The sequence below is a fragment of the Rhinoderma darwinii genome, chromosome 8 (genome assembly GCF_050947455.1).
Source record: "Rhinoderma darwinii isolate aRhiDar2 chromosome 8, aRhiDar2.hap1, whole genome shotgun sequence".
NCBI classification, from domain to species: Eukaryota; Metazoa; Chordata; class Amphibia; order Anura; family Rhinodermatidae; genus Rhinoderma; species Rhinoderma darwinii.
Genome location: NC_134694.1, coordinates 26,375,304 through 26,446,553, shown reverse-complemented (window position 1 = coordinate 26,446,553; position 71,250 = coordinate 26,375,304). Strand labels below are relative to the sequence as shown.

General features: G+C 45.3%; 4 protein-coding genes and 1 long non-coding RNA gene across 5 annotated transcripts in view; 3 read left to right on the top strand and 2 right to left on the bottom strand.

Moving 5' to 3' along the window:
• Positions 1–762: 762 nt before the first annotated feature.
• On the bottom strand, positions 763–14,089 carry FBXO4 (F-box protein 4). Its single transcript, XM_075834223.1, has 7 exons — positions 13,778–14,089; positions 10,832–11,067; positions 8,384–8,604; positions 7,545–7,620; positions 4,149–4,324; positions 2,197–2,372; positions 763–1,260 (listed from the first exon to the last, which is right to left on the bottom strand). Exons 1-7 carry the CDS (start codon positions 13,955–13,957, stop codon positions 1,180–1,182), a joined length of 1,146 nt encoding a protein of 381 aa, XP_075690338.1. The 5' UTR covers positions 13,958–14,089; the 3' UTR covers positions 763–1,179.
• Positions 14,090–23,053: 8,964 nt separating this feature from the next.
• Positions 23,054–26,059, bottom strand: LOC142659409 (uncharacterized). Its single transcript, XR_012850322.1, has 2 exons — positions 25,801–26,059; positions 23,054–23,781 (listed from the first exon to the last, which is right to left on the bottom strand). It is a non-coding gene; the product is annotated as an uncharacterized LOC142659409 (long non-coding RNA).
• On the top strand, positions 26,052–31,315 carry ZBTB26 (zinc finger and BTB domain containing 26). Its single transcript, XM_075835524.1, has 2 exons — positions 26,052–26,284; positions 28,605–31,315. The coding sequence occupies exon 2, from the start codon at positions 28,678–28,680 to the stop codon at positions 29,920–29,922; it is 1,245 nt and encodes a 414-aa protein (XP_075691639.1). The 5' UTR covers positions 26,052–26,284; positions 28,605–28,677; the 3' UTR covers positions 29,923–31,315.
• Positions 31,316–44,242: 12,927 nt separating this feature from the next.
• ZBTB6 (zinc finger and BTB domain containing 6) lies at positions 44,243–52,501 on the top strand. Its single transcript, XM_075835523.1, has 2 exons — positions 44,243–44,335; positions 48,904–52,501. The coding sequence occupies exon 2, from the start codon at positions 48,914–48,916 to the stop codon at positions 50,174–50,176; it is 1,263 nt and encodes a 420-aa protein (XP_075691638.1). The 5' UTR covers positions 44,243–44,335; positions 48,904–48,913; the 3' UTR covers positions 50,177–52,501.
• An 18,283-nt stretch (positions 52,502–70,784) lies between these two features.
• The window catches only part of RABGAP1 (RAB GTPase activating protein 1), a 163,926-nt gene continuing 163,460 nt past the window's right edge, over positions 70,785–71,250 (top strand). The window contains exon 1 of the mRNA XM_075835522.1: positions 70,785–70,872. The gene's annotated coding sequence lies outside the window, so the exon portion shown is untranslated. The remainder of the gene's footprint in view (positions 70,873–71,250) is intronic.

Genomic DNA, 71,250 nt, shown 5'->3' with positions numbered 1-71,250 from the left:
AATGTTAAAAAAAAAAAAAAAAAAAAAAAAAAAAAAAAATCGCATCTACTCCAAAATGGTAGCAATAAAAACTACAAGTCGTTCTGCAAAACAAAAGCCCTCATACAACTGCATCGGCGGGAAAAAAAAAAAAGTTATGGCTCTTCAAATATGGAGACACAAAAACATAATTTTGAAAAAAAAAAAACCTTTTTACTGTGTAAAAGTAGTAAAACATACGATTGCAACGATACCAAATTTGTATAGATTTTGTAACAACCCGCTGAATAAAGTTATTGTGTTATTTATACCACACTGTAAACGGCGTAGATTTAGAACGCAAAAAAGTGTGGCGAAATTTCTGGGTTTTTTTCTATTCCCCCCCCCCAAAAAAGTTAATCAATAAGTAATATGTACCTCAAAATGGTGCTATTAAAAAATACAACTTGTCCCGCAAAAAACAAGACCTTATACAGCTATGTCAACGCAAAAATAAAAAAAAAGTTATAGCACTTGGAATGAGACGATGGAAAAACGTAAAATATACCTTGGTCATTAAGGTTTAAAACAGGCTGGACACTAAGGGGTTAATTGAATTACGGATTTATTGCACCCTCCGTTTTTTTTCTTCTTCTTTTTCCTTCCTCTTTGCCTAACTAATTCTCACTACGTCTATGTGAAGAGAACTTTGGAATCTTTTCAAACATTAGTTTCTAGTATTAGTTAGTAATGTTCCTTTACTTGTTATTTATAGAAAAACCTTAATAAAAATAATTACAAATAAAAATATTAGCCTACTTTATTAGCAATTTCCAATTATATTTTTTATATGCAAAATAACAGTTTAAAATGGATGGATAATACACTGTACATTCATTTTGACAATATTTATAAAACAAAATTTAAAAACTCAATTTATGTATGAAAAATAGAAATAAAATAAGGCCAGGGCTACACAGAGACTTCTGGTCACCCAGAAGCGGTTGTAAAATCATGGCATTACCACATCCCGTAGGATCAGACTTTTAGGGTGGCTGTAAGGTCGCCTGTGCCTGGTTTCTATAGGGAAACACGGAGGTTGTGTTGCGGTAATACCACAATTTTAATGCAGAACGGGGGCAACCATAAGTCGTCTTGTAACCCTATCCTATGATTCATTAGCATAAACATCAATTGCGACTGGAAATTTTACAATCTTCATTATTTTTTCCCAACTTCAGCAAGAATCCATGTAATGCCATCTAATAACCCGAAAAGGGTGGAGGCTTCTGTATTTTGCACCTGTAAATGATAAATTATTTACATTTAGAAGCGCTAGAGTCCACATATAGCCGTTCTATTGCATTCCCTTTCTAATAAAATGTTTTTTTGTTTTTTTTAAATGTATGTGAAATATAATATTTTTCCGATTGCTCTCACAGAAAAGGCCAGAGACATTTTAAAGGTTATGTTAACCTTTGAAGGCAATTTGTTTTTAAATAAATCAATGTTTTATTTTGAATGAGTTTACATTTTTTTTTTTTAAATAAAACCCAAAAGTTTTATTTTTGAGATACAGCTTTTATGTATCCTGGATACATAAAAGCTGTATCTTAATATCGAAGCTGAATCAGTCTGGTCAGCGTGACTGACTGCTTCGGTAAGCGCTAGTCCTGCAAGTCTCTGCCACGCAGGATCCAGCTATTATCGATCACTTCTAAGGCCCTGTTCACATCTGCGTCAGGGCATTCCGTTGTTCTGCTCCGTCAGAAGAGCAGAATAAGGGAATGCCGGACACAACTGTTGACTTTAATGGGTTCTTTCGGCTTTGTGTCGATTTACCGTAAACAATTGCGCAGGATGCTGCGCTGTTTCCGTTAATTTCTGCAACCAAGACAACTAATGAAGCCTCCAACGCAATTTGAACAGCCCATAAGTTCATGAACTTGTGATCGATAATAGCTGGATTCTGCATGTCAAAGACGCGAAGGACCGGCGCTCAGCGAAGCCGTCAGCCCTGCTGACCTGACTGATTTGGCTTTGACCACAAGATACAGCTTCTATGTATCTAGGATACATAGAAGCTGTATTTTAAAAAATAAAACAACATTTTAATATATCCCAACTCAAAACTTGCCTTCATAGATTTACATAGCCCTTAAGCTCAGTTTCATATCCATATGCATTATATCAGTTTACATTTTCAGGTATACAAAGATTTGTCCTAGACAGACTCACCATCCATTGTCGATTTAGCTTGTTCAGACACAGATCATGAGCCAGGTAAACACAAGGGACCCTCTTGTCTCCAGGGTTTGTCACACAAGCTAACACCAACAAAGGTCTCCTCTGTGTCACAAGAACAGGATCCATCATCGCATGGATCTGCGCTACCTCTTCTTCCCGATTGTGCTCTACGCAATAAAAAGAAAAATGTCACCAATGCATTTTCTCCATCATCAAGAACCCAAGAAAATATGTTGACACATATGAAAATGGACAACCATTTCTCGGAATTAAGCTGTTCTAGCAATCAGATGATCAGAGGACCACCTGCTATAACCTCTAGCAATCAGGCACGGGGAGCTACGTACAGCCACTCATCTTTTATTAGCCATTGCTATAACCGCAAGATAATTAATGTAGAATTACATGGCGCCCATTCAAATTAATCGACAGCCATGTAATTCTTGGTTGCACTGAGTCCGCTAGAGCAAGAGAGCACTCATTGCAGCAGTCCTTGGCTCATAGATGGAAGTGGTCCTAGGAGACCAGCCCACTATGATGTCTATATACACTTATACTGTAACAGCTCACGCAATATTACTTACAGGGTAAGATGATAAACACTATAACCAGAAGCTGATCAGTGAAGAAGAACTTTGAATGTAATTCACCAGGTATTGGCTATAGATTTGAAGAAGCACTCCAGTGAGTAATTTTCTGTCTCCTCCCTTTTTACCATATAGTGAAATGTAGTGTAATGTTGTGTATCCGCTTACCTGGTTCTCTATATTACCCGTAGCCGCTCCATTCCGGGCCACCTAGGGGTGATGTGATCTTCATTCTGACTCTCTAAGTCCTACAGCGTCTACTGTAGAAACCGAAGCTCAGACTCTCAATGCAAGTCTATAGGCTTGCATTGAGACACTGACTTCTGGTTTCTACAGCCGACGCAGTAGTATACAGAGAGCCAGAATGAAGATCACGTGACCACTGGGCAGCCCGGGAATGGATCAGCTACAGGTAAAATAGAGAACCAGGTAAGCGGATACACAACGTTACACTACATTTCTCCACATGTCAGGAAACAGCCACTGGCCTTTTGCTACGCTGTTTCCGGAACTCCCAAAGAAGTGAATGGGAGCTAAGGAAACAGCAACGGCAGCATGTAGGCCGGCGTTAGGGGGTTCCATTGTAGAGATAGCACAGAGGTGGGGCCAGCATCTCTCGTACATTTATGGCATATCAAGGGTTCAATTTCCATGCAGAGCCACCACAGGAGAAATTAACAATTACATGGTGCCAATAGAAATGGCTATATAATAATGAGATGTGCTGGATCCTCCAGAGTGAGAGATGCTCTCTGTAGCCACTCTTCGCTCTGGCTAATAGAGGAGGGTCTTGAATGGGGGATCCCCCTCTATTAACTAATTCTCTTATAGGGTATTTGAAAATGGGTTTTCTAAACTAGACAACTCCTTTAAAAAGTAAGAAAATTACAAAACAGCAGGAAATACTGGGAGAGATTTACTAAGACCGGCATTTCAAACGCTAGTCTTAGAACGAGGCGCACAGGAGTAACATGCGACTTCCTCTCAATAAATTTGTCACATCTTGGGCTGTCCGTGCACCACAAAGTGAATTCCGCTATCATTTGTGCCAATTTATGATGTAAAATATAGAAAATTTCTCAGCCCGCAAATGGCCACCTCTCTTTCCGCTGAGCCCCGTACACTTTTTAAGAAAGTGGCGATTGTGGCAGAAAAACTGCAAAAAGTCACATTTTTACACAAAGCAAGTGTGCGCCAAAATACCAAAAATGGCATAATAAATATTCCCCACTTTGTTTTACACTGTATGGCATGAATTGCTAGATCAAAATGAGAAAAGTCTGTCCCAATGTCACTGGGAATTATCATACAGAAATATATGGGCTATTGGAAGCTGCAGCTTTATTACTCGCTTACTTTTATGCGCTTCCGCATTGGCCACATAGATGAAACCATCCACAACTTTGCACACCTCCTTTACTTGGGGGATTAGGCTGTATGCAGCTCTCTGCTCTCCGTATAACAAACCCTCCGAGACGAACATCTTGTTGACAGTCGCACTCTGCTCTACACGGGCTCTATCCCGTTCTGAACTTGAAAAAACAAGAAAAAAAAAAAGAATGTATTATTTATTAGAGCATTAATTTCCATTATAATAATACTTCCGAAGTGAATTTCCGACTTCAACACCATTTTATTTTTAGGTCCAATATTCTAGGCTTAATTTCATAACATATCTTTATGGGGATCAGAGTTCTTAAATGGGGTTGTTAAGGATTAGAAAAAAAAAAAAGAAGTCTGATCTTTCTCCAGAAACAGCGCCACATCTGTTCATGAGCGGTGTCTAGTATTGCAGCTAATCACCATTCAAGTGATCAAGGTTGAGCTGCAATACCAGACACAGCCCGTGGACAAGAGTGGCGCAGTTTCTGGAAAAAATAAATACAAATTTTTCTTATCCTGGACAAACCCTTAAATCTTTTTCTCTAATAATATCAGGGCTGTTAAAAATAACCTCATAAAACAAACTAAAATAAGCTTCACTATCAACTTTCATTAACTCTACAGTCAAAAGAAAAAGTAAGGATATCCATGGAAGAATTTTTTTATTTTTTTTTTAACATGTCAATATTTTATCTTCACCTTTATCATTTATATACGGTTTTAATGATTTAATTGAACAAAAAAAATATAACAAATAGAGTTTGCAATAATTTATAGCACAATATTCACAGATATGCCATTTACTAGGTATATTATTATTACTTTTTTAACGTTCCAAAGAGTTATTATCAAGTAGTTAGAAATGCAGTTTCTAGTAGCTACCACTCGTACCACTCATTCCTCCTCCCCTCAATCCATTAGGGTCCTCTTGCATGGCCCTAATGGACCAGCGCCGATGATGTCAGGGTTAGTCCATCACTACGAACACTTCAGAGGGCAGTGATGGAGGAGGGGGGAGTGTCTAAGACATGTAGCCTACGCTCCCTATGCAAGTCTGAGACGGCGGCAGACATGATGGACGGAAGACAACGGGGACCAAGAACAAGGCAATGGAGAGAGAAGGACCGTAATTCTACGATCGTTAGGTTTTTTTTTTGTGGGGTGTGGGGCGGGGGGGGGGGGTCGCTTTAATTATATCTACATAGGAATTGTAGGAAGAAGAGCATCAAGGAAAGACTTATGTTTGGCCATGATCACCTAAGCAAACAGCAGGACTTATGGAACAATTTATTCCGGCCAGACGAGGCAAACAGAGTAATCTGGCCACTGTACTCGGACACAGCATTTCACCATAAGAACCTGAACTATAAAATATGGTGGTGGAAATTTAGTGGTTCAGGGTTGCTTTGCTGCATTAGAGTCTGAGCAGCTCACCAGCATGAAATCCAGTATAACTTCTTCATTGTATGTAAGTATCGGGTGCTTAAAGAGGACCTGTCAATTGGTCATAAAAGTTGAACCGGTTTACTGACCTGAATAGCCCTGTCTCCCTGATTCCAGCACTTTTTTTTTTCCTAGACCTTCCGTTCCATAGATATGTCCAACTGTTTTGTTGGCTCCCTATATGCTAATTTGCTGTAGTTAGCCAGCAGGGAGGAGCCAGCTTCCCTGCCTCTGATGTATCAGCACGAGGCAGATTGAGGGTAGTTGACGCCCTGTAGACTTACTACAGCAAATTAGCATGTAGGAAACCATCACAGTAGTGGGCCATATCTCTGGAAAGGTGGTGTCCAAGAAAAAAAGAAAAATAGTGCAGTAATCAGCGAGACATCGGTATTCAGGTCAGTGAACCAGTTCAACATATATGACCTAGTGACAAGTTCTCTTTAAGGATAAGGTGAGACCATCTGTCAGGAGATTGAAGCTCAGACGAAATAGTCCCTTTTAACATAACAATGACCCTAAATATACCAGTATATTAGAAGTCAATGAATGGCCAAGTCAAAGACCGGATCTAAAACCCGTCAAGATACTGTGAGGGATTTGATATGGGCTGTGTATGCAAGAAACCCCTCAAATAATGCACAGCTAAAAAAATTCTTCATGAAGGAATGGGAAAAAAATTCTCCAAGTTGATGTCAGAGGCCGGTAGACCGTTATAAAAAAAAATCTGCCAGAGCTTGCTTCTGTTAAAGAGGCTCTGTCACCAGATTTTGCAACCCCTATCTCCTATTGCAGCAGATAGGCGCTGCAATGTAGAGAAGAGTAACGTTTTTTGTTTTTTTTAAAACGAGCATTTTTGGCCAAGTTATGACCATTTTTATATTTATGCAAATGAGGCTTTCTAAAGTACAACTGGGCGTGTTTAAAGTTAAAGTACAACTGGGCGTGTATTATGTGCGTACATCGGGGCGTTTTTACTTGTTTTACTAGCTGAGCGTTGTGAATGGAAGTGTATGATACTGACGAATCAGCATCATCCTCTTCTCTTCGTTAACACCCAGCTTCTGGCAGTGCACAGACACACAGCGTGTTCTCGAGAGATCACGCTGTGACGTCACTTCCTGCCCCAGGTCCTGCATCGTGTCGGACGAGCGAGGACACATCGGCACCAGAGGCTGCAGTTGATTCTGCAGCAGCACCAGCGTTTGCAGGTAAGTAGCTACTTACCTGCAAACGCCGATGCTGCTGCAGAATCAACTGCAGCCTCTGGTGCCGATGTGTCCTCGCTCGTCCGACACGATGCAGGACCTGGGGCAGGAAGTGAGTGACGTCACAGCGTGATCTCTCGAGAACACGCTGTGTGTCTGTGCACTGCCAGAAGCTGGGTGTTAACGAAGAGAAGTGGATGATGCTGATTCGTCAGCATCATACACTTCCATTCACAACGCCCAGCTAGTAAAAGAAGTAAACACGCCCAGATGTAACGAACACAATACACGCCCAGTTGTACTTTAACTTTAAACACGCCCAGTTGTACTTTTGCAAGCCTCATTTGCATAAATATAAAAATGGTCATAACTTGGCCAAAAATGCTCTTTTTTTAAAAATAAAAACGTTACTCTTATCTACATTGCAGCGCCGATCTGCTGCAATAGGAGATAGGGGTTGCAAAATTTAGTGACATAGCCTCTTTAAAGGGGGAAAATACCAGGTGGGAAATGGCATATCTGCAATAATACACTAAACAAAAAATTCAGACAGTTTGATTTTTTTTTTCTTTATACACGGAGTGAAGATTGAGGTTTTCACATGCAGTACGTTGAGAAAAAAAATTGTTGAAATTAGAGCATGAAAAGCAAATGGTCATAAGGTTGGAATAAAAAATACATAAATTAGGATTGTCTTATAAAAGTGTGAAGTATTTACCGTGTTGTAGAATACAAGGTTAAAATATTAAATTTGTGTTCTCCGCCTAGCTGAAATGTGACGCCAGAACCAACACCTGTGTGGAAAGAGTAAGAATAGCGATATAATTGCATGATCACTTAAGCTCCTGTGATGAGGAGATGTTAGAATTGCCCATAGAGAATCTGGGTTCCTGCACCTGTTATCTTACGAAGACCCTGTTCACACAGAGTTATTTGCAGGCAGAAAAAATCTGCCTCAGAATTCCTTCAGGAATATTGAGGCAGATTTTGAACTGCCTCTGGTTTTATCCCCGCAGTTTTCGCCCGTGGCCATTGAGCCGTGGGCAAAAAACGCAACATTTAACGCTCGGAAATGAGCGGACATGGACATGCTGCTTTTTTTTTTCCCCCTGGAGCTACAAGAAGCCGTCCATGAATAAATAAAGAAGCCTCTGCCCCTGATTGAAATGTATGGTGGGTGATTTCGGCTGTCTTTTGGTGCGGATTTAAACGTGGTTTCTGCATCAAAATCAGCACCAAAAAAACTCGTGAACAGGGCCTTACAGAGGTTCTGCAGCATCTTAAATGAATGTATTCCATATGAATAGCGTAGATGGAAAAGAGCAGGCATCCTCATCTAAATGTAAGACATTCAGTGGAGGTCTAAAGTGTCCTCTTACCTGGTGAGGGGCAGTTGTTAGTCACCTACTGCCTAACACCCTGAGCTCTGCTATGCTGGTCGTAAGGCAGTACTAAAGCTTTGCCCTTCCCCAGATCAGCTGGTCGCACATACGACACTTAGTTTAATATAAAAAAAATACCACTAGAGAAACCTTTTATGATGTCATTTTCTCTTACCATTGATTTGCCTCTGAAGAATGCTGACAACTGGCAGAAGATCAGGAGAGGTCATCATCCGTGTGACCAAAGAATCATCTAGCTGCTCAAGACCAGGGCCAAACATAGCAAAGCGGGGTTCTCCCTGCATAACAAGAGACTGCAGAAATGAGGTCACTGCTCCATAAATGGGATTCCTGGACCGCATGGACCTTCTGGTTTTTGGGGAGCTCCTTAGGTAGCTAGAACCACAACAATAGCAGTGCAGTGACTCAAATGTTAACTTTCCAAATAATAAACAAATAAAGTTTTAAAAGGGTTGTCCAGGCACGGACGGACAACTGATAACCCATCCACAGGATAGGTCATCAGTATATGATCAGTGGGGGTCTGACACCCAGACCCTGCACCGATCAGATGCCCCGGCTGCCATAGGAGAAGAGATGCAGTACTGCAGTTGGGGCACTATTCTGTGACCGGAGCCCTCTGCTTCCGGCATGTACAGCCGGTGCCCAGCGGCAGCCGGAACAGCTGATGGGTGCAGGGTCCGGGTGTCGGACCCCTACCGATCATATACTGATGATCTATCCACAGGATAAGGTCATCAGTTGTCCAGTAGTGAACAACCCTACTAAATTACACCATAATATTGAGCTCTATATATGGATGATCTACTTATGTCCACAAGAACTGGTTCTCGAAAGTCTGCAGAAGTTTGTTGAGGTTTACACTGCACCATCATTTCTATTAAAGAGAAGTCTATAGAGAAAGGACATTCATAATACCATAGCTTGTTGAATTGTGCAAGAGTTAGGAGAGAGAAGAGGGTCTCTCTAAATTCTTAGACTAAGACCAGTTTCTCACGAGCATAATACAGACGCATTTCTACATCTATAGTACGGCCACAAATGCCGTCCTGACCGCGGGTATGATGACCCAAACTAGCAGCATCATAGGGACCTATGATGGTTTTACTGGCTTAAGGTCTCATGCACACTGCCATATTATGGATTTTTTTTTTTTTTACAGATCTGTAATACAGTGCCCATAGCCCGCTTTAGGCCTGTACTCACTCTCCCTGTTGTGGCATGCTCCATTGTAAACCGTATTACAAAAGGTATTCTTCACTAGTCCCCATATGGTGGCTCATGGAGGGCCTAACGTATGTAATACAGAACAGTCGGGACCCTAAGTAAAGCCTTACAGGCTCAGTGCACATGGGTTTTCTGTGTGCATGAGACATCAGGCGATGTGCACATTTAAAAAATGTAATCATTGCAAACAAGTTAGGCTAGGTTTATAATGAAAAATAAAAATTCCAATGAAATTCTTTCATATAGACTCTAGGAAGGGTAGAACCCTTAAAGGGGTTTTCCCATCTTGAACATTTATGGCATATCCACAGGATATTCCATAAAATGTCAAATAGATGCAGGTCTCACCTCTGGGACTCGCACTTATGTCTAGAACGGGGCCCCCTAACCGTGTCCTACCTTGACCCACTCCCAGTTCTCTCCATCCACTGTCTGTGAAGGAGGTTGAGAGTACGGAAACAGCCAAGCTTGTGGAGCTGTGCTGTTTCCATACCTCCTTCAAGAGTGAAAAAGAGAGGGGCGCACATGTGCAGCTGCCTCTCCATTCATTCCTCGCCTGGAAGCAGCGGCGGGTTGGATGGGAGTAGGGAATTTGCCATTAATGTTCCTCTGTTATTCCTCCTGAAAACTTTTAACTAACTAACAACTGGGTGTTAGTATTCCCCTTGTCAATAGGGTGTGGCCCTAAACAGTCTGTCACTGTCAGTAGTTGTTGGACATTGTCAGAATGTGTAAGATCATGTCCCACTGGCAAAGGGAATGGTAAAGCCCACTATTCAATGTCTACATTTCCAGGAGTAATAACATAGGAACAGCACAACGCAGAATTAGAAGACAAGATTATCCAGCATTGTTATGACATGGTAAATACAATTATTTACTAAAACAGACATGACAGGAGAGATGACAGATCCTTTTTAAAAGGTTTATTATGGTTTACAACTTTCCAATATATTTTTTGTAAAAGTTTTTTTTCAAGGTTGTCAAGATCAGGCACTAGGAACCTTTATCGTATACTTCTAGGGCCCGAAAAAAAAAAAAAAACCTGTCCTGGTCATGTGACGGACACACACAGGTGCACGGCTTGTTACATGTCACAGCTCTGATAACTGTACTGTAACGAGTCGTGCACCTCTGTCCATCACATGACCAGGACAGATTTTTATCTCCTCAAAGTAAACAAGGAAGGTTCCTATTTCTAATCAGCAATCAGAGATCTTGAAAACTGTGAGGAATTGATAAAGAAAATATATTGGGAAATTGTATAATTTTTCATTATACAATGAATAAGCTTTATTTTCTGTAACTGGAATACCCCTTTAATGTTTTAAGTGTTGTATACGGCACATAGCAGGCTGATCCACCCCATACTCACATGGACATATAGTTACTCTCCTTAACATCCAGCGATTCACATAAGCAGGAGTTCAGGATATCCAAGTCTGGCAAGCTGTGACAATCAATGGAAGACCACGTTGGATGATCTCGCAGTAGAAAGTATTTCCACAGAAGACGGTCTTGCACCATTGAATGCCAGTACTGATTAGTCATTCCAAGATTGCACAAGTCTTGTGGTGAGAGAAATGTCAGGATATACAACTGCATATCAACCTACAGAGAGTGTGGAAGCACATACACAATAAAGACACTGAATATTATCTCCCCCTACACCTTTTTCCATACAAAATTTGAACGTATCCTAGTACGGGTCTATAACATATAAATCATATAGTGCCGGCTTAAAGGGGTTGTCCACTACCGGACAACTGATGACCTATAACTGGCTCCGTACATTGCATACTGTGAAATTACATTCGGTGCCCGCAGGCAGCTGGTACAGCTGATCAGTGTGGGGTCCGAGTGTCGGACCCGCACCGATGATATATTGATGACCTATCCGGTGGATAGGTCATCAGTTGTCCGGTAATGGACAACCCCTTTAATATAATAAACGCACAGGTGCCAATGTGCCAATAATGGATTACATCATGCGAGTGTTCTCATTATATCCACATGATGTATTCACTTACTGTCGTACGAAGCACCTGAGCATTTATTGTATTAAGCAGCCACTATAGGAGTATATGTTTAATCTGCTGCCGTTTCAGATTGCTATGATAACGCTGTACTTAGTTATAGGATATGCATGTATGGCATTTCAATATTTCTATGTATTTTGTATTGATTATGAGTAATTGATTGTTACCCAACCTGCCCTATAAATGTCACACAAGTTCACCTATTGTGGCTTGAGAAAGGTCCTGGATAGGACTAAAAAGTTACATGTTGGCTAATAAAGTCCAAAAATATTTTATACTTATCTTTGGAGTACTGCCCATGTTCTTATTATTATATACCCAAGGCTTGCAGGCTACAAGTGGTGGGCTCTGCGCCCACCATTGACTATTATTATTTGGTGCTGCTCTGATTTCCTTTATTTTAACAAAAAGAGCTACAGTCCATCTGATTGTTCGTTGGCTATAAAAGGACCAAGAGGGTCTGAGTGACAGAATTTGCCGTGTTGCTCATTGGTTAATAGAAAAAAAAACAAAAACAGATTTTTAGATTGATACAAGTTGTATTGATGATAGGCTGGTAACTACCACGTCATTAGTATCGTTATGAATGGGACATTTTGTTTGTGATATTGACACGTGTATATATACACAAATACATAAATATATACACATACACTTTATATATAATCTTTTTGCTTTGTTTATTTAATAAGCGCTAAAATATGCAATATTGTCATATTCATCTAGATGTGTTTAGGATACATTAAAACTATGCCTTCAACATGAGCCTATACCTTCCACACGGGCAGGTGACAGGTTTACTCATATATGCAAAATGAAAATTGTGAAATATATATATATATATATATATATATTTATTTATTTATTAAAAACGGGAGGTGTCAGGTTAACAGTACAAACTCAAATTCAGGGCTTCTCACCAAGCTTTGTAGGTTCAGTCCAAGTGTGCTCTCTCTTTGCCCCCTGGTAAGTTCAGGCTTTGCACTCCCAGTCTGGTCTTTTCTGCAAAACCACCCACCCCACACTGCTTTCTGGGAGTCTTCTCTATTAGGGCGAGTTCACATCAGCGTTGCCCTTCCATTCAGGGGTTCCGTCTGAGGTTTTCATCAGGCTAACCCCTCAATGGGAAGAAACGGACACCTTAGCTTCCGTTTGCATCACCATTGATCTTAATGGTGACGAAAACGTTGCTAATGGTTTCCGTTTGTCACCGTTGTGACAGGGTTCCGCTGTTTTGCGGAATCAACAGCGCAGTCGACGCAAAGATTTCCGTTGGGTTTTCTGTTGAGGGGCTAACCCGACAAAAACCTCAGACGGAACCCCTCAATGGAAGGGCAACGCTGGTGTGAACACAGCCTAAGTCTCTCTGGACACACCTGGACTCCAGGTTCAGGTAGATAACACCGGGAATGGAGTATGTAGTGACCTGCATACATAACATCTTCAGTCACCCCTAAATCCCGGACCCAAACTCCAGTCACTTACATTACTCAGACAAGAAGCCTCAATGACACACATCTGCCATCAACTACTTTACCCACTGATTGTTTACTATATATATATATATTCTATTTTTAAAGAGGAATATATGTCTCTCCTGACATGTCTAAGTGCCTGTTCACATCAGCGTTTGGTTTCCGTACAACCTTTCCGTCGGAGGAACCGATGATTTTATATATTCCCCCTTGTGAGTATAATTGAAAAAAAATGCACTTTCTTTAAGTCGCAGGTATCTATCTATACGATGTTTCCCCTTCTCTAATCCTGATATAGGAATATGACGGACGGTGGATGAATTCCCTGCTTTGTCTTAGTGGGAATGCCCGGTTTATGGGAACACAAGAAACTATTGAGCTGAGGATTTACCTTGCACACCATTTTTCCACCTGTGATAAGTGACTCACTCTGAAAGTGCCGAATTATCCTGATCCCTATGTTATAGCCTCAAGTGCTTTATCTTTATCAGTAAATGTATGAAAACTGCAAACTTTCCGACCTCACAGATCCTCGCCCAAACAAGATACACAGGACAAAGGATAATCCCATGCTCCATCAGGACCTGTGTTAAAAAGGTATAGACCAAATAAAAGAACCCCTTTTCATGTTGCAGCCCCCCACCCCACCCCAATGAGGGGGGTCCAGCGGTTATCACCCAGAGAATCTGCAGTCACATACACATTCCCCCGCCAAATCCCAGTCAGCAGTCTCTACCATGTGTATTTGTATAAACATGTGTTGCTATATATATATATATATATATATTGGGGTACTGAGTCACTTACCGGTAATGTGTACAGGGGACTGTCATTATCCCCCTGCTCCAGATTGTCACTCCCATCTTCCTGCGCCCCCCGACCCCTCACACTGTGCAGATAGCGGTCCCTCAATTGTCTGAACCCATTTATTATAGCAGCTTCAAACCGGCTCCACTCCACAGCTGACACAGCGCCCCCTTCAGCCATCCTGCTCCCCTCTCTCCCTGGTAGTGACAGCTATAGCCTCCCACCGTCACTATTACATGCAGGAAATGATTTCCTTGTGTGCATTGCCTTCCAGCATCATCACTCCAAATTCTACTTCCTCATCATGTGACCTGCTCTTAGCAACTCAAATAGTGTGCTTAGCAACAAGGTACAAGCTGCTGATCATGTGACTGACAGACCAGAGTAGTGGCAGCAGAGATAACAGAGTCTATAGGAGGGAGGAAAGTGTCTCAAGTCAGCCAGCGGGCACAAAGGAGGCATGTGCCACCTCCGCCTCTGTGTGGGACTACAGGTCTCAGCATATACTACTGAGTAGCTAAACACTGCATAGGAGAGAAGGAAAGGGCACGGGTTAACCACTTAAAGGCTGTTTGGTGCAACTTTGTAAATACATTTTATTAAAAAAAAAAGTGTACTTTTTGAGATACAGCTGCTTTGTAGCCTGTAAAAGGATAAATAAAGTCAATGTGGTCGCTTTGCAAACCCGCAGCAGTCGCCGCAGCCACAACTCCACAGTCGCAAAAAAAAAACAACGTACCTTCTGGAGTGCGCAGTGTGTTACTATGGAGAAGACTGAATGGTGTCTCGTCGCATGCCTCATGTCTTACGGAGAGGAGTGCCATGCGGACGGGACAGAAGGCTTGTCGAGCACAGGCGCGTGACTTCAGAAATATAGAAAATTGGTAAAAAAAAAACCACATATATTAGTAAGTAGCGTATAATCGCCATTAACATACACTGATTTGCCTTAGCAATAAAGCGGCCAACCCCTATGGGCAAATGTAGTCAGCTGGCAGCGTTATACTGCGATGTTACCATTAGTACAAATTCATGTATAAAGTAATCACAAATAATGAAATACAAGAGTTTCTCCCCAATTTATACCGCCATACAATGCCTGATTAGTATCTTAATGCAGTGCTCAATTTATACCCCCCAGACAATTATTAATCAATGATGCCGCCATTCAGTGTCCAATTATTGCCATATGTCGCCAGTGCTCACTCAAGGCCAATAAACGGATTCAAATGTATGCGGCTATTTAGATGTCAATTAATCTGGTGACACATTGCACAAATTAATGCCGTCGCCCACAGTACAATTATTGTTACCCATTCCCAGTACAAAACATACTGCGGTTGTCTGGTGAGGAGGAACCTGGGACCCACGTTCTAATGATCGGTGGGGGTCCAAGCTTTGGGGTCTCCAGAGATCATACATTTATCACCTGTCCTGTGCCTTATGTACATGCCCTAAAGGGGTTTTCTCATCAGAGCGGCCACTGCTCAAATGATATTGAAATTAACCCCCTCCCGCTTTGGCCACTTTTGACCTTCAGGACAGAGCCTCATTTTTCAAATCTGACGTTTCACTTTATGTGGTAATAACTTTGGAATGCTTTTACCTATCCAAGAGATTCTGAGATTGTTTTCTCTTGACACATTGGACTTTAAGTTAGTGGTGAAATTTGATCGACGTATTCAGTATTTAATGGTGAAAAACACTAAAATTAGCATTTTTCTCAATTTGAATGTATCGGCTTGTAAAACAGATAGTGATACCACACAAAATAGTTGCTAATTACCATCCCCCATATGTCTACTTTATGTTTGCATCATTTTTTGAACATCCTTTTATTTTTCTAGGACGTTACAAGGCTTAAAGGGAATGTGTCGCTAGAAATTTTTTTATGTTTTTCTTTAGTTAAATAATTATTATTTAAGTGATTACACATTGTTTTAATTTTTTTAATTTTTTCACAAGTCAGGAAATATTATAAATTAGATTCTAATTTATAACATTTGCATGTGCTGGTCACTAGAGGGAGCAGTTCCCAAAATTGCAGCATGGTCAATATGGTAAAGCAACCTCATTGATTTATGCTGCAAATTTGGGGTGGACACACTCTCCCTAGTGTCCTCACACAATCCCCCCTCCCTTATTCTGGCTAATGCCAGGAGAAGGAGGGGGTTGAATCTTCAAACCTCCTACACTGTGTGCCGCCATTTTCTGAGCGACTGCACAGTGTAGGAGGATTAGATACAGTGCTAAGCAGACAGTATAACACGAACATACACGAACATAATACACACATCACATACACGAACATAACTTACCTGCTCCGGCAGCCGCTGCCACCTCCGCTCCCGTTCCTTGCGCCTTCGCTTCCTGGAACATATGGCCGGAATCCACGGCCGGAAGTCGCCATATTACTGTCCGGCCGCGGCTTCCGGTCCACATGAAAATGGTGCCGGATTTCTGTCTGCTAACGAGCTTCCTTTTGGACTGTGTGGGAGCGGCGCATTCGCCGTTCCCACACAGACGGCGTACGCTGCAGTGAATGGAACGGCTCCCGTTCGCATTCTCTATGGGGTTGTATGTGCCGTATTCCATCTCTATATGTGTCGTTAATCGACACATACAGAGATGAAAAAAAATGGCAGCCCCATAGAGAAGTAAAAATAAGAAAAAAGTAAAAAGTAGAACACACGAACACAAATAAATACATTTTATTTTTTTATCATACTAAAAGCAATATGATAAAAAAAATAAAAATTCATGACAACTTCCCTTTAAAACTTTAACAGCAGTTTCTCATATTTTCAAGACCATTTCAAAAGGCTATTTTTTCAGGGACCAGTTCAGTTCTGAAGTGGCTTTGAGGGGCCTATGCAATACAAACCCCCATAAGTCACCCCATTTTAAAAACTGCACCCCTCAAAGTATTCAAAACAGCCTTTAGAAAGTTTCTTAACCCTTTAGGCGTTTCACAAGAATTAAAGCAGTGGTGAAACTTACAAATGACATTTTTTTTGCAGAAATTCATATTTATCCAATTTTTTTCTGTAACACAGAAGGTTTTACCAGAGAAACGCAACTCAATATTTATTGCCTAGATTTTGTCGTTTTTTTTTAGAAATATCCCACATGTGGCCCTAGTGTGCTATTGGACTGAAGCACAGGCCTCAGAAGGAAAGCAGAACCTAGAGGATTTTGGGGCCTTCTTTTTATTAGAATATATTTTAGGCACCATGTCGGGTTAGAAGACGTCTTGTGATGTCAAAACAAAGGAAACACCCCAAAAAAAGACCCCATTTTGGAAACTACACGCCACAAGGAATTCATCTAGGGGTAGAGTGAGTATTTTGACCCCACAGGTGTTTCATATATTTTATTAGAATTTGGACGTGAAAATTAAAAAATATATTTTTTGGGGAATAAGATGTAGTTTTAGCTAAAAAAAACAACAATGTCCACAAGGAATAAAGAAGAATAAGCCCCCCAACATTTGTAAATCAACTTCTCTGGAGTACGGAAATACCCCATATGTGGTCATAAACTGCTGTTTGGGCCCACGGCAAGGATCAGAAGGAAAGGAGCACCGTTTTGCTTTTGGAGCACAGATTTTGCTGGATTGGTTTCTTGACACGTCACTTTTGCAAAGCTTCTAAAGTAGCAGTACAGTGGAAACTCCCAAAAGTGACTCCATTTATGAAACTACCATACCTCCCAACCGTCCCGTATCCGGCGGGACAGTCCCGATTTCTCACCGCTGTCCCGCCGTACCGGGCGGTCTGCAAAATGTCCCGCTGTATCATAACAGCTGATCACTGCTGACAGGCGCCCTGCATGCCAGACGACTGCTACAGCGATCAAAAGAAGGCAAGAGTCTTGCGGCGGTGTTCTCACTGGGATCGATGCCGGCTTGGGTGTGGACCAGTCCAGTCACCTGACCTGTCATCTGACCTCACCGGTCAGGTGACTTGTCAGGTGACTGGACTGGTCCACTCCCGGGCCGGCATCGACACCAGTGAGAACGCCGCCACAAGACTCCTGCCTTCTTCTGACGGTGAGTGAAAGCAGAGCGGAGAGTGGCAGCAGTAGGGCCGGCTACCTCTTATAAGGGGCTTGTGTTGCGCTACCTACAGAGAGCTATCTACAGGGGGCTGTGTCTGGCGCTACGTACAGGGGGGCTGTATCTGGAGCTTTCTACAGGGGGGGCTATGTGTGAAGCTATCTACAGGGGGGCTCTATCTGGAGCTATCTACAGGGGGGCTGTGTCTGGCGGTATGTACAGGGGGGCTGTGTGGAGCAATCTACAGGGGGGCTGTGTATGGCGCTATGTACATGGGGCTGTGGGTGGTGCTATCTACAGGGGGGCTGTGTGTGGAGCTATCTACAGGGGGTGCTGTGTGTCGAGTTATCTACAGGGGGCCTGTGTGGGGCGCTATCTACAGGAGGGCTGTGTGTGGAGCTATCTACAGGGGGGCTGTGTCTTGCACTATGTACAGGGGGCTGTGTGTGGAGCTATGTACAGGGGGGCTGTGTGTGGAGCTATCTACAGGGGGCTGTGTCTGGTGCTATGTACAGGGGGGTTGTGTGGAGCAATCTACAGGGGGGCTGTATCTGGAGCTATCTACAGGGGGCTGTGTGTGGAGCTATCTACAGGGGGGCTGTGTCTGGCGCTATCTACAGGGGGCTGTGTCTGGCGCTATCTACAGGGGGCTGTGTGTGGAGCTATCTACAGGGGGGTTGTGTTTGGCGCTATGTACATGGGGTGCTGTGTGTGGACCCTATCTGCAGGGGGCTGTGTGCGGCGCTATATACACGGGGGCTGTGTGTGGAGCTATCTACAGGGGGCCTGTGTGTGGAGCTATCTACAGGGGGGCTGTGTATGGTGCTATGTACAGGGGGGCTGTGTATGGAGCAATCTACAGGGGGGCTGTGTGTGGAGCTATCTACAGGGGAGCTGTATCTGGAGCTATCTACAGGGGGGCTATGTCTGGCGCTATGTACAGGGGGGCTGTGTGTGGAGCAATCTACAGTGGGGCTCTGGTGGATGATTTTTCCATTGACCAGTAGCAGAGTTACACAACTGGAAAAAAAATCCCCATCATGTAACTCTGCTACCTGTCAATTGAAAAGTCATCAACCACTGGGTCTCCCTCTTGACTTTCATTGTTCTCAGCCTTTTGGTTTGTCCTGCAGCTGCTGCCGTGATGAGCAAATGTTATACCCAAGATAGGAAAAGTGACACAAAGACAACATAACCGTATCCATAATATTTGTGATATCCAGACAGTCTAGAGATCCGCAGTGACAATGTGCGCTTGTTATTTGCAGAAGGATCTGGCCGTGATTTGATGTGTTGATGCGGGATATTTGGAGTGGTTAGGGGCATGGCTTAAAATGTCCCTCTTTTCCGAATTCAACAGTTGGGAGGTATGAAACTACACCCCTTGAGGAATTCATCTAGGGGTACAATAAGCATTTTGACCCCACAGGTGTTTCATAGATTTTATTAGAATTGGGCAGTGAAAATAAAAAAAATCCTTTTTCTTCTATAAGATGTGGCTTTAGTTCAAAATTTTTCATTTTCTCAACAAATAAATGAAAAAAAGAACCCAAACATTTGTAAAGCAATTTCTTCCGAGTACGGAAATACCCCATATGTGGTCATAAACTGTTGTTTGGGCTCACGGCAGGGCTCAGAAGGGAAGGAGCGCCATTTGGCTTTTGGAGTACAGATTTTGCTGGATTGGTTTCTGGTCGCCTTGTCGCATTTGCAAAGCCCCTGTGGAACCAAAACAGTAGAAAACCCCCAGTAGTGACCCCATTTTGGAAACTATACCCATCAAGGTATTCGCCTAGGGGTGTAGTGAGGATGTTAACTCTGCAGGTGTGTTGCAAAAATTAGTGTGCACTCGATGTTGCAGAGTGAAAATGGGAATTTTTCTATAGATATGCCACTGGAGACACACACCCCAAAAAATTGTTAAAAGGGTTCTCCCCTATATGCTATGCATGTGGAAGTAAACAGCTGTTTGGGCACACTGTAGGGCTCAGTAGAGAGGCAGCGCCATTTGGCTTTTGGAGCGTGGATTTTGCTTGGTAGTAGTTTTGTTTGGAGTTTTACTGGTATTTTAGTTTATGATGTGGGGGCATATGTAAGCTTGGCAGAGCACATCAGGGACATAATCAGGAGGTATAATAATGGGGTAAAATAAGCAATACAATAATTCATAGATGTGTGTTACACTGTAAAGAAATCCTTTCTGCACAGGCCAGTGTCGCACTGATAAATGGTGTCCTTTCTTATCCTCCTTTTGGTCCACACTCCGCACCTCTGCAGTTTGGGGAATTTTGCTGGGCAGTGTTGTCCTGGTATAATATGGGCACCCTCGCTTCCAGCAAATATGTTTGGGCCCTCCCCTTCCTGTTTCCCTAATTTTAGGGCCTTGATAAATCGCCTTTTGAAACAGAAGAAATGTTCCCCGTCAGGCCGGCACAACTGCATATTTTTATTTCCTGACTTATTGGAGCCTTAACACATTTTATTTTTTCATAGCCGGAGATAGCCGAGTGCAGTGTTCGGCTTTTTCCGGCGCTGCCATAGAGAATGAATAGGAGGTAAGTTGTTGTAATTTGCTAAATCGTGCGGCCATAAAGGGTTTAATAATTCATGGCCGCACTATTTTGCAGATAAAGGGACGGTTTACCCGCGTTAACATGCGGCCACTAACAGGCTGTTTGACAGCCGCACCGAATGTGGTGCCGGCGAGGTTGTTAGCCTTGTTGCGACCGTGTCAGGGCTACTCCGTGTGTCCTTAACCTTAGGCCTCCTGTTGCCATAGCAGCAGTCGGCAGCCCTGCGATCGCATGCAGAGATGCCGATTTGCTATCAACCTCCAAGATGCAGCGATCACTTTCGATCGCTGCATATAAGGGGTTAATGGCAGGGATCGGAGCTAGCTCTGATTGCTGCCATTACAGGTTGGTGTCAGCTGTAACATACAGCTGACATCCACCGTGATGACGCCAGCTCGGCTCCTGAGCCGGTGCCATCTTGGCGTCGGCCACTGAAGCCTTTTAGGTGGGGCCTGGAAGGCAACCGTACTTGGCAGATCGGGAGGCCAGTATTCGGCCTCCGGTTGCCATTGCAGCCACCGGCAATTTCATTGCTGGGGTGCCGATGAGCTGCAAACCCCTTAAATGCAGCGATCGCATTTGACCGCTGCATTTAAGGGGTTAATGGCGTGGATCAGAGCTAAATTCAGTCCCCACCATTACAGCTGGGTGTCAGCTGTAACATACGAATGGTGGCACAGACACTTCTGAGCGTTCAGAAATGTCGAGAAGGGGTTAAGTACTCCAAATGTATTTTTTTTGTCCCCTGCCCCGTTTGGAAATTTAATGTAGTGTAATGTAGACATGTGTATTGACTTACCTGGTGCAGTATTTCGATGCTCCGCTCCGGGTCACGTGATCTTCATTCTGCCTCCCTGTAGAGTGCCTGCTGTAGAGACCCAAACTAAGGTCTCATGCACACGACCGAAATATTTATCCGCAATTACGGATAAAAATACTGATCCATTCATTTCTATGGTCCACAGACACCTTACCGTTTATTTAAGGACATGTCCTATATTTTGAATTTACAGACCGTGCTCCTATACTTTATAATGTGAGCACGGCCTGCAAATGCAGGTGACAGTCTGCGGCCGGCCGTGCCGTGACCATGTCTGTGGCCGTATGCATGAGGCCTAAGGCTCTCAATGCAAGTCTTTGAGAGCCTTGATGTGATCTCATAGACTTGCAATGAGAGACTGATCTCCAGTTTCTACAGCTGTATGATTTGGGTTTTCAGAGTACAGATTACATGACCCCACGGAGGTCCCATGAAATACAGCATCAGATGAGTCAATACTGTATACACATGTCTACATTACATTTGCAAATTAATGGGGGAAGGGCGGGAAGAAACCTCTGCAGTGCTTCTTTAATATAGTATTACATCGGAATACGTGGACGACTCAAGTATGCCAGAAATGGCACACTCTTAGGCCACATGCACTTGACCATAGATTTCAATGAAATCAATGGAAGGCAGTTTCTGACTTTTTTTGGAACTGATTCCGACACGATTTCCATGTCAAAATCAGCGCCCAAAAAGTCAGTGTGAACTGGGCCTTAGGCGCTTAACTAATTGACGACTAATGACAAGTATGCTCATCATGAATGGCAACACATTGCCGCATCAGGACAAGCATATGCCCATGGAATCAGGAGTAGGCAAGGGCAGTAATACACTGTCCGCTCATGGCGGAAGTTAGAGAAACCTCTGTTCTCTGTTGTTAACCCGCTGAATGTTGTGATCAATGCTGATCTCGACATGTAAAGGAAAGAGGAGGACCACACTTTGATCGCTTGGGCACACTTGTGCTCGCACGATCAGGAGTAGGCAACAACGGCTATAATACACAGCCACAGCCCCGCACTAAAGGCGGAGATTAGAGAATATGCCAGTACATTATAGTTAAAGGGAATGTGTCGCTAGAAAAAAATATATATATTTTTTTGTTAAACTGTTAGTATATAAATGATGACACATTCTTCTAATTTATAACATTTCCATGTGCTGGTCACTAGAGGGAGCAATTCCCAAAATTGCAGCAATGGCATGTGGTAAAGAAACCTCATTGCTTTATGCTGCAAAATTGGAGAAGACACACTCGCTCTAGTGTGCTCAAACAATCCCCCCTCCTTTATCCTGGCTAGTGCCAGGAGAAAGGAGGGGGTTGAATGTTCAAACCTCCTACACTGTGTGCCGCCATTTTCTGAGTGAATGCAGTGTAGGAGCATTAGATACAGTGGTAATCAGACAGTATAACACGAACAGACACACACATCACATACACAAACATAACTTACATGCTCCTGCCGCCGCCGCTGCCTCCACTCCTAGTCCTTGCTTCTGAAAATATGGACGGAAGCCCCGACCGGAAGTAGTCATCTTACTGTCCGGCCGCGGCTTCCGGTCCACATGAAAATGGTGCCGGATGTCGCTCTGCCAAAGACCTTCCTTTTGGACTGTGTGGGAGCGGCGCATGCGCCGTTCCCACACAGACGGCGTGCGCTATCGTGAATGGAACGGCTCCCGTTCGCATTCTCTATGGGGATGTATGTGCCGTATTCCATCTCTGTATGTGTCGTTAATCGACACATACAGAGATGAAAAAAAAATGGCAGCCCCTATAGAGAAGTAAAAGAAAGAAAAAAGTACAACACAAAAACGCAAATAAATAAAATTTATTTTAATGACATACTAGAAGCAATAACATATAAAAAAAATTTTTTCGTGACACCTTCCCTTTAAGAAAATCTAAACTAAAAACGAACCTATGGGATTAAAAAAAACAAAAAAAAAACCAGTAAAATAAAAGAAAGTAATATTCTTAGGGCTGGGCTGCGTGATGTGAATCTCTCTGACTCTTTGCTGCCTTTTCCGCTACAATCTCCCGCTGGCGCCAATCTCTCACATGACCTAGTTCTGGCACTCCCAGGACCTCCATTAGAAATTTCTGGGCCCCAAATGTCGGGGGGGGGGGGGGGGTTGTCAACAGAGAGAGTCGGAAGGGGGACTGGGGTGTGACACAGACTGGTAGTGGCTCTGTGGAGGGGCAGGTCGGAAACAATAGGTGGGCAGGCGCTCTATGAGGGGACAAGGAGAAGAGACTGAGTGGCAGAGCTCTGTGGAGGGGATAGGGCTAAGAGAGTGGAAAGTGGCAGGGGTGGAAGTGAAGCTCTGTGGAGGGGCAGGGGGGAACAGGAGGGCAGGGGCTCTGTGGGAGACCAAGGAGGGAGACAGTAGGTGTACAGGGTGGGCATCATAAAAAGATCATTGCATTGAAGCTGCTGCTTTTACACAGCAAGATGCAGTTCTGGCAGCTGCTTCTGGCTCCTGCAGGCTTTATAATCTTCCACTGCCGCCGCCTCCTCCTCACACGTCACACCGATGTCACCTGCGTAGAAACCAGACACAAAATTAATTCATATCCCTGACCAGACCCTTAAATTAATTCAGACTCCCAGACAGATTCCTAAACAAATTCAGACCTAGGGATGGGCAATTAATCGAAAAACAAAATAGAAATTCAGCGCAATTTTTTTCTCCGGTTTAAACTGTATCTGCATCTTTAAGACGCAGATACAGTTGAACCCAATGGTGGAGCAGGGGACCTATGTTCACCAGACACACATTCCAGAGGAGCAGAGGGATCTACTCCATTCGTCGATGGAACGGGATTAGGTGAGTATGTATTTTTATTAGGCACTATTTGGGCTGTGTGGGGCAGTTATGGGGGCATTATACTGTGTGGGGGCAGCTATAGGGAGACATTATACTGTGTGGGGGCAGCTATGGGTGGGCATTCTACTGTTTGTGGGCAGCTATGGGGTGCATTATACTGTATGATGTAGCTGTAGGAGCATTATACTGTTTGCAGGGCAGTTATAGGGCCATTATACTTTGTGAGAGCAGCTATGGTGCAAAATAATGTGTAGGGCATCTATGTAGCATTATGCTGTGTGGGGGGCAGCTATGGAGCATTATACTGCATGGGGGCAGCTATGGGGGCAATATACTGTGTGGGGGCAGTGTCAGGGGGTATATTATATACAGTAGTATAGAGCAGGATCAGGGGATAAATATTAATTAAACGGTGTAGAATGCAAATAGGGGGCGTGGTATGCAAAAGGGGTGTGGCCCAAATAATTGTTCATTAACCGTAATCGAGGCTACATATTCAATTAATCGTGATTTTGAATTACGTCATAATTGCTCAGCAATATTCAGACCCCAAAATTAATTTACACCCCAAATTCAGTCTCCCAACCAGATCTCTAAATTATTTCAGCCTCCCAACCAGACCCCTAAATTAATTCAGACCCCCGACCAGAACCCGCAATTGATTCAATTTTACCTCTAATTTAATTTACACCCCTAATCAGATCCCAACATTTTTTAGACCCCTATGTACTTACCGCTCCTGGGTCCTCTTGCCTCTCTGGCACCTGACGTTCCTGACACTGGGGCCCTTCCTCACAAGACTGACGCTGGTCAGTGTTAGGAAGTTGTAAGCGCCGCCGCACATGACGTTATGACGCTAACCAGCATCAGTCTCTTGTGAAGAAGAGCCCCAGCGTTAGTAGCTTTGAAGAAGAGAACCAGCCCTGCAATATAATGGGGACTGTTCTCATCTCCAAATTAACTATGGACAGCAGAGGCCGTGGGCCGATTTTTTTACTTTTTTGTCTGGGCCCCCGACGGCAGTACCAGTGGTACTGCCCTGATGGTGGCCCTGGATGTTTCTAAGGCTAGACGGCCTGGCAACTGAGTAGTGTCCAATCCATATAGTGCTTGCGCAGTCACTTGCTATTGCAGGTAAAAATACTACTAAATTTACTTTTACCTGCCCACCTAGTGTAAATACCTGCTGGGCTAGTGGTTTACCGGCCCGACTGATGGATACATACAGCAAACACAATGTGACTAGTGCCTCGCTGCTCTCCACAGCTAAACCCCGTTACATTGTAACTCTAGTTATAAATCACCCTAATAAGACTGGGTTCACACAGTTTTTTGACGCGGAAACCGCGCCGCAAAACTCGTCAAAAACGGCCCAAAAATGCCTCTCATTGATTTCAATGGGAGGCGGAGGTGTCTTTTTCCCGCGAGCGGTAAAACCTGCCCTACCATGCCCTATCTTCGGACATTTACGCCTCTGACCTCCCATTGACATCAATGGGAGACAGAGAAAGCGTATTTCGCCGTTTTATACCCGCGGCGCTCAACGGCCGTGAAAAACGGCGTGCAAGGAGAGGAAAATCTGCCTCAAACTTCCAAATGGAATTTTGAGGCAGAATTTCCGCCTGAAAAAAACTCTGTGTGAACCCAGCCTAAACTGTTTTATTTATTTTAAGTAAGAGCAATGTACTTGGGTGGCCACATAAATGGTATTCTGGGCAAAAATATTTATTACCTATCCATGAGATAAATGTTTAGTTGGTGGTGATCCCCCCTCCCCCCAGCCAAACAATCGTAGCAAGGAAAAGTGTGGAGACTGCAATAACAGCCAGCCATTTTCCCCACGTAGTAATGAACAGCTCCCTATGGAGAAGAGAAACCAGTCACAGCCGCACAGCCTCATGAAACACTATCTCTTATTTACATAGTTGCGGAAAATGTAACTAATGACGTCATCACCATGCGCAGATACAGAACACTAGAGGACTAACTGCAGCAAATCAGTGTCTCCATTACAGGAGCCATTTTCTAATAGACCACATAGTGTACGGCGTAATCCAGCCTTGCCTCTACGATGAACTAGTCTTCCTCCAGGAATAGAGTAGTGTTTATGAAGCAGGGATCTGCTCGCTGTGCTGCTGCGTCATGCTGGGCGCGACTTCTCTGTGACTCCATGGGAGCCGGGTCGGGAGTGAGTTTTATGGGTACGATTGTTACAGGTGAGAACCATAATTACTAGAGCAAATCCTGAGGTATACACAGCTACACACTGCGGGAGATAGGCGGGTTTATGATGAGTATCTGGGGAGCTTTCTGTCATAGGGATTCAATAGTTACAATACAGTTTGTTTTTATTCTGCCTTCACCGGGACGGGGAGGTCATTCAGATAAGACTGAGTTGTAGGAGTCCCTATGTTTATACCGTCTGGGGACAGGACAGGTATTGTTGCCTATAGCAACTGACTCTGATTCTTATTATCAGTAATGTATGTAATAAAAATGGCACATAAAGTCTGGGGTGGGATATGCCATAGGAGATTGATCAATACAATTATGGAAGTTCTCTGGTGCAGTTGGGTAGAAAGTAAGAACGCCATGTTTATGAAGCCCATCCATCAATTTATCTCTTTATCAGCCATTCATCTGAATAGCCAGCGTGAAATACTACATGTACGGCCAATTAAACTTTCCCGCCAGGCTTTCCAGGAGTCGGACCTTCGGTGATTAGCTGATGGCTGCGGCCTAGTCTAAGGCCTCATGCACACGTCCGTGCAATATTTACGATTAGTAAATACTGCACGAATGGGCCACGGACCGTCACCCACGTTTGCGGGCCGTGCTGAAATTATGAAGTATGGGAGCACGGTCCATAAATGCAAAAAATAGCACGTCATTTTTTGTGGGTCATTTCTACGGCCTGGTATGCAAAAGGGGTGTAGAAATAATTGTTCGTTAATCGTAATCGAGGCTACATATTCATTTAATCGTGATTTTGATTTACGTCATAATTGCCCAGTAATATTCAGACCCCTAAATTAATTTACACCCCAAATTCAGTCTCCCAACCAGATCTCTATTATTTCAGACCACCGACAAGACCCCTAAATTAATTTACACCTCCAATCAGAACCCTACATTAATTCAGACCCCGGACCAAGCCCCTACATGAATTATTTTGTGAAGTATCTAACCTGTCGTTTATGCGCTTGATTTTGTTTTTCGGCATAAAACAGAAGTAATGTATCGCTTCCAAACAGCTTTCCGTTGTTTTCAGTGGTAAGAAGCTGTGTAGTTTATACGAGGCGTCATTTTACTCTGCTGTTTAAAAAAAAGCTCGTAAAAAAGAAGCTACCACTCACTTCTTGAGGCGTTTTTGAAGCAGATTTTTCACATTTCCAATGGGCAATGCCAGAGATGCTTTAAAAAAACACTTTAAGGCTATGTTCACACGGGGTCTTTTGCCGAGTTTTTTGACGCGGAAACCGCGTCGCAAAACTCGGCAGAAACGGCCCGAGAACGCCTCCCATTGATTTCAATGGGAGGCGTCGGCGTCTTTTTCCCGCGAGCAGTAAAACTGCCTCGCGGGAAAAAGAAGCGACATGCCCTATCTTCGGGCGCTTCCGCGTCCGACCTCCCATTGACTTCAATGGGAGGCAGGAGAAAGCGTGTTTTATGCCCGCGGCGCTCAATGGCCGCGGGTGAAAAACGGCGCGATAATTGCTATTCACACGGAGTATTTTGGGGGAGGAATATCTGCCTCAAAATTCCGTTTGGAGCTTTGAGGCAGATATTCCTCCCCCAAAATACTCCGTGTGAACATAGCCTAAATACGCTTGGCGCTACTGTGGACACAGCCATAAGTTTAGAAAGGGGTTTTCATGTGCTACAGTGTGGTGGGAAGCGTTTATAGGGGGTAAAACCTGGTCACAGGTTTTCTTTAATGGGGTTTTCCTGACGCTAAAACTTGATGGCCTATCCTCACGATAAGCCATCAATAGCTGATGGTTCGCAGCCCGACTTTTGGGAACCCCGCCGATCAGCTGTTTTGAAGGGGCCGCGGCGCTCGTACGTTCATTTCCAATGAACAATGCCAAAAACGCTTTGACATATCTGCTTCAGAAAACCTTTTCAGTGGCTTGGTCTTGAAATCGGACTCGTGTTTTTCTGCTTCATACATATGCCGTGTGAACATGCCCCAAGGTTCATGAGTGCTCCCTTTTATTAATCAGATGGCACAGTATTTTCTTGTGCCGTTTGGGCTAATGGTGCAGCGGACCGGTCTCCATGCTATGCTGCCCTCCGACAGACCCTACGCGCTACCTAGGTCTATGTCTGTGATTTTTCCCGCCGTTAGAACATTTTTATCTAGCGTGTAGGGTTGAATATTAGCTAATAAACATTTGACAGGTTTGTTCATCTCTTGTTTCTAAACTAGTCCTTACCGACACTGCATATCGGGGTGATGTCATAAGGGATGATGTGTTTTAATTGCAAATGACTACTTTTTTTGCAATCTTTTGTTTTATATTTGTTTTTCAGATGTTCACAGACCTTGGATCACTTTGAGGATGATGATTAGAAATTTTAGCTAGGTTTTAAAAGCAAAGTAAAGATGTGTGAGAGAACTGGAATGCTCCACTTCCAGCTGGACAATCATGGGGACTCCATGTTGGGGAGGATGAACGCGCTGAGAGAACAGAACAAATTCTGTGATGTCACTGTGCACATTGACGACGTTGAGGTTCCGGGGCATAAGGTAGTGCTGGCAGCTGGTTCCCCTTATTTACGGGACCAGTTTCTCTTAAGTGATGCCCAGGAAGTGCACATCTCCATTCTACAGAACTCTGAAGCTGGGAAACAGCTTCTTCTGTCCTGTTACACCGGTGTCCTTGAATTCCCTGAGATGGAGCTCGTGAACTACCTAACAGCCGCTAGCTTTCTACAGATGAGTCATGTAGTAGAAAGATGCACACAGGCCTTGTGGAAGTTTATTAAACCCAGGACTGCTCCGGAGATGAAAAATGAAGAAGGCGAAACCAGAGGAGCACCGGAGATCGTGGAACCGGAGGAAGAATTGGAGGATACCTTGCAACCAAATTCCCCAGTGGCTACCAACTCTGAAGAGAGTTCAGATAATGACGACATCCAGATTGTCAAGGTTGAGTCTATTGGTGATATGTCCAGCGACAAAGCCAAAGTAAGCCAAAGCCAGTTCATGTCTTCGGAAGAAACCGCTCTGCACTCCTTGGAGCCGCAGCACTCCCTCATAAATTCCACTGTAGAAAACCGAGGCGGAGAGACCGACAACAATCCTGTACACAACTACACCGTGTCTGACAACAGCAGTGACAATATGGGACCATCGCCTAAAGAACTTTTTGGTCCCAGCAACAGGATTTTGGACAAAACTCTGCAGTGGCATCACCAGTGTCCCAAGTGTACTCGGGTATTCCGCCATTTGGAAAACTACGCCAACCACTTAAAAATGCACAAGCTGTTTATGTGTTTATTATGTGGAAAAACATTTACACAGAAGGGCAACTTGCATAGGCACATGCGGGTACACGCGGGCATCAAACCCTTCCAGTGTAAGATATGTGGTAAAACTTTCTCTCAGAAATGTTCCTTGCAGGACCACCTGAACCTGCATAGTGGAGACAAGCCTCACAAATGCAACTACTGTGATATGGTCTTTGCGCACAAACCTGTGTTACGGAAACACCTGAAGCAGTTGCATGGTAAAAACAGCTTTGATAATGCCCACGAGAGGAGCAGCCAGGACGTCAGTCTGGACTTTGACGCTTTTGCCGGTGCTCATGATGGCAGTGAAATGATAACTCAGAGTCTACATAAATAAAATGACGTTTTTAAAGGGAACCTGTCGCCATCATTTCACCTATTAAACCAGCAATACCTGGTAGTGGGTGAAAAATCATTTCAATATAACCTATAATTGTCTTCTTAGTCGGCTCTGTAGCTTTAGTATTCAGTTTTTAGTGTTCCAACGCCGTATGCGAATGGGCATAAAGGAGTCTTCATTCCTCAAGTCTTTCAGAGTTTACTCCGCCTCCTTACTTTTGATTGACAGCTCTTATGGTGTGTGCGCACAAAGGGACACCAGATTATTACGATAAAAGGCGGGAAATGTTTGCAGACCGTTATTTAGAGTCGGAGGAGGAGTTTAGGAGGGGGGATAACGGCAATGAACTTTCGGTAGCAGCGGCCAGTGAGGGATAAGTAAAGTTCAATAGGTGAAATGCTGGTGACGGGTTCCCTTTAAGGACAGCGCTTTTAAATGCACAGATCTATTCTCACAATTCAGCTGCGGATTAGATGTAGACGGACATCACTCATATGTTTGGTACCCACATTTTATGACCCTCTCCTTCAGATCTTGAGACTTTTTATTTACGTTTTTTTTAACGTGAACAGTTTGGTTTTGTTGGCCAAACGTGGTACTTTGTAAACCGAAAACTGAGTTTAGTAGTAACTTCTAGGCAGCTATGCTTTGTGCAACTTTTTATTATTGTATGTGATGTTGTAGACATACATCAAGCAAAAAAAAAAAAGGGTCTGTATCTCAGTATTGAAGAAGTGGTGGCAACCTGACAAGCTACTGGTCATTGTATTATACTAATAAATTGAATTATGGTGACTGCTCACAATTTAAAGAGACACTTCAGTGAATTTCATTTATTGTGGCCCCCGTTTGTAAAGTCCACCCGATAAAAGGTAGGGCAGGTCACCCTCCTACCGGGCGGTTTGTTGCAGAACTGTCCCGGATGCAGAAATATCACGTGACTGCACTGTGACAGGCCGATTCCTACAATGACTGCTATGTGGATTGGAAGTCTCAACACTATACATTCCTATGAGACTCACATTGAGCGTCCAATAGGAATGCATAGTGAAAGTGACTTCCGGTCCACACGGCAGACGCTGTAGGAATCGGCCAGTCACGTGACATCATTGCTGCCGGGATCGTTTGGCAACTGATTGTACAAATAAAAATAAATAAATCACTGGATTGTCTATTTAAAGGTTATTCTCATCTTATAAAGTGATGGAATATCGCTAGGATATCACTTTAGGCGACCAGGGTCCGACTTCTGGAATCCCCGCTGATGCTGAGTGAATGGGGCCGGTTGCATTTCCCTGTGCGGCTAGGTGGCCGGGAAAGCCGATGTGCCCACAAAATGTAGAAGGGAATGCAGTGCTAAATCAGCTCTGGGGCCCCTTCATTCCCCGGTCCCGTGTTTTATTCGGAACTACAGGTATAGAGTTTTCCACCACCATTTGTGTCATGCTGCACCACTATGGCAATCCTTTATGCCGTGAGAGTATTTCTCCATTGACCATGAACATCTATAACAAGACAATACAGTATACGGCTGTTTTTTACTTTTAGCTGTGATCCCAGTTTAGTACCAGGTCACACTTGTGTTTCACAAATCTCTAGATTTAAAAAAGGGTTTATTTTATAGAGGGATGTAAAAGATATTTTATTGAAAACCTTAATAGGTAAGGTTTGGAGATCATTGTGAAATGTCCGTTTTGTGCTCTTCTGTGGCATATCGCCCGTTTCAGGTGGCAGTAATAAGGCTGCATTTTAGAGTCTTTATTATGAAGGCAACACCTGAATTCCAACCCCCATCACAGGGGGCAACCCTTTCGCTTTTAGTACGGCTTTAAAGTTCCACTGTCAGTTGCGTTTTAAATGCAGAGATCTATAAGATGCCTATGACCACTTAGGATAGCAGGTATAGAGTGCCCACTATAGAGCCCCCAGACTCAGGGGTGCTGTTCGCTGCTCCCACATGTAAGCGGTGCCGTCTCAGTGAGCTGCTCTCCTCCAATCAGCGTTGTCAAGTGTTCTAGTGGCACCGCTGATTAGAGAAGAGCCACTGACTGATAGGCACACCTCGCATATTCTTATCACATGGACTACAGAACCGGCAAACAGACCCAAATTCCCCCCCAGTGTCTGGTTCTGGGGGACGGGGGTTGTACGGCGGGATCTGTATGCCTCTTGTCCATCTTTTAGATACCTGTAACTAAAAAACGAATGTATATGTAAATCGTCTCTCTATGTAAAATATTACCAGGTTGGGATCCGCTCACGTCTGTTTATGGTCTACTTTTAACACTTTCACTGCCAAGGACGTATGTAATAGGTTTATTAAATAATTGCCGCTCCTAGAATATAAGGACTAGAACTTTTGATTCTGGTTATGATCTGGTGATCTTGGGTCTAGCTGCATTATTCGGGGAAAAGCATTCATTTGAAGTCGTGAAGCAAGGTGAAAAGCTTTACTTACTGGTTCCATGTACTGCAAGGGAGAGCAGAAAAAAAAATACTCTGACGCCTAGTTCACACAGAACAATTGTTGCAGATTTTCTCTCTGGATTTGCGGGAGGAAAATCTGCAACGTATTACAGTAGCAACAAAGTGGATAAGATTATAACAAATATCATCCACAAACTGCAGGAAATGTCTGTGCAGGTCCGCAGCATGTCCATTTAGGGCTTGTTCACACGGCAGCGACCGTTACGGCTGAAATTACGGGGCTGTTTTCAGGAGAAAACAGCTCCGTAATTTCAGGCGTAATGGCATGTTGAGGCGCTTTTTCACTGCGTCAATTACGGACGTAAATGGAGCTGTTTTTCCATGGAAAACGGCTCCATTTACGTCTAAAGAAGTGACAGGCACTTCTTTGACACGGGCGTCTATTTACGCGCCGTCTTTTGACAGCGATGCGTAAATTTACGCCTCGTGGGAACAGACCAACGTAAAACCCATTGCTTTCAATGGGCAGATGTTTGCCGGCGCTATCGAGCCGCATTTTCGGACGTAAATCGAGCCGGAAAACGCCCGTATTACGTCCGTAAATAAGCCCTGTGAACATACCCTTATACTGCCAAATGTTTGTGGAAGGCGCCCATAAGTGTGACGTGCTGTGTGGCATTTTCATAATGTGCCAGGTGCCTACTTTCAGAAAATATATGGGTATGGGGGTAAAATAACTTTTTTTTGTTAATTATTTTAGAATTTGTGAAAAAATTCCGAAACCCCTAGCAGTGAAAAGGATAAGGTATACGTTTAATATAATATTTGTATGGGAAAGTGTGACTTTTTTTTTATTTTATTTTTTAAACAGGTTTTTCCCATTAAAACCCAGACTAAGCACAATAATAAAGCAATTGTGCTCAACCAGTGTCCAATATGATGTAATGAAAAGAGGATATAGCCATTCTCCTCCTAATCCTGGAATAATCGGGAAATCTGATCCATTGTTTTCCAGCCAAAGGCACCAGAATTCCTGCACTGATGATATTTAATGCTTTCACTATTAGGCCTTATTCACACGAACGTGTTTAACGTCCGTGATACGCGTGTGAAAATCACACGCGTTTCACGGACCTATGTTAGTCAATGGGGCCGTTCAGACAGTCTGTCATTTTCACGCAGCGTGTGTCCGCTGCGTGAAACTCACTACATGTCCTATATTTTTTCGATTAGTGTTTCGCGCATCACGCTCCCATTGAAGTCAATGGGTGCGTGAAAATCACCCGCGGCACACGGACGCAGTTCCGTGTGCTGCGCGTGATTAGCGCAACAGTTGTTAAAGAAATGAAGGGACAAATGAAACCACCTCCTTTGTTTTTATGTTAATAAACAGAAACTGAGTGTCATATGCGGCGTTTTTTGCGTGCGAAAAACGCACACGTTCGTGTGAATAAGGCCTTAAATGGATATCCCCAGAATGGAGATTGGACTATGGTCACCTATTTATAGGATAATTCACTGCTGGGAACCCCGCGTATCGTAACAACAAGGGTCCCGAACCCTCCGTTCCTCCTCACTGCTCAACCGCAGTGAGGAAGACATTGAATGAAATGACAGTCAAGACTGTTCGCAGCCACTCATTAGTCTATGGGTATGACGGAAACAGTGGAGTACAGCGCTCGGTTCTTTCCGTCAATCCCATATGCATTGAATAGAGCTGCGGGCGTATGGGTCCCGATTTGTTTTCGCAATCGGTGGGGTCCCCAGCGATCAGACCATTATCTTCTAGGTCAACCTCTTTAAAGCAAAAACATATTGGTGGACATCGTGCGATCAACTTCCAACTAATCAGAATGTTAAAATATGTGTTTATTCATACTCCGTTTAAAAAAACATGCATATTAATAAGCCCTAAAGATAGCCATACACATTAGATGAATGTCAACCGATTGAGTCGGTTCATGTGTATGATGGTGTCCTGACTTTTCTCCCAAGGCAGATTGTAGGGGGGGGGGGGGGGGATCGGGCTGCTGGATTTCAGAGGTGTCTTGCAGCGGCTTACTCCCTTATCCCGATTGAGAACACATGCCTACTCAGCCGAGCCAACGGTGCATGTGAATGGGGGTCGAGAGGAATGGCTGTCGGGTGAATGAGCATTCGGCCGACCGCTATCTAAAGTATATGGCTAACTTTGGAGGGTGACTTGCGGGGGGTTAATGGGATACTAGGATCGCATCAATCACTCCTGAACGTCTGTATTTTGCGTGGAATGAGGCTTTTAGTGATTATTCAGGAAATGAGCATGTTGAATTGTTTGGTCAAAATTCCTAAAACAATGTCTGTGACCGGATTGACATTACACTGTTACAATTAATGGATACTGTCTGTATAATCGCATTAATCAATCTATGATTAAAAAGTGAAACGATACAAAGTAACTGCTGTGTTCATTTCTTCATGGACATGTGGTGGTGTATGGAAATGCTAAATCTCCTGCGAGGGAATTGTAAGTAGTACCTATACATTTTTAGACGTGTTTTATTGGGTAACGACAATTTCCTAGTAGATTCCATTGTGAAAAGTAATCTACATGTGATCTGCGGACATTACCATTTATTAAACAGAAAATAATTTAAGGCATAACTTTTCCCCCCTTTAAGTTACAATTGCAGATTATGGTTTGTGTGACGGGTTCTGTTGAGTGCTTTCAAGTGCAGCGATAAATTGTCATAGGTTTAATGTCTGGATGGTTTTTAGGTCATACAAAAAGGCTGGTATGGTTTTTTGTAGCTGTGAAATGTTTGAATATACTCTTGCCGGGGTTAAAGTAAATAAGTTATGGTTACAACTTTGGAATGCTTTTACTTATTCAAGTGATTCTGAGATTTTCTCGTGACACATTGTACTTTGTTAGTGTTCACACACACACACACACACACACACACACACACACACACGCACCTCGGCACTGCATGCTTTACACACACGCACACACACCTCGGCACTGCATGCTTTACACACACACACACACACACACACGCGCACACACCTCGGCACTACATGCTTTATATGCATGCACACACACACACACACCTCGGCACTGCATGCTATATATATATATATATATATATATATATATACATACATACACACACACACACAGTTCGGCACTGCATGCTTTACACACATACGCACACAGATCGGCACTGCATGCTTTACACATACTCACACACACACACACACAGCTCGGCACTGTGTGTGTGTCCAGTTCGGAGCTGTATGTGTGTGTCCACTGCGGAGCTGTGTGTGTGTCTCCAGTGCGGAGCTGTGTGTGTGTGTTTCTCCAGTGCGGAGCTGTGTGTGTGTTTCTCCAGTGCGGAGCTGTGTGTGTGTGTGTGTGTTTCCCCAGTGCGGAGCTGTGTGTGTGTTTCTCCAGTGCGGAGCAGTGTGTGTGTGTCTCCAGTGCGGAGCTGTGTGTGTGTGTCTCCAGTGCGGAGCTGTGTGTGTGTGTCTCCAGTGCGGAGCTGTGTGTGTGTGTGTCTCCAGTGCGGAGCTGTGTGTGTGTGTCTCCAGTGCGGAGCTGTGTGTGTGTGTCTCCAGTGCGGAGCTGTGTGTGTGTGTCTCCAGTGCGGAGCTGTGTGTGTGTGTGTGTCCAGTGCGGAGCTGTGTGTGTCTCCAGTGCGGAGCTGTGTGTGTGTGTGTGTCTCCAGTGCGGAGCTGTGTGTGTGTGTGTGTGTCTCCAGTGCGGAGCTGTGTGTGTTTCTCCAGTGCGGAGCTGTGTGTGTGTGTGTGTGTGTGTGTTTCTCCAGTGCGGAGCTGTGTGTGTGTGTGTTTCTCCAGTGCGGAGCTGTGTGTGTGTGTTTCTCCAGTGCGGAGCTGTGTGTGTGTGTGTTTCTCCAGTGCGCAGCTGTGTGTGTGTCTCCAGTGCGCAGCTGTGTGTGTGTGTGTTTCTCCAGTGCGCAGCTGTGTGTGTGTCTCCAGTGCGCAGCTGTGTGTGTGTGTGTGTGTTTCTCCAGTGCGCAGCTGTGTGTGTGTCTCCAGTGCGCAGCTGTGTGTGTGTGTGTGTGTGTTTCTCCAGTGCGCAGCTGTGTGTGTGTGTTTCTCCAGTGCGGAGCTGTGTGTGTGTCTCCAGTGCGCAGCTGTGTGTGTGTGTGTGTGTATGTGTGTTTCTCCAGTGCGGAGCTGTGTGTGTGTGTTTCTCCAGTGCGGAGCTGTGTGTGTGTCTCCAGTGTGCAGCTGTGTGTCTCCAGTGCGGAGCTGTGTGTTTGTGTGTTTCTCCAGTGCGGAGCTGTGTGTGTGTGTTTCTCCAGTGCGGAGCTGTGTGTGTGTGTTTCTCCAGTGCGGAGCTGTGTGTGTGTCTCCAGTGCGGAGCTGTGTGTGTGTGTCTCCAGTGCGGAGCTGTGTGTGTGTGTCTCCAGTGCGGAGCTGTGTGTGTTTGTCTCCAGTGCGGAGCTGTGTGTGTGTGTCTCCAGTGCGGAGCTGTGTGTGTGTGTCTCCAGTGCGGAGCTGTGTGTGTGTGTCTCCAGTGCGGAGCTGTGTGTGTGTGTCTCCAGTGCGGAGCTGTGTGTGTGTCTCCAGTGCGGAGCTGTGTGTGTGTCTCCAGTGCGGAGCTGTGTGTGTGTCTCCAGTGCGGAGCTGTGTGTGTGTCTCCAGTGCGGAGCTGTGTGTGTGTGTGTCTCCAGTGCGGAGCTGTGTGTGTGTCTCCAGTGCGGAGCTGTGTGTGTGTCTCCAGTGCGGAGCTGTGTGTGTGTCTCCAGTGCGGAGCTGTGTGTGTGTGTGTGTGTGTGTGTCCAGTGCGGAGCTGTGTGTGTGTGTGTGTCCAGTGCGGAGCTGTGTGTGTGTGTCCAGTGCGGAGCTGTGTGTGTGTGTGTGTGTGTGTGTGTTTCTCCAGTGCAGAGCTGTGTGTGTCTGTGTGTGTGTGCCCAGTGCGGAGCTGTGTGTGTGTCCAGTGCGGAGCTGTGTGTGTGTCCAGTGCGGAGCTGTGTGTGTGTGTCCAGTGCGGAGCTGTGTGTGTGTGTCCAGTGCGGAGCTGTGTGTGTGTGTCCAGTGCGGAGCTGTGTGTGTGTGTCCAGTGCGGAGCTGTGTGTGTGTGTCCAGTGCGGAGCTGTGTGTCTCCAGTGCGGAGCTGTGTGTGTGTGTGTGTGTGTGTGTCTCCAGTGCGGAGCTGTGTGTGTGGGTGTCCAGTGCGGAGCTGTGTGTGTGTCCAGTGCGGAGCTGTGTGTGTGTGTCCAGTGCGGAGCTGTGTGTGTCCAGTGCGCAGCTGTGTGTGTGTCCAGTGCGCAGCTGTGTGTGTCCAGTGCGCAGCTGTGTGTGTGTGTGTGTGTGTGTATCCAGTGCGCAGCTGTGTGTGTGTCCAGTGCAGAGCTGTGTGTGTGTGTCTCCAGTGCGGAGCTGTGTGTGTGTCTCCAGTGCGGAGCTGTGTGTGTGTCCAGTGCGGAGCTGTGTGTGTGTCCAGTGCGGAGCTGTGTGTGTGTCCAGTGCGGAGCTGTGTGTGTGTGTCTCCAGTGCGGAGCTGTGTGTGTCTCCAGTGCGGAGCTGTGTGTGTCCAGTGCGCAGGTGTGTGTGTGTGTGTGTCCAGTGCAGAGCTGTGTGTGTGTGTCTCCAGTGCGCAGCTGTGTGTGTCTCCAGTGTGCAGCTGTGTGTGTGTGTGTTTCTCCAGTCCGGAGGTGTGTGTGTTTCTCCAGTGCGGAGGTGTGTGTGTGTGTGTGTGTTTCTCCAGTGCGGAGCTGTGTGTGTGTGTGTGTGTTTCTCCAGTGCGGAGCTGTGTGTGTGTCTCCAGTGCACAGCTGTGTGTCTCCAGTGCGCAGCTGTGTGTGTCTCCAGTGCGCAGCTGTGTGTGTCTCCAGTGCGCAGCTGTGTGTGTCTCCAGTGCGCAGCTGTGTGTGTCTCCAGTGCGCAGCTGTGTGTGTCTCCAGTGCGCAGCTGTGTGTGTCTCCAGTGCGCAGCTGTGTGTGTGTTTCTCCAGTGCGCAGCTGTGTGTGTGTTTTCTCCAGTGCGCAGCTGTGTGTGTGTTTTCTCCAGTGCGCAGCTGTGTGTGTGTTTTCTCCAGTGCGCAGCTGTGTGTGTGTTTCTCCAGTGCGCAGCTGTGTGTGTGTTTCTCCAGTGCGGAGCTGTGTGTGTGTTTCTCCAGTGCGGAGCTGTGTGTGTGTTTCTCCAGTGCGGAGCTGTGTGTGTGTGTTTCTCCAGTGCGGAGCTGTGTGTGTGTTTCTCCAGTGCGGAGATGTGTGTGTGTTTCTCCAGTGCGGAGCTGTGTGTGTGTTTCTCCAGTGCGGAGCTGTGTGTGTGTTTCTCCAGTGCGGAGCTGTGTGTGTGTTTCTCCAGTGCGCAGCTGTGTGTGTGTGTGTCCAGTGCGCAGCTGTGTGTGTCCAGTGCGCAGCTGTGTGTGTGTCCAGTGCGCAGCTGTGTGTATGTCCAGTGCGCAGCTGTGTGTGTGTCCAGTGCGCAGCTGTGTGTGTGTCCAGTGCGCAGCTGTGTGTGTGTGTGTGTGTGTGTGTGTCCAGTGCGGAGCTGTGTGTGTGTGTGTGTCCAGTGCGGAGCTGTGTGTGTGTGTGTCCAGTGCGGAGCTGTGTGTGTGTGTGTGTGTCCAGTGCGGAGCTGTGTGTGTGTGTCCAGTGCGGAGCTGTGTGTGTGTGTGTGTGTGTCCAGTGCGGAGCTGTGTGTGTGTGTGTGTCCAGTGCGGAGCTGTGTGTGTGTGTGTGTGTTTCTCCAGTGCAGAGCTGTGTGTGTCTGTGTGTGTGTGCCCAGTGCGGAGCTGTGTGTGTGTCCAGTGCGGAGCTGTGTGTGTGTCCAGTGCGGAGCTGTGTGTGTGTGTGTGTCCAGTGCGGAGCTGTGTGTGTGTGTCCAGTGCGGAGCTGTGTGTCTCCAGTGCGGAGCTGTGTGTGTGTGTCTCCAGTGCGGAGCTGTGTGTGTGGGTGTCCAGTGCGGAGCTGTGTGTGTGTCCAGTGCGGAGCTGTGTGTGTGTCCAGTGCGCAGCTGTGTGTGTGTCCAGTGCGCAGCTGTGTGTGTGTCCAGTGCGCAGCTGTGTGTGTGTCCAGTGCGCAGCTGTGTGTGTGTGTGTGTCTTGTGCGGAGCTGTGTGTGTGTGTCTCCAGTGCGGAGCTGTGTGTGTGTGTCTCCAGTGCGCAGCTGTGTGTGTGTGTGGGTGTCCAGTGCGGAGCTGTGTGTGTGTCCAGTGCGGAGCTGTGTGTGTGTCCAGTGCGCAGCTGTGTGTGTGTCCAGTGCGCAGCTGTGTGTGTGTCCAGTGCGGAGCTGTGTGTGTCCAGTGCGCAGCTGTGTGTGTGTGTGTGTGTATCCAGTGCGCAGCTGTGTGTGTGTGTCCAGTGCAGAGCTGTGTGTGTGTGTCTCCAGTGCGGAGCTGTGTGTGTGTGTCTCCAGTGCGCAGCTGTGTGTGTGTGTGTGTCTCCAGTGCGGAGCTGTGTGTGTGTCCAGTGCGGAGCTGTGTGTGTGTCCAGTGCGGAGCTGTGTGTGTCTCCAGTGCGGAGCTGTGTGTGTCTCCAGTGCGGAGCTGTGTGTGTCCAGTGCGCAGGTGTGTGTGTGTGTATCCAGTGCGCAGCTGTGTGTGTGTGTGTCCAGTGCAGAGCTGTGTGTGTGTGTCTCCAGTGCGCAGCTGTGTGTGTGTCTCCAGTGTGCAGCTGTGTGTGTGTGTGTTTCTCCAGTCCGGAGGTGTGTGTGTGTTTCTCCAGTGCGGAGGTGTGTGTGTGTTTCTCCAGTGCGGAGGTGTGTGTGTGTGTTTCTCCAGTGCGGAGCTGTGTGTGTGTGTTTCTCCAGTGCGGAGCTGTGTGTGTGTCTCCAGTGCGGAGCTGTGTGTGTGTCTCCAGTGCGCAGCTGTGTGTGTCTCCAGTGCGCAGCTGTGTGTGTCTCCAGTGCGCAGCTGTGTGTCTCCAGTGCGCAGCTGTGTGTGTGTCTCCAGTGCGCAGCTGTGTGTGTGTTTCTCCAGTGCGCAGCTGTGTGTGTGTTTTCTCCAGTGCGCAGCTGTGTGTGTGTTTTCTCCAGTGCGCAGCTGTGTGTGTGTTTTCTCCAGTGCGGAGCTGTGTGTGTGTTTCTCCAGTGCGGAGCTGTGTGTGTGTTTCTCCAGTGCGGAGCTGTGTGTGTGTTTCTCCAGTGCGGAGCTGTGTGTGTGTTTCTCCAGTGCGGAGCTGTGTGTGTGTTTCTCCAGTGCGGAGCTGTGTGTGTGTTTCTCCAGTGCGGAGCTGTGTGTGTGTGTTTCTCCAGTGCGCAGCTGTGTGTGTCCAGTGCGCAGCTGTGTGTGTCCAGTGCGCAGCTGTGTGTGTCCAGTGCGCAGCTGTGTGTGTCCAGTGCGCAGCTGTGTGTGTGTCCAGTGCGCAGCTGTGTGTATGTCCAGTGCGCAGCTGTGTGTGTGTCCAGTGCGCAGCTGTGTGTGTGTCCAGTGCGCAGCTGTGTGTGTGTCCAGTGCGCAGCTGTGTGTGTGTCCAGTGCGGAGCTGTGTGTGTGTGTCTTGTGCGGAGCTGGGTGTGTGTGTCTCCAGTGCGGAGCTGTGTGTGTGTGTGTCTCCAGTGCGGAGCTGTGTGTGTGTGTCTCCAGTGCGGAGCTGTGTGTGTGTGTCTCCAGTGCGCAGCTGTGTGTGTCTCCAGTGCGCAGCTGTGTGTGTCTCCAGTGCGCAGCTGTGTGTGTTTCTCCAGTGCGCAGCTGTGTGTGTGTTTCTCCAGTGCGCAGCTGTGTGTGTGTGTGTGTTCTCCAGTGCGCAGCTGTGTGTGTGTTTTCTCCAGTGCGCAGCTGTGTGTGTGTTTCTCCAGTGCGGAGCTGTGTGTGTGTTTCTCCAGTGCGGAGCTGTGTGTGTGTTTCTCCAGTGCGAAGCGGTGTGTGTGTTTCTCCAGTGCGGAGCTGTGTGTGTGTTTCTCCAGTGCGGAGCTGTGTGTGTGTTTCTCCAGTGCGCAGCTGTGTGTGTGTGTGTCCAGTGCGCAGCTGTGTGTGTGTCCAGTGCGCAGCTGTGTGTGTGTCCAGTGCGCAGCTGTGTGTGTGTCCAGTGCGCAGCTGTGTGTGTGTCCAGTGCGCAGCTGTGTGTGTCCAGTGCGCAGCTGTGTGTGTGTGCGTGTCTTGTGCGGAGCTGGGTGTGTGTGTGCGTGTCTTGTGCGGAGCTGGGTGTGTGTGTCTCCAGTGCGGAGCTGTGTGTGTGTGTCTCCAGTGCGGAGCTGTGTGTGTGTGTCTCCAGTGCGCAGCTGTGTGTGTTTCTCCAGTGCGCAGCTGTGTGTGTGTTTCTCCAGTGCGGAGCTGTGTGTGTGTTTCTCCAGTGCGGAGCTGTGTGTGTGTTTCTCCAGTGCGGAGCTGTGTGTGTTTCTCCAGTGCGGAGCTGTGTGTGTGTCCAGTGCGGAGCTGTGTGTGTGTCTCCATTGCAGAGCTGTGTGTGTGTGTGTGTTTCTCCAGTGCGGAGCTGTGTGTGTGTGTGTGTGTGTGTGTCTCCAGTGCGGAGCTGTGTGTGTGTGTGTGTCCAGTGCGTAGCTGTGTGTGTGTCTCCAGTGCAGAGCTGTGTGTGTGTCCAGTGCGGAGCTGTGTGTGTGTCCAGTGCGGAGCTGTGTGTGTGTTTCTCCAGTGCGGAGCTGTGTGTGTGTTTCTCCAGTGCGGAGCTGTGTGTGTGTTTCTCCAGTGCGGAGCTGTTTGTGTGTCCAGTGTGCAGCTGTGTGTGTGTCTCCAGTGCGGAGCTGTGTGTGTGTGTGTGTGTGTGTTTCTCCAGTGCGGAGCTGTGTGTGTTTGTGTCCAGTGCGGAGCTGTGTGTGTGTGTGTGTCTCCAGTGCACAGCTGTGTGTGTGTGTGTGTCTCCAGTGTGCAGCTGTGTGTGTCTCCAGTGCGGAGCTGTGTGTGTGTGTTTCTCCAGTGCGGAGCTGTGTGTGTGTGTGTGTTTTTTTCCAGTGCGGAGCTGTGTGTGTGTGTTTCTCCAGTGCGGAGCTGTGTGTGTGTCCAGTGCGGAGCTGTGTGTGTGTGTGTCCAGTGCGGAGCTGTGTGTGTGTGTGTGTCTCCAGTGCAGAGCTGTGTGTGTGTCTCCAGTGTGCAGCTGTGTGTGTGTCTCCAGTGCGGAGCTGTGTGTGTGTGTGTTTCTCCAGTGCGTAGCTGTGTGTGTGTTTCTCCAGTGCGGAGCTGTGTGTGTGTGTGTTTTTTTCTCCAGTGCGGAGCTGTGTGTGTCTCCAGTGCGCAGCTGTGTGTTTCTCCAGTGCGGTGCTGTGTGTGTTTGTTTCTCCAGTGCGCAGCTCCGTAATTTCAGCCGTAATTGTCTATATCGTGTGCACATACCCATGTTCACACGGAGTATTTTGGGGGAGGAATATCTGCTTCAAAATTCCGTTTGGACGCTGATTTTCGCGCCCATTGAGCGCCGCGTGCATAAAACAGCGCGAAATACGCTTTCTCTGCCTCCCATTCAAGTCAATGGGAGGTCAGAGGCGGAAGCGCCCGAAGATAGGGCATGTCGCTTCTTCTATGTTCACACGGAGTATTTTGGGGGAGGAATATCTGCCTCAAAATTCCGTTTGGAACTTTGAGGCAGATATTCCTCTCCCTGCACGCCGATTTTCGCGGCAATTATCGCGCCGTTTTTCGCCCGCGGCCATTGAGCGCCACGGGCATAAAACAGCGAGAAATACGCTTTCTCCTGCCTCCCATTGAAGTCAATAAGAGGTCAGAGGCGGAAGCGCCCGTAGATAGGGCATGTCGCTTCTTTTTCCCGCGAGGCAGTTTTACTGCTCGCGGGAAAAAGACGCCGACGCCTCCCATTGAAATCAATGGGAGGCGTTCTCGGGCCGTTTTTGCCGAGTTTTGCGACGCGGTTTCCGCGTCAAAAAACTCGGCAAAATACCCCGTGTGAACATAGGGTATGTGCACACACAATAATTACGTCCATAATTGACGGACGTATTTCGGCCGCAAGTACCGGACTGAACACAGTGCAGGGAGCCGGGCTCCTAGCATCATAGTTATGTACGACGCTAGGAGTCCCTGCCTCTCTGCAGGACAACTGTCCCGTACTGAAAACATGATTACAGTACGGGACAGTTGTCCTGCAGCGAGGCAGGGACTGCTAGCATCGTACATAAGTATGATGCTAGGAGCCCGGCTCCCTGCACTGTGTTCGGTCCGGTACTTGCGGCCGAAATACGTCCGTCAATTACGGACGTAATTAGTGTGTGTGCACATACCCATAAGGCTATGTTCACACTGAGTATTTTGGGGGAGGAATATCTGCCTCAAAGTTCCAAACGGAATTTTGAGGCAGATATTCCTCCCCCAAAATATTCCGTGCGAACAGCAATTATCGCGCCGTTTTTCGCCCGCGGCCATTGAGCACCGCGGGCATAAAACAGCGAGATATACGCTTTCTCCTGCCTCCCATTGAAGTCAATGGGAGGTCGGAGGCGGAAGCGCCCGAAGATAGGGCATGTCGCTTCTTTTTCCCGCGAGGCAGTTTTACTGCTCGCGGGAAAAAGACGCCGACGCCTCCCATTGAAATCAATGGGAGGCGTTCTCGGGCCGTTTCTGCCGAGTTTTGCGACGCGGTTTCCGCGTCAAAAAACTCGGCAAAAGACCCCGTGTGAACATAGCGGGTGTACTCATACCTGCAGGTTTTCATCAGGTTTTTTTTATGCAGTTTTTTAAGTCAAACCAGGAGCAGATCATAAAGAAAAAGTATAAGGACATATCTGCTATTTAAATCCATGCCTGGTTTTGCCTTAAAAACTGCATAAAAAAAAAACCTGATGAAATCCTGCTCGTGTAAACACACCCTAGGATCACGCAGCACACGTCTCTATTACCTGATCACGCTGTCATATATTATCAAGAAAGACCATGATCCTCTGCGGCAGCACAGCCTAGAGTCTGACTCCTCCCACACGTGATTAATCACATGATAGTGACGTCACCAAAGGTCCTTCAGTCCACTAGGATTTAGTATCTGCCAGGACCTGGCATCTAGGTCAGGAGGAGAGTGGCTTCCCTGCCATCCTATGGGAGCCGGCTGAGGACAGTGAGTTATACAGGTATGTTGGGGTGCGTGCAGTGACATGTCGGGGGACACTGGCCTTCTAGTAGTCCACGTCTGGATTAACGATCAGTGATAATTCTTTTTGTGCCACGTGACCCTTAACCTGTTGTGGATACAAAGGTTGCTGGTAATTAAATGACTACATCCAGAATGTCCTCAGTGACCACTGCAGTTGTTTGCAGCGTCCACTTCATGACAGCCCCTTTAATATTTACCATCACAGGCTGTTGTTTGCTGGGGAAAGATGTGACCAGACAGAAATTTTCCCTGCAGTGAAATGTAGTATTACATGGAGGCCCTTTCAGATAAATAGCTGTCCACGTGACACCTAGATGTCCCAGATCCTCCAGAACAGGGGTCCCCCCAAACTAGTCCCGCCTGGTGAGGGGGCTGCTGACCACGGCATCTAAGCGGATCATCAGTGACCGCACTAAATCCTCTGGATTTATCATACACGTCTGTGGTGACCCGAGCCTTTTATGTGCATTGTTTACATACTACCTTGATCTGTCACAAACGCTGTACTTTTGTCTTTAACCCGTTCCTGACCGCCCACTGACTTGACGGCTACAGCGACATCTTTTGAGGGCATGTTTAGGGCACGTTCACACGCACAAGTAAAAACGGCTGAGCATTACGGAGAAAACAGCCACTGATTTTCAACCATTTTTGCAGCCGAAAATTATTATTTTTTAGAGCTGTTTTTTCCATTGACACAAAAAACGGCTCAGGAAGTGCGCTCCTATTTACACGGTGTCTCTTTGCGCGCCGGTTTTTAAAACGGCGGCGTAAAAAAACTCCCCGTATGAGCATAATGCCGTTTTTCTCATTGATTTCAATGGGCAGATGTGTGTAGGCGTTCAGCTACCGCTTTTTCAGGCGTTTTTCGAGGCGTTTGCCCCCCGAAATACGCCTGAAAACTCCGCATGTGAACATACCCCTACACGGCATATGTTTGAGGAGAGAAAATACAAAGCCGACTTGAGGAAAAAACAGTCTCTGAATCCGGGCGTTTTCAGAGCTGATTTTCAAAGTGGTTTAGATTTTTGAGGCGGATTTTCAAGGCGTTTGTCTTGTAGTTCAATGGAAAATTTGCTTGTATATAGGTCACTTCTTTTTTACAAAGTGTATTTTTACGAGGCGTTTTGTAATTCAGCAGCGTAATAATATGCCGCCACATGAACTACAGTGTTACCAGTAATCGTGACGTGACGTAATCGAAGACTGAAGAACCCTCTGGAGTGAAGCCATGGGAACCTAGAAAGGACCCCAGGACTGTCTGTTCTGTACGGCTGGGTTCCCACTAAGCACAAACGCTGCGGAATTTCGGAAATGGATTTTATTGTGGAAAATCTGCAGCGTTGTACAGTAGCAGCAAAGTGGAAAAAAGCGGAGAAAATGTTCAGAAATTGACCTGCAGTTTATTTCGTCCACAGCACGTACATTTATACTGCGGGATCGCTGCGCTTTTGTTGCGAGTTTTACCCATTAAATTCAGGAAATGTGAGTTTTATGGCAGAAATGTTGTGATTCTGCAGCAAAATCGTAAAACCCAAAAATGTTTCGTTTTTAAATTGAATAAAATCTAGACTTACCCCCTGGCGTTGTCATAGCGACAGCTCCTATTAGGCTGTTCTCTGTATATCCCATCATGTGACTGCTGCAGCTAATCACGGGCTGTAGCGGTCACATGGGCTGCGGCATTATCAAAGGTGGCCGGGCCGCACGGACAACAGAGGGATGCATCGCTATGGCAACGTCTGTGAGGTAAATATTGGCTTTTTTTTTCCTGCTCGTCCGGAATTCCCTGCGAGTTCTAGGTCGAATACACTTCGTACTTTTATGCATCATATCACCTGTGGGAACATGCCCTAAGGCCCCATGCACACGACCATAAAAACGCCCGTAATTACGGGCCCATAGACTTCTATTAGCCACGGGTACCTTCCTGTTTGCGTACAGGAAGGTGTCCGGGACGTTGAAAAATAAATATAGAACATGTCCTATTTCAGGCCGTAATTACGGCACAGGCAGGCCCATAGAAGTCTGAGGCTCTTGTAATTACAGGTTGCTACATGCGTGCACCCGTAATTACGGGATCGTTGCTAGGCGACTTCAATTTTTGAATAAAGAGAAGCAGAGAAAATGGCGTCTGAGCGATCACGTGACCCTTTTAAGGGGTTTGGACATGATTGTGACATTTCCAGCCCCCATTTTTTTACGGGTCCATAAATATGGGTGGAATACGGATGACAAAGGACCCGTATTTACGGGAGGGAAAAAATACGGTCGTGTGCATGGGGCCTAAGCCGGCTGTTAGAGCACAGCAGCGTGTGTCATTGTGAGGCAGTATAATGTACAGGAGTATGCTAAGACATTATTAGTATAAAATTAAGTTGTTAATAAGTTATCTTTTCATGGGACAAGTTGTTTTTTGTTTTTTTCTACAAATAATAAAGAAATGTCCACAAAAAAGTCATTATTTAGTAAAAAAATATATTTTATTGCTCATACATTACATAAAACACAAAAACCTACACATATTAGGTATCTACACGACATAACCTGAACAATTAATTTTACAGGTTACTTAGTGTGAAAACTGAACAGTATAAAAATGTAACAGAAAAACAATTGCAAAAATATTTTATTTTCTATATTCCCGCTGCAAAAAAAAAAATTAGTCATTGATTTTTACCCCCAAATTACAGTTTTTTCTGCATAAAACAAGGCCTCGTATAGCTGTAAATAATAATTTAAAAAAAAAGTTATGTCTGCTGAAAGGCAGAGAAGCAAAAATTTAGCTGGTCATTAAGGCTTTTCCAGGCCTGGTAATTAAGGGGTTAAATTGTAATTTTTAAACAAAATTTGTATATGTGAATATAAGAAACTTTGTAGTATATCTTACTACAGAAAGAAAAAAAAATCTCCACTTGTCCGGCTCTTCTCCCTCCTGCACTGATCATTTACTGCTAAAATTCTTCATGAGAGACCACATACATTATCAGCTCACTCGGGGATCAGATAGCTGCCCATAGAAGTCCTACTAGAGGGGGAAGCAGAGTGGGAGAGTAGCAGAGAGTGGCTGTAGCTTCTAGTAAGGCCCTGTTCACACTTGCGTCGGTTTGTTCTGCTCAGTCAGAGGAGCAGAACAAGGGGATAACGGAAGCAATGGTTCCGTTGCACAACGCACATCGTTGGCAGACGATGGAACCCATTGACTTTAATAGGTTCTGTTGGCTTTCCGTCGGGGTGTTTGTCATTTTACCGGAGACAATAGTGCAGCATGCTGCGCTATATTGTCTCCGGTAATCTCGGCTGGATCTGTGACGGAGGCCCCTAACGGAGACTCCAACGCAGATTTGAACGCGGCCTTAGGCCGGGTTCCCATGTAGCGTGAACGCTGCAGAATTTCTGCCACGATAATTATAGCCGAGTTTTGAGACTTTTGCGGCGGAATCGCTGCAAAACGCGACTCAGAAAAAGAGTAAAAATGTATAGTTAGACAGATCTCCCTGCTTCCTCCTCCAGTCCGGCCTCCTGGGATGACGTTTCATCCCATCTGACAGATGCAGCCAGTCATGGCTGCCCAGGGAGGCCGGACCGGACCGCAAAGGAGGGACGCATCACCATGACAAAGGCTGGGGTAAGTATGAACGTGTTTTTTGTTTTTCTACCGATGTGGTGCAGTTTTTCAAATGGAATGTAATGTGCGTTCCAGGTTGGATATGCTGCGTAGTTTTACGCAGCGTATTCGACCAGTGGGAACCCGGCCTTCGCGTTCCATCTCACCCCAGTGCTGGATTCTCAGCTACGCTGCTCATTACTGCTGTATAATCTCATCCATGCTGCTACTTCAATAGATGAGATCGATTTTCTTCTCTGTGGGCAATGTATGGCAGACATGATAGCCGTTAGGCTTCACCCACTAGATGGGAGAAAACTGGGAATTAGAGATCAAGCCTGCAGAGGGGAAAACTGCTAAAAAATGCCATATGCAAGTTATACAATGGTCAGAAATAGTGTTATTCCTCACGTACACACATATGACAGGCCATTCTGAAAGGTTAGGTACTCTTTAAATACAGACCTGCAGAGAACAGGGGCTCACTGTAACTACAGAAGAAATGGAAAAATGATTCTAGTACTAGCAAAATATATTTTCATGTACTGTATGTGGATTAAGAATAAATTCAAAAATCTGAATATCTCTCAGATTATGGCCAAGGCCGGTTTCAATAATAATAGTAATACCACCGTATGGTTCTTCAATATGGAACTTCGAACACCATAAAACCATGTGGTAAGTCATGTTTCGGTGGTCCAGGAATTTTCTGTGTGAAACCTTCCTATATTTTTCTGCCTGTACCGTCTTTTTTTAATTTATTTATTTTCTTTTATTGGAATGTATTCAGAATTTCCTAAAAAGGTGTATGAAAATGTCTTCTCTAAACTAGACCACCCTTTTAAGATGAGATAGGCTTACGTTAACCACTCCGGACCCCGGTGGAACGCCAAATCCCATGTCCTTCTTACCACCATGTACGTGTTGTGTCTTTTCAGAGCTGCCACCATGTCTGAGTCCGACGTCCTTCATTTCCGGTTTGAGCAGCAAGGAGATGTGGTCCTACAGAAGATGAACATTCTCCGAGAGCAAAATCTATTTTGTGATGTCTCCGTATATATTAACGATGCCGAGTTCCACGGACATAAGGTGGTGTTTGCCGCTTGCTCTACGTTTATGAGAGATCAGTTTTTGCTGAATCAGTCTAGACAGCTTCGTATTACCATATTGCAAAACGCAGAAGTGGGACAAAAATTACTCCTTTCCTGTTACACCGGAGTCCTAGAGGTAAGAAAAAAAGAGCTGCTAAAATATCTAACGGCAGCCAGTTACTTGCAAATGGTTCACATTGTTGAAAGGTGTACGGAAGCTCTATCACGTTTCCTACAAAGTGAGACCTGTGATGACAATGACGAAACGCTGAAACCCGGTAAGAGTCCTTCTCGCCGTACTGAGACGGACGCCGTGAAAGGTCCAGATAAGGACTGTGAGATCATTGAACTGTCAGAAGACGGCCAGCTAAACTTGGATTACCAGGTTAAGCAGGAAGGAGATCATGACGCGCAACTGCATGGCCTAGAATCTGAAAAGAATGATCTGTCCTCTGTGGAAATGGACTATAAAGACCATGATATCTGCGTTTTTAGGATGGGTTCCATGTCCGATAATGAGAACAATGTTGAAAGTGAGCAGTTTTCTCAGCCTCGCACGTCCTCTAAATCCAATCTGTACTTTTCGGACACTCAGCATTCTATGATCAACTCCACTGTAGAAAACCGCATGAGTGATTTGACCCCCAGTCAATTCCAGAACTTTCAGGAAGGAGGGAATCCATCTTCTGGTATCATTCCTGGTCTTCAAAGTCCTGCAGAGGGAGTCTGTTCTTGGAGGCATCAGTGCCCCAAGTGCCCTCGCGGGTTTCTACATTTGGAGAATTATCTGCGCCACTTAAAGATGCATAAACTGTTCTTGTGTTTGCAGTGTGGAAAAACATTCACCCAGAAGAAGAACTTGAACAGACATATCCGTGGACACATGGGTATCAGGCCGTTCCAATGCTCTGTATGTCTGAAAACTTTTACTGCTAAGACCACCTTGCAAGACCACCTCAATATCCATAGTGGGGACCGTCCCTACAAGTGTCATTGTTGTGACATGGATTTTAAGCACAAGTCAGCCCTGAAAAAACATCTCAGCTCTGTTCATGGAAAAGGTGGAGGAGATAAGCCGGGCCTGGATTCTATTACAAAAATCACTATAGATTATGATTAGTCTCCTGTAGAAGCTCAGCTGACTGGTTGAAGGTGTTTTTTTTCCAGAAAGAGCGCCACTCTTGTTCATTGGTTATGTTTGGAATTGCAACTCTGCCTCATTCAGATTTTCTTTAACTTGGGCTGAGCTGTAATACCAGACACAACCAAAGGACATAAGAGGCGCTGTTTCTGAAAACACAACACTTTAAGGTTTTTAGTTACAGCTCAGCTATTCAGAGGCACACAGAGTTGATTGATTATTAGAGGTAATGAATTTTCATATGATACAACTAGTCATGAGCTCTCCTAAATTATAGTTGCATCTATACTACCGAAATAATGGTATATGATTAGTTTAAATTATTACAATTATTGGGAAAATATTGGAATCGGACATGCTATAAAGTTTTCATAAAGGAAACTTCTTTTAAGGGTAACTAAACTTTTAGAAAAACCATTTGACATGTTATAGTGACATGTTAGAAGTTTTGATCGCTCGGAGACCCCCACCGATCGCTAAAAGGAAGGGGCAGAAGCACTCTGGTGAGTGATGTGCCACTTTGTTTCTGATTGGCTTTTCTCGGAGTGGTGTACGGGCTTTCCGAGGAAAGACTGTCATGAATGAAGTGGCACAGCGCTCACCCGAGCGCTTCTGCCGCTTCGTTTTAGCGATCACGGGGGGTCTCCGTGCTCCAACCCCCACCGATCAAATTTTAGATTTTAAAAAATTACTTCCCTTTGTAACGCTACATTAGGGAGTCCTTCAAATTGATAATCGCATTGGACTGTAGCACCCAATGTTTTTCTGGCTACATCTGCAGTCGGAAGTCTAAGATTTTATTTTTGAAGTGTGGTGTAATGTGATGTATCTTTACATACGTGCTATTTATTTATATCTAATTATATTGCTTTATAGTCTAACATATAATGTAGTGTGGGGGGGGTTTTGAATTGTCATCCACTTTATGGGCAAATCCACGGATTACATTTTTGTGTTTTCCCTTCCCGTGGTTGAACTTGATGGACAAGCCTTTTTTTTTTTCAATCCTACTATGTATCCATTAATAATTATGATGTGTCCATAGGATATACGTTATAAATGTTTGATGGGGGAGGGGATTGCACCTCGAGAAGAGAACAGGGCTCCTCTGACCCCAGATGGGCCAACCACACAGGCTTGTGGTGAGGGAAAAGGAGAGAGCAGCCTCATTTTTGGCCTTGGACCCCCACTCTCCTGATAAGAGAGAGTCCCAGAAATAGTAGCAATGGTCGAACACCTCTTATCTACTAATCATCCTCTTTAGAATAATAAGGATACATTGTCTGGTAGGTGTTTATTAAAGTAGACTTTTTATCTTTTTTGTGTTTTTATGTTTTTAAAATAAGTGTAAATAAAAAATTATATTACTACTTTGTGTTAAAGGGTAACTAAACTTTCCAAAAACTTCTGACATGTCATATGGACCTGTCGGAAGTTTTGAACAGTGGGGGTCCAAGCACTGAGACCCCCACTGATCGCTAATACGAAGCCGCAGATGCGCTCGGGTGAGAGTTGAGCTGCTTAGTTTTTGATCAGCTTTCCTCAGAAAGCCGAGCAGTTGGTGTACGGGCCCATAGACTTTATATTGAGCCCGTACACCAGGTGCTTTCTGAGAAAAGTCAAACAGAAACAAAGCTTCAGTGCCCACCCACTTCTGCCGCTTCGTTTTAGTGATCGGTGGAGGTCCCAGTGCTCACAACCCCACCGATCAAAACTTCTGATGTTACTATGACATGTCAGAAGTTTTTTGAAAGTTTAGTTACCTTTTAATAAGTGATTGGTTATCTCTGTTTGTTTTCTGCTTTTAGTTTTAAGAATCACCAGATAATTTTGTAGCTTACAACAAGTTCCAGTTTTCAGAGTCTCCAGACAAAATGCCGGTTTTAAAGTGTCCCTAAAGGTCCGATCTCTTGTCCAGCCTGCACAGGTTCTATACTAAATTAATAAAACAGAAAAAAAAATTGCCTCATTAAGTACCAAACTAAGGGTCCTATTACACGGCCCGATATTGGCCGATCAATGAGACCGCTTGTTGATTTGCGCTCGTTTGCTCCTTTCACAAGGAGCTATGATCAGTTATGTATGGGGATGAGCAACCGTTCCCATGATTTTTCGTCCCCATACATTTCCATCATGTTGGCAGCACATCTCCCTGTTTACTCAGGAAGATGTGACGGGCCCCGCTGTACTTTATGTACAAGCAGTAGTACATAGAGTACAGCGGGGCCGGTCACATGACAAAGAGTCGTATCTTCATCAAAGAAGGCTGTGCAACAAGACCTCCAGTCCCCCAGAGGCGCTATAAAAATCGATGAAAATCTCAGAATCAGCATGACGGGGACTGGAATGTATATTAGCGAGTGTACTCACATGCTGTTGTGACTACACTAATACTTTTTGATCCCAATATAACCATTTTAACGTGTACATTATGAGCTTTCCCGCGTACACGGTAAACGGCATAAACATGATGTGCACAGAGCCTAAGCTGCATATATAGAATATACATATAAGGTTGAGTAACTTTGTAATTACTTATCTTGTACTGATCCTGAGTTACAACCTATATTATACTCCATAGCTGCATTCACTATTCTGCAGGCTTCAGAGCTGAAATCTTCCAGCATTCCTTGCTCACTCTTCCTGGGTTCACACATGTCAGATTTCGTTGCCAACATTTTTGCATTCATTTTCCATTAATATGAATGGGGTTGTTTCTGCAGCAGGTGCATGGGTTTCTGCAAGTTCCATTCAGATGACTGGAACTAGTTTTCAGTCACAGAAATCTCTGCAACAAAATCTGCCGTGTGTGACTGCACCCTAAGGGTATGTTCACATGTCTTAACAAATTACGTCTGAAATTACAGAGCTGTTTTCAGGCGAGTCAATGAAAAACTGCTCCAAAAACGTTCCAAGAAGTGACATGCACTTCTTTGACGCGGGCGTCTTTTTACGCGCCGTCTTTTGACAGCGACGCGTAAAATGACAGCTCGTCTGAACAGAACATCGTAAAACCCATTCGAAGCAATGGGCAGATGTTTGCAGGTGTAATGGAGCCGTCTTTTCAGGCGTAATTCGAGGCGTAAACCGCCCGAATTACGTCTGAAAACACTGCGTGTGAATATACCCGAACTGTAAATGCATATCTTGTGCTGATCCAGGAGTTAGAGCCTGTATAAGGCTCCCTGGACACAGGACGGAAATGCTGAGGATTGGCAAGAGTAATTGATGTGCTGCAGATTCCGTGCGTGTTTTCTGCATCATTTTTTTTTGCAGTTTGTGGAGATTTGCTTAAAGAGGCTCTGTCACCAGATTTTGCAGCCCCTATCTGCTATTGCAGCAGATCGGCGCTGCAATGTAGATTACAGTAACGTTTTTATTTTTAAAAAACGAGCATTTTTGGCCAGGTTATGACCATTTTTGTAGTTATGCAAATGAGGCTTGCAAAAGTCCAACTGGGCGTGTATTATGTGCGTACATCGGGGCGTTTTTAATACTTTTACTAGCTGGGCGTTGTGTATAGAAGTATCAGCCACTTCTCTTCACAACGCCCAGCTTCTGGCAGTGCAGACACAGCCGTGTTCTCGAGAGATCACGCTGTGTCGTCACTCACAGGTCCTGCATCGTGTCGGACGAGCGGGGACACATCGGCACCAGATGATTCTGCAGCAGCATCGGCGTTTGCAGGTAAGTAGCTACATGGACTTACCTGCTAACGCCGATGCTGCTGCAGAATCAACTGTAGCCTCTGGTGCCGATGTGTCCGACACGATGCAGGACCTGTGAGTGACGTCACAGATCTGCACTGCCAGAAGCTGGGCGTTCTGAAGAGAAGTGGATGATACTTCTCATCAGAACGCCCAGCTAGTAAAAGTAGTAAAAACGCCCCGATGTACGCACATAATACACGCCCACTTGGACTTTTACTGTAAACACGCCCAGTTGTACTTTTGCAAGCCTCATTTGCATAACTACAAAAATGGTCATAACTTGGCCAAAAATGCTCGTTTTTTAAAAATAAAAACGTTACTGTAATCTACATTGCAGCGCCGATCTGCTGCAATAGCAGATAGGGGCTGCAAAATCTGGTGACAGAGTCTCTTTAAATCGTATCCCCTTTGCTGCAGAAATTCCACTGCATTTCCATCCCTTGTGCAGGAAGACTTAGGCCGGGTTCCCACGGGTCGGATACGCTGCGTAAAAATCACGCAGCATGTCTGACCTGGAACCCGCAGTACATTCCGCCTACAAATTTGCACCATTGTAGTGCGGTTTTTCTAGCTGAATTTTCGCTGCGGTAGAAAGCGCTCATACTTGCTTCCTCCGTCTTCTCTGTGCACAGTCCGGCCTCCTACGGTGACGCTGCAGCCTGTGATTGGCTGCAGCGGTTACATGAGATGAAACGTCATCCCAGGTGGCCGGACTGCCCATTCTGGGTAAGTATGACGTTTAGTTTTTTAGAGTTGCGATTTTTGCGGTGTAATCGCTGTCATTACACCGCAAAAGTCGCAACACTTGGCTTTCTGTTGCGGGTTTTGCATCACAATTCAATGGGGAAAATCCACAACAGAAAATCAACAAAAATGCAGCATAAATTGACATGCTGCGGAATTAAATTCCGCACCGCAGTTCAATTTATTAACGTTTATGTTGCGGTTTTTTTCCTGCAGCTTGGGCACGAGATTTTCTAAATCTCATCCGCTTTACTGTAAATGCAGAATTTCTGCAGAGAATTCCGTTGCGTAAATTCTGCAGCGTTTACGCTACGTTGGAACCTGAACCTGTAACTCCTGGATCAGTACAATATATGTATTCTCAAAATTGCTCATGTTTTTATGTAGATTATTTTTATATATATATATTCCAAAATATGCAAAGGTGGACATGCACTTTAAGGAGAACCGGATTCACTCACTGACACTCAAATGCATTGCAAATTGATATGTACCAATAACACTTCTGTCCAGGGCCAAAGCCTGGGCAATGCTAAAATGAGGATATGGTGTATTTTTGTTTTGTTTTTTCTTATACTCCACATCTTCTGAGTGGGGCAAGGGGATACCAGTATTGAATTGTCTGTAATCAATGAATACATACACTGAATGGCCACTTTATTAGAGACACCCATCTAGTAACGCATTGAACCTCCTTTGACGTTCAGAACCGCAGCAATTTTTCGTGGTATAGATTCCACTAGGTGCTGAAATTGTTCTGCAGGAATATTGGCCCCTGTGGACGGGATAGCCTCTCACAGTTACCGCTAAAATGTCCATCTGCCATAATGTTAACAGCTGCCATGAAGGGATGTACTTGGGGTGAACAATGCTTGGGTAAGTCCTACTGTTCAAACGTATCTGAGGACCCAGGGTGTACCAAGAAAACATTCCCCACACCATTACTCCACCTCCACCAGCCTGAACTAGTCACACATGACGGGTTCATCAATTCATGCAGCTTGCGCCAAATTCTGACCCCATCGGTACGGCGCAATAGAAATTTGGTTTCAGCTGACTAGGCGGTTTTTCCACTGCTCGGCGATTACATTTTTTTTACTCTTAGGGTATGTTCCCATGGCTTAGCAAAATACGTCTGAAAATACGGAGCTGTTTTCAGGTGAAAACAGCTCCTGATTTTCAGACGTTTTTGTTGCAATTCGCGTTTTTCACGGCGTATATTACGGACATTATTGGAGCTGTTTTTCAATGGAGTCAATGAAAAACGGCTCCAAAAACGTCCCAAGAAGTGACATGCACTTCTCTTTTACGGGTGTCTTTTTACGTGCCGTATTTTTACACGCCGTATTTTGACAGCGACGCGTAAAATAACACCGTGGGAACAGAACAAGCAATGGGCAGATGTTTGTAAGCGTAATGGAGCCGTTTTTTCAGGCGTAATTCGAGGCTTAAAATGCCCGAATTACGTCTGAAAACACTGCGTGTGAACATACCCTTAGTCAGTACGATTCTTGACATCCTCCTCTAACCCCTTTAGTCAGCGAGTTGTTTACATCCACAGGATCCTCTCTTGCTGGATGTTTTTTCTCGATCTCACCATTCTCGTTATACTCACAACACTGTTGCATGAAAAAACCTCACAAGGTTGGCGGTTTTTAAAAATCAGCCTTGGCTAGTCCAGCACCGATGACGAAGCCTTGTTCAAAGTCGCTCAGACCACTCTATTCCCTCCCCCCCCCATCCCCCCCATTCTATTGTGGATTGATACTAAGGGTACGTCCACACACAACATAAACACTGGAATTTCAATCTAGATTTTCCAAATTCTGCAGCATATTACAGTAGCAGCAAAATGGATAAGATTTAAACAAATATCCAATCTGCGGAAAACCCCACAGAATACAGGTGCAGAAATCGACCTGAGATGCAGATTCTCGATCTGCAGCCTGTCAATATCTCTGCTAAAAATGCTGCACGGATTATTTCTGAACGGAAATTCCACATGGAAAATCCGGATGGAAATTCCGCAGTGTTTCTGCTGTGTGTGAACAATCTCAAAAACGTGCTCACTGTATTTTATGCTGCACGCCGGGGTCACGTGTCTTCATTTCTATACAGGGAAGCTCCAATGGTGGAAGGGCAGGTATCGTTAATAAAGTGGCCATTCAGCGCACGTGTTCAGAGAAATGTGCTGTTCTTTATGGAATAATGAAATGTAAATTGTATCTGTAATTCTGTAATATCAATAATGAATCCAGATTGCGTGAGTGAGCTTTGTTTTTCACTACAGCGTAATAAGACTTGTCTGCATCTGTCCCTTAGGGCTTATTCACACGAACGTTGAATACATCCGTGTGACGTCCGTTAAAACAATAGCCGTCGCACGGACGCTTGTATTTCAATGGGGCCGTTCACATGGCCATTGTTACAAGGGTCCGTTGAAAAATAGAACGTGTCCAAATTTATTTTTGTTTCCTAGATCCTCCGATAGTCTATCCGTGATGTCGATTCAGAATACTGACACTTTTCTGACGTCTGTAGTTGATTTACAGCACAGCAGGCGTAGTCTCGATATAAATGACAGTTTACAGCGTAATCTCGCGAGACTACGCCTGCTGTCCTGTAAATCAACCACAGACGTCAGAGAATTGTCAGGATTCTGAATAAACATCCCATCCTGGCTGGATGTAATGTCTATTCATTGTTAGGACACTTGAGTAACTGCACATAGTGAACAACGCAGGATCACTATGTGCAGAGTAAATGAATGGAGAGGTGTATGATGCTGATTGGTCAGCGTCATACACTTCTCTCCACAACGCCCACTTGGCCATATAGTAAAACACGCCCAATTGTTCATTAAGAAAGTCATTTGCATAAAGCTAATATAGGTCATAACTCTGTCAAAAATTATCGTTTTTCTAAATAAAAAACACTGCTGTGATCGGCGCTGTAATGTAGATCACATCATGTACAATATAGGCCACTTATAATGTGGTGACAGAGCCTCTTTAAAGCTATGTTCACACGTAGCGGATTTGATGCAGGTTTTCTGTCCCGGTTTGCGGACGGAAAATCTGCAGCGTAATACAGTACCAGTACGTGGATGAGATTTTAACTAAGCTCATCCACATGCTAAAGAAATTTTCCGTGCTGAATTCTTGTGGAAGGAAGAAAAAATCTAAGCAAATAGAAGTGTTGCGTTTTTTTTTTTGCTGTGGATTTGCTTCCGATCAAAATCTGCAAGTCCACATATTTAAAATAATAATAAAAAAAACACTATACTCGTCTCCCCTGGCTTGCCTAAGACCATGCTTCCCCCAAGGTCTCGGTATCCCGGCCTCCAGCGTCGATCTGTTGTGTTGATACGTGACCGCTGCAGCAGTTACATGTGACTGTAAGTCGACGTACAGTGACCAGCTGGGGGATCAGAGGAGCATTGCCATGGGAGAGCCATGAGTAAAGATCAGGCCTAAGAATGACCAGAAAAAAACGAATGATTGAAAAGGTGAGATTGCTTGAGAGAGACCCTCACTGGGGTCGAAACGTCGCTTTTTATGGTAAAATAAAGACATTTCTTTTTGATACCTGGATAACATCTGTGCTGCGGTTTCTCACCCTTCTTGTGTCTGCTTTGGAGTTGAATTGGCTGCGAGTGCGTTTTTTACGTTCGTATGTCACACGTTTTTTACATCAGCAAAAAAAAACAAGGTGTATTATTTTTTCCTCATTTTCCTTTAGCAACCGGTGAGTGAAAAACACGGACAGCACACGGATGACGTCCGTGTGCTGTCCGTGATTTTCACACACTCATTGACTTCAATGCGTGTTTCATGTGCAAAAAACCACAAGCATAGGACATGCAGTGAGTTTCACGCATGTTTCACGTGTAAAAGGCCTTACCCTATTTTACTTTCCTTAATTTGATAACACAGGGTGCTTATAGGAGAGGGCAATTGTTCCTTTGGGGCAGACGGTCATTTCTTAGGTGTGGAAGACGCTACCCAAGATCTAGCATTGTCACTAGAAAGTGGAGGCGCAAAATTAGTGAGGTAAGTATACTGAAAAGCCTATTATTTTATGCCCATACAAACCAAGTTTAAGGCTGGGTTCAAACTGCATTTTGATTGCGTAGTTAAAACCCAGCCTAATACCTCCCGATTTCAAAAGTTAAACCAGAGACCAGTCATCTGCTGGGCAGAAATCAGGCACTTCTAGTCAGATTGAGCAGCTATTATTGCATATGTACAAAATAAATGGAAGAGAATAGGGATAAGATGACGACAAAGTAGGAATCACAAATAATACCATTAACCCCTTCCCTCTTTGGCCACTTTAGACCTTCCTGACATGGCCTCATTTTTCAAATCTGACATGTTTCACTTTATGTGGTAATAACTCCGGAATGCTTTTACCTATCCAAGCGATTCTGAGATTGTTTTCTCGTGACACATTGGACTTTATGTTACTGGCAAAATTTGCCTGATACATTCAGTATTTAATTGTGAAAAACACCAAAATTTAGCGAAAAATTGCAATAATTAGCATTTTTCTCAATTTAAATGTATCTGCTTGTAAGACAGGCAGTTATACCACACAATATTGTTGCTAACTAACATCCCCCATATGTCTACTTTAGATTGGCATCGTTTTTTGAACATCATTTTATTTTTCTAGGACATTACAAGGCTTAGAACTTTAGCAGCAATTTCTCACATTTTCAAGAAAATTTCAAAATGCTATTTTTACAGGGGCCAGTTCAGTTGTGAAGTGGCTTTGAGGTCCTTAGATATTAGAAACCCCCAATAAGTCACCCCATTTTAAACACTGCACCCCTCAAAGTATTCAAAACAGCATTTAGAAAGTTTCTTAACCCTTTAGACATTGCGCAGGAATTAAGGCAAAGTAGAGGTGAAATTTACAAAGTTCATTATTTTTTTTCCAGAAATTCATTTTTAATCCATTTTTTTTGTACCACAGAAGGTTTTACCAGAGAAATGCAACTCAATATTTATAGCCCAGGTTCTGCAGTTTTAGGAAATATCCCACATGTGTCTCTAGTGTGCTACTGGACTGAAGCACCGGCCTCAGAAGCAAAGGAGCACCTGGTGGATTTTGGGCCTCCTTTTTATAAGAATATATTTTAGGCACCATGTCAGCTTTGAACAGGTCTTGTGGAACTAAAACAGTGGAAACCCCCCAAAAGTGACCCCATTTGGGAAACTACACCCCTCGAGTAATTAATTTAGGGGTGTAGCAAGCATTTTGACCCGCCAGTTTTTTTTTGCAAAATTTTTTTGGAACTAGGCCATGAAAATGAAAATCTACATTTGATCAAATAAAATGTACGTTTAGCAAATTTTTTTTTCATTTCCAAAAGAACTAAAGTACAAAAAGCACCGCAACATTTGTAGAGCAATTTCTCCCGAGGAAAACAATACCCCACATGTAGTCATAAACGGCTGTTTGGACACACGGTAGGGCTCAGAATGGAAGGAGCACCACTTGGATTTTGGAATGGTTTCTGGGCGCCATGTCACATTTGCTGAGCCCCTGTAGTACTAGTACAGTGGAAACACCCCAAAAGTGACTCCATTTGGGAAACTGCACCCCCTGAGGAATCATCTAGGGGTATAGTGAAAATTTTGATCCCAAAGGTTTTTTGCTGAATTAATTAGAATTAAGCCATGAAAATATATATATTTTTCCAACAAGATGTCGTTTTAGATCAACATTTTTCATTTTTACAAGGAATAGTGAAGAAAAAGCATCCCAACATTTGTAAAGTAATTTCTCCCGAGTACGGTAACACCCCATATGTGGTTATAATCGGCTGCTTACATATATGGGAGCTTTCAGAGGAAAAGGAGCAGTATTTATCTTTTGGAGCGTAGATTTTGCTGGAATGGTTTGCGGACAGCATGTTGCATTTGCAAAACCCCTGATGTACCAAACAAAAGTGACCCCGTTTTAGAAACTACACCCCTAAAGGCATTTATCAAGGGGTGTAGTGAGAATTTAGACTCCACAGGTGTTTTTCAGAAATGAATACGCAGTGGATGGTGCAAAGTGAAAATTCCAATTTTTCCACTGATCTGCCCATTCACCGCACAATATGTTGTGCCCCTAGAGAATCTTACCCCATAAATTGTTAAGCGAGTTCTCCCGGGTATGGTAATGCCTTACTTGTGGCCATAAATTGCTGTTTGGGCACACTGTAGGGCTAAGAAGGGAAAGACCGCCATTTTGAGCATGGATTTTGCTTGGTAATAGTTCTGTTTGGGGTTTTGCTGGTATTTCCGTTTATAATGTGGGGGCATATGTAATCTGTGCGGAGAACATCAGGGCATAATAAGAGGGTATAATAATTGGGTAAATAATAAAATTATCCATAGATGTGTGTTACCCTGTGGAGCAATCCGTTATGCGCAGGCCGGTGTCGCACTGATAAACCGTTTTCTTTCTTATCCCCTTTTTGTAACACTCTGCACCTTTTGGGGACTTTTTCTCCTTCGTAGTTTGGGAAATATTACTGGGAAAGTTTTGCGCTGGTACAATACGGGCGCCCTCGCTTCCAGCGGATGTGCGATGTCCCTTCCCTTTCCTAGTTCCTAAATACTAGGGCCCTGAAACAGAAAGAATGTTCCCCTCCGGTCTGCGCATTGAGATGTTTTTTCATCACCGCATTACTAGTCCCATAACTTTTTTGTTTTTCAGTTGATTGAGCGGTGTGTGGGCTTGTTTTTGCGAGACGGGCTGTAGATTTTATTGGTACCATATTAGAACACATACGACTTTTTGATCACTTTTTATTTCATTTTTTGGTAAAGGAAATTACCAAAAACAAGCAATTCTGGAATAGTTTTTTATTGTTTTTTTTTTTTGGCATCCACAGTGCGCCCTAAATTACATGTTAGCTTTATTCTGCGGGTTGATACGATTACGGCGATACCAAATTTATATAGTTTTTTTTATGTATTGCGGCTTTTGCACAATAAAATCACTTTTTTTATAAAATCATTTGTTTTCTGTGTCGCCATATTCTAAGAGCCATAACTTTTTTCTTTTTGCGTGCACAAAGCGGTGTCGGGGATTATTTTTTGCGGGATGGATTGCCGTTTTTATTAGTACTATTTTGGAGTAAATGTGACTTTTTGATCACTTTTTATAGCATTTTTTGGAAAGAGATGTGACCTAAAAACAAAGATTCTGGCGTTGTTTTTCATGTTTTTTTTTACCGCGTTCACCGTGCAGGATAAATTACATAATAGTTTTGTAGTTTGGGTCGTTACGGACGCGGCGATACCAATTATGTATACTTTTTTTAATTTTTACGGTTTTTCTCATAATAAAAGACTTACTATGGGTAAAAAAAGTCAGTTTAGCTTTATTTTTATTTGAAATGTGTGTTTTTATTGCTTTACCACATTTTTATTATCTTTTTTTTACTTTTCTGACTTGTCCCACTATGGAACATGAGGGCCTGATGCCCCGATCGCTACTCTAATACACTGCACTACATACGTAGTGCAGTGTATTAGCGCTGTCAGTTATTCATTGACAGCAAGCCTATGAGGAAGCGCCGCAGGCGGATCCTCATCGGCTTCCGTACAAGGCAGACTCGGACGCCATTTTCTGGCGTCCGATTGCCACAGCAACCCAGCGATTGCGTCACTGGGTTACCGGTCGGGTGAAATATTGAGCGCAGCATCTGAGGGGTTAATCTGCCGGATCGGAGAATAGCTCCGGTCCTGGCAGTTACAGGAGGGTGCCAGCTGTATAATACAGCTGTCACCCCGCGGTGATGCTGCCGGCTCTGCTTCTGAGCCCGCACCATCATCGCGCCATAACTGTACTGCGCTTTGCGGGAACACCTTCCCGGCAGCGCCGTATATACACTACCGTTCAAAAGTTTAGGGTCACTTAGAAATTTCCTTATTTTTGAAAGAAAAGTACAGTTTTTTTTCAATGAAGATAACATTAAATTAATCAGAAATACACTCCATACATTGTTAATGTGCTAAATGACTATTCTAGCTGCAAACGTCTGGTTTTAAATGCAATATCTACATAGGTGTATAGAGGCCCATTTCCAGCAACCATCACTCCTGTGTTCTAATGGTACATTGTGTTTGCTAACTGTGTTAGAAGGCTAATGGATGATTAGAAAACACTTGAAAACCCTTGTGCAATTATGTTAGCACCTCTGTAAACAGTTTTGCTGTTTAGAGGAGCTATAAAATGGACCTTCCTTTGAGCTAGTTAAGAATCTGGAGCATTACATTTGTGGGTTCGATTAAACTCTCAAAATGGCTAGAAAAAGAGAGCTTTCATGTGAAACTCGACAGTCTATACTTGTTCTTAGAAATGAAGGCTATTCCATGCGAGAAATTGCCAAGAAACTGAAGATTTCCTACAACGGTGTGTACTACTCCCTTCAGAGGACAGCACAAACAGGCTCTAACCAGAGTAGAAAGAGAAGTGGGAGGCCCCGCTGCACAACTGAGCAACAAGACAAGTACATTAGAGTCTCTAGTTTGAGAAATAGACGCCTCACAGGTCCTCAACTGGCAGCTTCATTAAATAGTACCCGCAAAATGCCAGTGTCAACGTCTACAGGGAAGAGGCGACTCCGGGATGCTGGCCTTCAGGGCAAAGTGGCAATGAAAAAGCCATATCTGAGACTGGCTAATAAAGGGAAAAGATTAATATGGGCAAAAGCACACAGACATTGGACAGAGGAAGATTGGAAAAAAGTGTTATGGACAGACTAATCGAAGTTTGAGGTGTTTGGATCACACAGAAGAACATTTGTGAGACGCAGAACAACTGAAAAGATGCTGGAAGAGTGCCTGACGCCATCTGTCAAGCATGGTGGAGGTAATGTGATGGTCTGGGGTTGCTTTGGTGCTGGTAAAGTGGGAGATTTGTACAAGGTAAAAGGGATTTTGAATAAGGAAGGCTATCACTCCATTTTGCAACGCCATGCCATACCCTGTGGACAGCGCTTGATTGGAGCCAATTTCATCCTACAACAGGACAATGACCCAAAGCACACCTCCAAATTATGCAAGAACTATTTAGGGAAGAAGCAGGCAGCTGGTATTCTATCTGTAATGGAGTGGCCAGCGCAGTCACCAGATCTCAACCCCATAGAGCTGTTGTGGGAGCAGCTTGACCGTATGGTACGCAAGAAGTGCCCATCAAGCCAATCCAACTTGTTGGAGGGGCTTCTGGAAGCATGGGGTGAAATTTCTCCCGATTACCTCAGCAAATTAACAGCTAGAATGCCAAAGGTCTGCAATGCTGGAATTGCTGCAAATGGAGCATTCTTTGACGAAAGCAAAGTTTGAAGGAGAAAATTATTATTTCAAATAAAAATCATTATTTCTAACCTTGTCAATGTCTTGACTATATTTTCTAGTCATTTTGCAACTCATTTGACAAATATAAGTGTGAGTTTTCATGGAAAACACAAAATTGTCTGGGTGACCCCAAACTTTTGAACGGTAGTGTATACGGCGGATGTCGGGAAGGGGTTAAAGGAACAATGACTTTCCTAATCACTACAAAAGAACCAAGATGGGAACTCCAGACAAGATGGCTGCTGCACAAAACTAAATCATTTAAACATTATTCTAATCACTTTCACATAATACATATCTTAGTAATTCGGCATCCTGCTTGATAATTCATAATGTAATTTCATACAGAGAATATAAGCAAATAAACCGTCCTTCACACCCTGGTGGCGGTGAGTACTGGGTTAATAATGGAGGGGGTTAATGTTGGCCTCTTCCCCGGTTAAGGCTTAATGCACATGACCGAGCAATATTTATGGGCAGTAAATTCTGCACAGGCGGCTGCAGAGTGTCAACCACATTTGCGGACCGTTCTCAGTGAGGGTATGTTCACACGGCTTATTTGCGGACGTAATTCGGGCGTTTTACACATCGAATTACGTCCGAAAATACGGCTCCAAACCGCCGGCAAACATCTGCCCATTGAAATCAATGGAGTTACGATGTTCTGTGCACACGGGCATTTTTTTTACGTGCCGCTGTCAAAAGACGAAGCGTAAAAAGACGCCTGCATCAAAGAAGTGCATGTCACTTCTTGAGACGTAATTGGAGCCGTTTTTCATTGGCTCCATTGAAAAACAGCTCCAAATACGTCCGTAATTGCTGCCGCGAAAAATGCGAGTACGAGCAATTACGTCTGAAATTCAGTAATTTCAGGCGTATTGGACGCTGCCGTGTGAACATACCCTCATAGGTATAGGAGCATGGTCGGTAAATGCGAAAAATGGGACACAAACTATTTTATGCGTCCCATTTCTATGGCCTGGACACACACCCATAAATATACAGGAAGGTGTCCGTGACTTATAGAAATGAAAGTGTCACCATTTTATACCCAATTACCGATCCGTAATTGCGGATAAAAGCTACAGTAGTGTGTATAAGGCCTTACACCAAAACCATGCCTAAGGCCCTATGCACACGACTGTAGAAATCGTCGCTTAACCTCTGCTTCCTATGCCCCTGTCCCCCACCTCCCACCGAGCCTGCCTCAATCTGAGCCCATAAATAAAGTTCAAAACCCTCTTCAGTGTGCCCTGCACCCCACGATACTCTATGCCACTTTCTGTTTCCCATAGTTCCCCTATGACTTTCTGCAGGGGCGTAGCTAGGGGGGGGGGCAGGCGGGGCACTTGCCCAGGGCGCAGTTCAGAGGGGGGCGCCAGCGCCCCCTCCTGCACTATAATTGTACCTGTGTCGCAAGGACACAGGTACAATTAGAAGCAATGAATGACCGGGCACGTTCCGTGCCCGGCCATTCAGCGCCTCTCCACGAATGAAGCGACTGGTACCTTTTGTACCAGTGAAGCTTTCATCGATGAAAGGCGCTGACTGACTGGCAGGGAAAGTCATCCTGCCCAGCCAATCAGCGCCTTTCATAGACGCTGCGTTCAACCCCCTGGAGACCTGCGCAGAAGAGCGCAGGTCTCCATGGCTGCCGGACGGCGTGGGAGCGGGAATAAGGTGAGTTTGAATTTTTTTTAATTGTAATAGACGTGTGGCTGTATCTGCGGGGGGGACTATATCTACAGGGGGACTATATCTACAGGGGGACTATATCTACAGGGCTGGGCTATATACAGGGGGACTATATCTACAGGGCTGGGCTATATACAGGGGGACTATATCTACAGGGCTGGGCTATATACAGGGGGACTATATCTGCTGGGCTATATACAGGGGGACTATATCTGCTGGGCTATATACAGGGGGACTATATCTACAAAGCTGGGCTATATACAGGGGGACTATATCTGCTGGGCTATATACAGGGGGACTATATCTACAGGGCTGGGCTATATACAGGGCTGGGCTATATACAGGGGGACTATATCTGCTGGGCTATATACAGGGGGACTATATCTACAGTGCTGGGCTATATACAGGGGGGCTATATACAGGGGGACTATCTACAGGGCTGGGCTATATACAGGGGGACTATATCTGCTGGGCTATATACGGGGGGACTATATCTACAGGGGGGCTGTATACAGGGGGACTATATCTACAGGGGGCTATATACTGGAGTGGGCTGTCTATAGAGCACCATATACAGGGGTGGGCTATATAGTATATAGCCCCCTGTAGATATAGCCCACCCCTGTATATGGTGCTCCATAGATAGCCCACCCTAGTATATAGCCCCCCTGTAGATATAGTCACCCTGTATATAGCCCAGCCCTGTAGATATAGCCCCCTGTAGATATATTCCCCCTGTATATAGCCCACCCCTGTATATAGCCCCCCTATGTATAGCCCACCCCTGTAGATATAGCCCCCGTGTATAGCCCACCCCTGTACATATAGTCCACCCCTGTATATAGTGCTCCACAGATAGCCCACCCCTGTATATACTATATACAAGGGTGGGCTATCTGTGGAGCACTATATACAGGGGTGGACTATATGTGGAGCACTATATACAGGGGTGGGCTATATCTACAGGGGGGCTACATACATGGTTGGGCTATCTGTAGAGCTCTATATACAGGGGTGGGCTATATCTACAGGGGGCTATATACAGGGGTGGGCTATCTGTAGAACACTATAGGGGGAGTTATTTGTGGGACACTATATACAGGGGTGGTCTATATGGGGGCACTATCTACAGGGGCTCTATGTCAGGCACTATCTACAGGGGGCTCTATGGCAGGCACTATCTAGAGGGGGCACAGTGTGTGTGTGGGACACGGTGTATGGTGCTATTATAATTAGAGGTGCAGTGTTTGGCGCTATTATATTTAGGGGCGTAGTGTGCGGTATAATGATAACTTTATCTTTGTTTATAGGTGTAGAAATGTTGGAAAAGTGAGAAGCTGAAGACATCTGAGCGGCAAACTTCAGAAATGGGCTGTGACCGGGAGAAGTCGTCATAGAGGTCTGGACCGGATGGAGAAAAAGAACTACAATCTGAGACGTCACCGGTGAGTCACTTAATGTAAATGTTTATTCTGCCTCTAATCAGTACTGTAGTCACCGTATGATCTGCAGCGAGATGATGGGTGGAATGATTATGATAGGATTTATTTTTTGTGAAACGGCATCTCCCTGCATATCCTTACCATTGTTCGGGCCATGCTGGGAGCTGTAGTTTTACGCCGTACACACCTATACAGCAGGGGTTGCACTAAATTGAGCTGTATTTGTGCTGGTGTTGTATATATGTAGTGAGCTTGCTTCTGGGGTTGCATATATGTACTGAGCTTGGTTCTGGTGTTGTGTATAGAACCATATTGCTTGTGAAATGTACAAATAATTTTATGCTCGCGTTACATAAAAAGAAATGACACGTCGATTGGTAGAGAAAACAAACACGGCGAGGGGGAAGGAGATGTCGGGAAGGAGGTTGGGGGGGGGGGGGCCAAACTGAATCTTTGCCCCGGGTGCTGGAGAACCTAGCTACGCCTCTGCTTTCTGTGCTCTCCGCCTCCTGCCACCTTGTGTTCCCTGTCTGACACCCTCATAGAGCCTCGGGAACATTCTGGCCCAACAAAGAGCTACCTTCTCTGACTTCTTTCCCCCCTCACCTAAAACAGTGGCCTGACTTCTGCTATCTACCCTGTCCCTGCTCTCTCGCAGAGCCCTGTCACCTTCTGAACCCTGCTCATTTTGTTGTTGAACATCTGCGGTTGCTGACTGAATTGCTGAGAATTCAGCCAAAGGTGCAATACACGGTTCAATGATTGTGAGGACATGGTAGCAAGTCAGAAATAGCAAGAGAAAATGGTGACTGGGCGGTCAGGTGACCTTTGTGTGGGTGTTTTTAGTGGGTTGGGACCAAAAAAATTATTAATTTATCTGGTTTTTAAAACAGAAAGTGAAAAATGGATGCAAAACGGGTGACAATCGGGCGTCAAGAACGAAAACGCAGCCCGGACACGGATCGGATGCAAAACGTTCATCAAAAATAGACCAAGACTGCCATTGTCAAATTATTGACATTGCCGCATCTGTGACAACCTGTGCAATAAAATGATTTCTGGTTTTCGTTCATCTAGCCCAATAAAAAGCTGTATGTAGCCCAAATTGATACCAATTAAAAGGTCAATTCAATACTCCATAATACTGTCTTCTCTCTTCCGACGCCAAGGTTGAAGGACCTGTGGGTGACGTCACGCTGTTTGTAGGCAGTGAAAGAAGCTGGCTGGGAATGATGACGTCCCCCACAGGTCCTTCAACCTTGGCGTCGGAAGAGAGAAGACACATCAGCTCCAGGCGTCTTAGGGGAAAGTGCAAAGTATGTGCAGGTAAGCATAGCACACTCCCTAGAGACGAGCATATTACCCTCTCGGACGCCTGGAGCCGATGTATCTTCTTTGCCCGACGACAAGGTTGAAGGACCTGTGGGTGACGTCACGCTGTATTTCTGCAGTGAAAGAAGCTGGGTGGGAACGATGAGAAGTGTATGATGCTGATTCGTCAGCGTCATACACTTCTATTCACAACGACCAGTCGGTAAAAACACAATACACGCCAAGTTGGTAAAACGAGATAACACGCCCAGTTGTCCATTGAAAAGCTCATTTGCATAAATATAAAATTGCTCATAACTTGGCCAAAAATGAAAGTTTAAAAAAAAACAAAACACGTTACTGTTATCTACATTGCAGCGCCGATCACATTCAATAGGAGATAGGGGTTTGATAATCTGGTGACAGAGCCTCTTTAAATGTACAGGCTAGAAAGTATCGTCTGTATGTAGAACCTCAAAGGAGCCCATACGGTCTGCAGGAATACCCCCCAAAAAACATACATTCTAGGCACTTCGGGAGTGAACAGACTACAATGTATGAGCTGCAGGGAGAAACTCACAGGAATCCATATGTGATGCCGGGAGTAACTCAGGAGTCCGTGTGTGATGTCTGGAGTAACTCAGGAGTCTGTGTGTGATGTCTGGAGTAACTCAGGAGTCCGTGTGTGATGCCGGGAGTAACTCAGGAGTCCGTGTGTGATGCCGGGAGTAACTCAGGAGTCCGTGTGTGATGCCGGGAGTAACTCAGGAGTCCGTGTGTGATGCTGGGAGTAACTCAGGAGTCCGTGTGTGATGCTGGGAGTAATTTAGGAGTCCGTGTGAGATGCCGGGAGTAACTCAGGAGTCCGTGTGTGATGCCGGGAGTAACTCAGGAGTCCGTGTGTGATGCCGGGAGTAACTCAGGAGTCCGTGTGTGATGCCGGGAGTAACTCAGGTGTCCGTGTGTGATGCCGGGAGTAACTCAGGAGTCCGTATGTGATGCCGGGAGTAACTCAGGAGTCCGTGTGTGATGCCGGGAGTAACTCAGGAGTCCGTGTGTGATGCCGGGAGTAACTCAGGAGTCCGTGTGTGATGCCGGGAGTAACTCAGGAGTCCGTATGTGATGCCGGGAGTAACTCAGGAGTCCGTGTGTGATGCCGGGAGTAACTCAGGAGTCCGTGTGTGATGCCGGGAGTAACTCAAGAGTCCGTGTGTGATGCCGGGAGTAACTCAGGAGTCCGTGTGTGATGCCGGGAGTAACTCAAGAGTCCGTGGTGATGCCGGGAGTAACTCAGGAGTCCGTGGTGATGCCGGGAGTAACTCAGGAGTCCGTGTGTGATGCCGGGAGTAACTCGCAGGAGCCCATACACTCTAAACACTTTAGTAGTAACGCTACAATGTTTTGGGTGCTGGGAGAAACTCACAAGAGGCCGTACACTCTCGACACTTCAGGACAGGCTAGAAAGTTTTGGCTGCAAGGAGACCCTCAACGGAGCACATACATTCTAGGCATTTCAGTAGTGAACAGGTTAGCATGTATGGGCTGCAGGGAGAAGCTCAAAGAAAATGTACAGGAATGTAAAGCCCTGTTCAAACGGTGTGTATTTGATGCGTTTTGCATCGCGGTATTTAAGCACCAAAAAACGTGTCATAAACGCCTGGTTGAAGCTTCTCATTGACATCAATGGTAGAGCGCGCCTTTAGTGCAAAAAACGTGTTGCATAAAAAAAGAAGCATCAGGTCAATTTTTTGGAGCGTAAAACACGCCTCACTCCCATAGTCAACGGGAGTCCTAATTACGCACCCAAAACGTGTAAAAAACATGACAAAAAAAAGTTTGGAAACGTTTCACGTCTGTTTTTTTTTGGAGCGCCCTGTAAACAAGGCCTAAGGAATGAGGGGGAAACTCAAAGGAACCCAAGTGGTCTGCAGGGAAAACTTCAGAGTCCATGTGATGCTGGGAGAAGCTCGCAGGAGCCCATACATTCTATGCACTTCAGTAGTGAACAGGCTACAATGTATGGGCTGCAGGGAGAAACTCAACAGAGCACATACATTCTGGGCACTTCAGCACAGGACAGGGTGCCATGTATGGGCTGCAGGGAGAAACTCACAGGAGCCCATACATTCCAGGCTCAACCGTATTATCAGTGTAATATCCTTTACGGCAGCTCGGCTGGTCTCGTCAGTATAATATCCTTTACGGCAGCAGGGCTGGTATCGTCAGTGATAGTTTTCAAGCGTAACTGACTTTCTCCATCTATTTCCGATATGTTCCTATCTGACAACTGTCAATAAAGTTTCTTTTATACTCAGCGGATGTTTACAGTGCAATGACTTGTCCTGTCACGTGTTGCGGCGCATGTCGTCACTTCCGGCGCGGATCCGTTCATGGCCTGGATCCGGGAGGTGAGGAACCTGAGTGGGGGATGTGTAATAAGCAGGGAGGGGGTTTGAGGATGCGATGGTACAGGGGGGGCAGCAGCAGAATGTCTGTGCAGCGGGACTAGTGTTTCGAGCGTTTTCAATGCGGCTTCCGTAGAGCATAGGTTGGCAGCCTGCTTGTCATACTGTGCACTGCGCTGTATATAAGACGCATTGTGCACTTCGTTATCATTCTGCTTTAATACAGTCACGACATGCGTCTTTGGTTACCGCACTGTCCGGCATCCTGAGCGCCGTATGTCAGTGCTGCCTTCCCCACCCGCACAGCTGCTGCTACAAGTCTGCAGGGAGGGAGGTTGCCAATGTGTGGAAGGAGTTGTATCATGTATTTGCTGTGGGATT

Excerpts from the sequence above, each read along its gene's own strand:
- FBXO4 (XM_075834223.1), bottom strand. The coding sequence starts at position 13,957 with ATGGCTGAAGGGGGCGCTGTGTCAGCTGTGGAGTGGAGCCGGTTTGAA. Across the intron at positions 11,068-13,777 it reads GTCCCCTGTACACATTACCG|GTTGATATGCAGTTGTATAT; the intron begins GTAAGTGACTCA and ends CACTCTCTGTAG. Across the intron at positions 2,373-4,148 it reads CAATGCGGAAGCGCATAAAA|AGCACAATCGGGAAGAAGAG; the intron begins GTAAGCGAGTAA and ends TTTATTGCGTAG.
- ZBTB26 (XM_075835524.1), top strand. The coding sequence starts at position 28,678 with ATGTGTGAGAGAACTGGAATGCTCCACTTCCAGCTGGACAATCATGGG.
- ZBTB6 (XM_075835523.1), top strand. The coding sequence starts at position 48,914 with ATGTCTGAGTCCGACGTCCTTCATTTCCGGTTTGAGCAGCAAGGAGAT.